This window comes from Podarcis raffonei, chromosome 9, assembly GCF_027172205.1.
Source record: "Podarcis raffonei isolate rPodRaf1 chromosome 9, rPodRaf1.pri, whole genome shotgun sequence".
In the NCBI taxonomy this organism is placed as follows: domain Eukaryota; kingdom Metazoa; phylum Chordata; class Lepidosauria; order Squamata; family Lacertidae; genus Podarcis; species Podarcis raffonei.
The window spans coordinates 3,486,399-3,558,129 of NC_070610.1; the positions used below are offsets into that span (position 1 = coordinate 3,486,399).

The window sequence follows — 71,731 nt, forward strand, 5'->3', positions numbered from 1 at the left end:
AACTCCCCTGGTTGGCTAAGGGATATTACCTCCCTTCCCCTCTGGAAAGAAAAGCAGCCCCATTCTGTTCCCAGTTTCTTCCTCCCTCATTGCAGAGACCTGCCAGGGATGACATAACTCCCCATAACATGTCGCTTGGGCCTAAGGGGCGAGACACACTCCTTGTTTCGTGCCAGACCTGTGTACCACAATACACTCAAGTTCAATGTGCAATGCATGTTTTTGTCATGCAAGGAGTCTACACCAGGGGTCAGCAAACTTTTTCAGCAGGGGGCTGGTCCACTGTCCCTCAGACCTTGTGGGGGGCCAGACTATATTTTGAAAAAATAATAATGAATTCCTATGCCCCACAAATAACCCAGAGATGCATTTTAAACAAAAGGGCGCATTCTACTCATGTAAAAACACGCTGATTCCTGGACTGTCTGCGGGCCAGAGTTAGAAGGCGACTGGGCCGGATCCAGCCGCCGGGCCGTAGCTTGCCTACCCATGGTCTACACAAAGTGTATACATGTAGCTATGTTAGTCTGAGTCGGAAAAAAGAAAGAAAGAGTGTTCTGGCTTTGATAGCAGATTATAAAAGTTGTTGTTGGGAGAACGCTGTTCTTTTTTCAGAGCTACAATTCCCAGAGTTCCCTGTGAAGAAATTAAACCACTCACAATTGTAAACCAGAGAGGAAGAGGAGCATCCTAACAACTATTATCATCATCATCATCATCATCATCAACCCCCTTAACTTTTCTCAATTCTTTGTGGAAAGCCAGGGCTGCTTGAAGTGGTATAATAGCACTAAGTTCAGTGGGTCAGCAATTCACTCGGTTGCACTTCTCAAACCTGTCTCCCATGTGAGTTTTAATTCACCTCACTTTAGAAAACAGCTGGCTTGATCAGTCTCTTAAGAATGCTCTTTCTTCCTGCATTGGTAGCCTCTGCTGAGAGCCGTCAACTGATGCTGCATTTAAGGAAATGTGTTTGTGATATGAAAATCTGAGAAAAGGCTAAATGTTGATGAATTATCATGAAATATGTATCCTCCAAGGAGATACTTGCCTTGGATAGGTACGCACAAGCTGTAAACTTGAAAGTGAGTATGACACCAGTAATTTGGAAACACTTGCATCAAAAAAAGGTCCACCCATTGGGAATGCAAAGTGCCACCATTCCTAGACAGCTGCATTGTTTTCACAAGGAAGATTGAGGCATGAAAGGCAGTCTGGTGAAGCTGGACAGGTTGCACATCTGGAAATATTAGCAGAATTTTAGTAGCTTGAAATGAGCCAGTATAGAAGCATGAGGCAGGCTGCTACAACTGGTTTTAGAAACAAGGAATCATGCAGTTAAGCTTCCTCACAATGATGCCACAATTTCAAAATGCTCCCCATAAGAAATTTTCCTTCCTCCTCAGTTTAGTTTCTCATGCAGTAGCCAAATCTCTCTCATGCGGCTCCCCCCCCCCCACAAGAGTTCCTTAACTTCAAGTGTTTGAATAGGGGAATTGGCTCTATACTTTCTTGTCCTATCCTCTCCCACTCCCAACCTGACGGTTTCTGGTTGATGTTGATTGCAATTACCTGTTTTTCCCTCTTGACCATGCATTTCCTGCTCGGGGAAAGTGGGGAACCCCAAGTCTTTACCCACCCAGCTTTCAGAAGCAGAAAAATATCCAAAATGGACTCACTCTGTAGTTGTTTAATGAGCCAGCTTCACAACCCATGTTTTGAAGTTGGCATGTTCAGAAACAAATCACTGCTTGTTGTAAAGCAGAATTCCCTGGCTCCTAAAGCTCTGGGATTTATAGAAAGCAAAACTGTACTTGGCCAGTGGAGCAGAGGAGACCTTGCAAGTCAAGGCTTTGCTCAGGCTTATGAAGGGCTCATTCATGCAGCAATAAACCATGAATGGAAAACCACTGGCTCCCCAGTCCTAGGCTAAACCATGGTTTCGCATTACTTGCAAGCACATGCAAACATGTGAGAAAGATTGAAGGGAGGTTTATACAGTCCTAGAAATCTCATTTTCGCCACTGAAATAAATGTGACCCCACAAACTGTATTAAGCAGGAGATAAAACATACAGAAGTTCTTTATTGGGAGAAAGGTCTCTTCAGAAGAAATATTTCTGTTTCTACAGTGTTAGAGATTGCTGTTTGTTGTAATGATCAGTTCAACTCACAGTAATTGCTTTACTTTACTTTAATTCCTGTACTGAAAAAGGCGTTTTCATAATTACTGCAAATGTTCTTACATAGACATATTTCTCCTTAGGAAAGAAGGTATATTTAAAGCAGATCTAGAAGCATTCATTTCCAAACAACAAACCATGATCAAGTATTCTCATTTGTTCAAAAAGGTAACAAAGGTATATCCGAAAAAAATGCCTTTGACGTTGATCTGTAAACTTTAATTACTAAAAGAATGGCAAAATACATCAAAACCCCACATTTCCATCTTAAAAATAACTACAAATCTGGACAGGAAATACAGAAAAGGTTTATTATGGATGTACCCCACTTTGTTATCTGGTGAAGGAAATCTGAGGCAACAATTTGGTGCATTACAGACAAGCCAATATACAGTAGCTGCACACCACAATTCATTTTTGGATCACAACTAGCATTCTTTACTATGACTGTTAGTACAGAAATGTTCTGCAGTTAGAAAAAAATGAGAATACTCTCATGCTGTACAATACCATGTGCAAGTATGTGTGTGTGACAGATATTAAAAATTAAGGAACCAAATCAATTTAAACTCTTTTATGCCGACCTGCTAGGTTACAGACCCTGGAATGTTCAGCACACAAAAGATTTTGCAAGCTCCAGACATAATTTAAGTGCTTCTCAAGTGCAAAGCATTACCGACTAAAGCTTTTCAAAGGTCATTTAATTACAGATACAAACATCCTCTGCAAAGATATGAGAATATGCTATAGGACCCTGGAGGTCGTGACAGATTTGTATATTTTTAAGGAAGAGAAATGCTATATTCCACTCCAGTAGTTCTAGTCCCTGATGAGCTTCTCCTGATTGAAGGCATTTTATTTGTAGGAAATGGACCACTCTTTGACAGATGCATCGTGAGATGTTGTTACCAAGGTATGTTCGTCCAGCCACGCCAAGCTGCTTACATGATGTAATCTGTGGGCATCTGACAGAAGCAACAGAAAATGTAAATTGATGCAACCAACCTCTTTCCAAATTTGCTCTTTAAAAGTTTAGCAGGAATGTACCTTTCATACCAGGGCTTATGCATGAACTCCCCTCTCCCCTCCCCTCCCAGCACCCTCGATGTTTGCTCACCTGGGGCCCCTGCGTCATTGTTGCGCGCAGTGTGATGGCAACACACTGGTCAGGTCTTTAATTTCTATTCAAGGCTCTTCTAGACCTCATCTTCCAGCCTCACCAACCTGCACAATCCCCTCACTCAGCCCCTATGCATGACTTCACTTCTGTTGGGAGACCCCGACACACAGGCAAGAGCCGCTGGAAGGACTTGGCAGCACACATGACAGGGGAAGAAGTGGCGACACTAAGGGCTTAACAGCAGCCGCTCTGTATCAGGCAGAATTGCAGCCTTGATGTCGAAAAATCTGCTTACAAGTCTTCATCCTTCAGGATAATTTTAGCCCCGTGATTTCCCTCAAAAACACTATTCCCCAACTTCTGTTATTCCAAGAATGCAATGAACGATGAACACAGCACTTTAGATTTCTCCGTAATGAGAAGGCTATACTGTTACCTTGTATTTTAACTCGAGTCTCTGGGTCACTCACTGTCCAAACATAAACCATCATATCCATTCCTCCAGAAGCAAAGTGCTCGTTATCTGGTGACCAGGCAATACAAACAATCTTCGCATGGTGTCCATAGAAAATATTATGCTCCTATTGAGAAAGTGAAAGTAAGACAATCACTGATTTTTAATCCTAAAAATGAATTAACCATTGATAAAAAAAATCGAAGCTCTTTATGTTCTAATTGCACAGAAACTAATAAAACCCAATGCAAGAACTACTGAATAAATTCCAATTCAATCTAAAGAGGGGCAACAGATTCCAAGAGAGGCTTTAATAATATAAATTAATTAGGACAGCACTCAGTTCTTCCACTGCCACTTACTAAGTTGTTTTCCATTTGTATTTGCAAGACCCCGCAAAGTGTTAAGTCTTGCTTCAACAGCATTTAATAAACCTGCCTATGAGGGATATTTGATCTATGTGCAAGGTTTCTACACTGAATGAATGAAGGAATCTTTATTTGCGTCAGCCATCGGCCACAGCAATAAAACAATACAGTATACAAAAAACAGAACTAAGTCCTGCTTACCGCATAGCCATCGGCAACGCTAAACACAGTGACCGCCTTGCTTGCATCTGTCACTGCCAGAAAGGCACCATCATGAGAGTACGCCAAGTCAGTCACAGGACCTTTCGCTTCCAGCGTCTTTTCCTCTTTCTTTAAAGAAGTTCCCTGGATTGCATACAGGTACACTTTTCCATCCTGGAAGTTAAAATATGCGCAAGAGTCAAGCTCTCCTCAGAGTGCCCAGAACGGCCTTGCTGGTTTTCAGATCTTTTACTGCCATGGGTGAGAAACCTCTCTCAAGTCTTGCACCAGAAACAGTTCACACCCAGTTGCTGCTTTTGCATCCGTTATTAAGGTATAGGAACAGCACATTTATTGGAGAGAAAGAGAAGGGGCAAACGGCAGAAGCAATTTGCGGGATAATTAGAGCTGAAGCTAAGAGAGCATCTGAAATTACTATACTGAAAATGTTTCCACAAGTGCTGCCATGCTGTGGGAACTGCCAAGTGCTTAATGAGCAGAAAAGGCTACCTTAAAGAGGAAAATAAAACCCTTACGGTTCCTCCGACGGCTGCCATGCCGCCTCCAGGATGAACTGCTACCACTTCTGGTTCAAAGCCAGGGTTATCAATTGCAAAGCACTTCTTCTTGTCCTTCATCAGAACGATCTGTAATCCGAGGAGTGTGCACATCACATTGAGGTACTGCTAGAAAATGGTGTTCCACTACATGCTACAGGAGGCTTCCCTACTCTGCCCAAAGGACCCCTTCACATGTCCAGAGCAGTGAGAGAGACACTTGCAAATGGGAGGCATTGCTTATTGCTGCCTTATAGGGCTGGGCGATATATAGATATATCATACTCCATATCGTTATATTGGTTTCATAATTTTTGACCTGGCAATATATTGTGACGCATGATGTGTGTGTGTGTATCTGCATGCGCAATATGCAAAAATCACAATGTGGGAAAAGTGTGAAGCCAGCCAATGTGTCTCTCGATTCCTGCAGCCCCTGTTAACACACTGCAACCACAGTGCCAATGAGACACAGCCACCCAGAACCTTAATTTGCCTAGAGGCAAATGTAAGAGCTCAATGGGTGTGGCAGGCAGCGTGTGTTTCTGTGTGTGTTGCCACGGCAGAGTAAGCCCAGCAGCAAAAGTTTGTTCACCCCTCAAAAAAGGAAAAAAAGTTGGCTTGCATTTACACCAGTGTAAAATAGCATAAACTCCCCCCACCCCGCCTCAGTAATAATGTCATCAGCCTGTGCTCTGATTCTTTCCACTACCTAGTCATGCTTCTGCATCTAAGCACTATAAACCAGTTACCAAATATCACTTTAAATAGCACCATGAGAAATCCAAGTAGAAATAACCTGCTACACTTTCAAAACAAGTTTTAAAGTGTGCATTATGGTTAAGAAACTTATTATGCAATCCAAACCACATCTACTCGGAAGTAAGTCCTATGGAAGTCAATGGGTCTTACTCCCTGGTAAGTGGGGTTAGGATGACAGTCCTATATTGCATTACAATACAATCCATTTTTCCTGATACACACCTCTCCAATGCATATCACCACTGCGTACCCACCAGGTCCAACTGCAATGCATTTGGGCTGAACATCCATTTTAATAACATCCTGGCCACTGAAAAGGGAAAGGGAAAAATGAGCGAAATTTTTCCTTAGCTGAAGGAGCTGAAGTCACTGGCAAGAATAGGACCAAAGGACCTGAGAGCAGATACGAAGCATGGGGATTTAAGGAGTGGTACTTTGTTATCAGGAAGATGGGCAATTTGGACAGCAGGGTAGATGTAAAGGGACCAAGGTGGGACAACGGAAAGCTGTAGTAGTCAAGGTACAATATACTTCACCAATTAAAAAATATGAACTAGCATTTGGTACTTGGAGAAAGGCATCTTTCAGCACATTAAAGGGCGACCAAGAACATTTTGCACATCCCACATCTTTTGAGCAGCAGCTTACATTTTTCTTACACATTTGGTGGAGAATGTTTTATTCTCAGACACTTCATATTTATTTTCCTACATTGCACTGATATTTTAACTTGCTATATAAGATGATAAACACAACTGTCCATTGCGCATTATCAATCCCATCTGCTCAGCAGAGTAAAACTGGTGCTTTTTTAAAGCGCCGACCACGGATAATGTTGGTTGCAGAAAGAACAACCAAAGTTGCTTGTGACATCTGGTTTTCTGATATAGTGCTTTAACACAGCAGAATTAGATGGCACGGTCATTTTGTGTTACGCTAACAGTAAATTATTTGTGTGGAGGTTGACACACACGTTACCTGGTGTCTTTTTTGCTCAGACTGGTGTACCGCACGGTATCATCCATGCTGCAGCTGACCAGCTGCTCCGACTCATCCACAGCCATTCGTGAAACCTGGTTTGTGTGTCCTTTCCCAGAAAAGCTGTCATTTTCCCCCGTCTCAGAATCCCAATAATGTGAGCAAAATATTAAGGAAGTTTTCTTCAGGATGAGCGCGACACCCAACATTTATTGCAAGGAACAATCAAACCGACTCAATTCCTAAGTTGTGCTATGCACACATATCAGTAAACCGCATGGTTTGCAAAGCAACAGAGAATTCTTCCCGGTTGGAACTTGCATGCAGCCCTGCTGTAGAACTTTCTGAAGATGCCTCGCTGAAACTAGCCAGCACAGTATCTTGGGTGATGGCACAAAAAAGGCAATGTGAAATTCAGTGAGACAGAACAGCTGCCATCTTTGTGTGGGGCAGTTTTTGCTCAAAGCGCCAACCAAATCAAAGAATTGCACTGACACTTACACTGAAAACAGCAGCCTCAGTGGGCGAGATGGATAATCATAAGGCTTTCATTTAGCAGTTCAAATGAGAACTGTGCTCTAATACAACCCTGCATGCCAAGAATGCTTCAGTGAGTAGCAAATATTAAGAGAAAGGGAAGAAAGACAGCCATATATAGAAGCACAGCACTAGGGAGTTTTCATCTGCAAAAAAACATTGCTTGGTTGCTCAAAGGATATTAATATGCCCATCATGGCTTCCAGAGTAGATATACGATTTTCCCCCATTTTTATGCACCGTAAGACATTGTATTGATTTACTGTGACCCTGAAAGAAAGCACACATAATTAACACAAACTCTTACACTTACACAGACAGCAGCTCAAGTTACTCACAGCACAGATTTTGGGAAGAACACCCCCCCCCCCGGAAAGCTTCGCCTAACCTCAAACACCTCTGATAATAGACAAAAGGGAAAGTTGACAAGCCCACAAACCCTCTGCTATGCGCTTCTGGGGCAGGGGGGAGAAGAGGAATTGGTCCCAAGCCATTGTCTTATCCTTAAAATAGTCTATTAAAAACAACAACACAGGGCAAATATTATCCTAGTATATGTTACAGGCCCCGAGGAGCTTACAATGCAAATTATGACATGGGGGAAAGTAGACAACAGAGGGAAGGGAAGGAAGACTATGCACCCTGTTCAGCTACAAATATTTTGGCTTAGTTTCTATGCACAAGAGAGACTAAGGCTGTGCCAAAGGCTACAAAGGGGAGAGAGAGGTGGAATGATGTAAACAGTCTAATATGAAAGGGGAGGGACAGGAGAGGGACAGAGCCATTTAAGATTAACGGCTATTTTCAGGTGGCCAAGAATGGTGGGGTGTCAGGCAGACATACACTGGGATGTTCTGCATGCCAACTCCAAGGGGCTTTCCCTTCCCTCGAAACAATACACGCCCATGAGATGTGACTGCAACAGAACTTTCCATCAGTTTTAAAAAGAGGGTTGTCCTTGTGGCAATTTGGGTGGGGGGGGGGGAGAAGGCAGACTGCTGTTTAGGCTTGGCATTCAGAAGCAGATGCACAGCTAGCTACTGCCTGAAATGCCCCCCCCCCAAGTATTTAGAGGCAATTGTCTTACTGCACTTAGACCACATTTTCCCCAAATTAAGAGATCTTACAAGTGTTGATTCTGTTCTGATTTAACCAGGAATCCTCCCACCTGGCAAGCACTGAACATATTGTTCAGAACTGGCTGGTTTGGATTAAGTCAAGTCACTTCTCATTTGCCACAAGAGCACCCACAATGTAGCTCAAGCAGCCTTTCTGTTAAATGGGTCTTCACAACCACACTCATTTCTGTTGGAAACAGACGGATAATGCTAGCAGTGCATGATTAGGAAACTCGAAAGAGCCGGCTCAATGATTCCACAGACCTTGATGACACGAAGGGGCTTATCCGGATTGTTCTCATCCAGATAGTTGATGTAGCCAGAAAGGGAGACAGTCAACAAGTGCCCCTTTTGCCACAGACAACCCAGCTGCTGATCCAAAACATTTGATCCCATGTTAAAGGTATTCACAACGCTATTAGCACCAACATCCCAGATCTTAGCTGTCTTGTCTCCAGAAGCAGAAAGTAGGCGATTGCCATCTGGACTCCAACTAATCTGTTGGAAGGAAACAAAGGGATTTAGAGGTATAGGCTCGCCCTAAATACCAGAGACAGCCTATATTTGTCTTCCATGCACATTTCCCCAGATGGCGAGTTTGAAGACGTCATGCAGACAAGCTGACTCGCCAATATGAGACTGTTCCATTTATTTTAATGTTTATTATTTTGCTTTCAATTGTACTCTAGCAGAATGTTGCTAAAGAAGAATCTCAAGAGGAAATAATTGGTAATATTATTAATAATAATATTCTTAATTTTTTCCCCTTCTAGCACAATCTATTACTGTGCTCTGGAGGAAGGATTACGAATATGTATTTTAAAAAAGCTATTCCAAGTAATGATTACAGCTTATTTTTATTTCTGTGTAATTCTGTAAATACAGCTCTGGGAGAAACAAAGAATGAGAAATGAATTGAGTCCATTCTGGAATGCAAAGTTGAACTCAAAAGCATTTCGTGAATTATTCAGTCAGAAGAAGATTCCACAAGCATCCCAAAGAAATCTTACAATTAAAAGCATCATTTCAGAACGTCTGTTACTTAAAAAAAAACCACCCCCACATAGTGCTGCATCATCTTAGTCACCCCCTCCTTGGGGAAAGAAGGCAGAATCTCTGTTCAAAGGTGGCTTCCTCTGCCCTTGGTTTTTCAAAGTACTTGTATCTTTTTTTTAAGGGACAAACCTGCCTCTCTGATTACTTGGGACAACTTTTATCGATCAAGAGGCTTTTAAGCCATCCATCTAACTCAAGTCAATGAAATACCACAGACTAAAACTGGAACCAATTTTTTAACAAGCCTGGATTAAAACCTAGAGGGACTGCCCAGGAATCAGATCTTGTACAGCTACTCACAGCATTTTGCTGGCCCTGAACCCAGCTGCATCCTCCAGCAGCTCCGTTGCCAAGAATGCCCATTGCTCTTGGCATGGCTGGGGGCTGAAGCTTTAACCCCAAAAAAGAAAGTGAATGTTGGCAGAACACCTCTTGGGTTTTTCAGTTAAGAAACTCCTTCATGCCTGATAAGGGACTGAGCAACTCTGTCACACTTACATAAGCATAAGAGGCAGCCTTAGCTGCAGTGGAGCCAGACACGATTTGTGCTGTTGCAAGAAAAGCAGATCCATATAATGCCTGTGGAAATCAACATAACCTAACAGTCTGGTCAAAGAGAGAGAGGAGGAAGCCCCAATATACTTACTGCATAAATGCCTCCATCATGTGCCTTATTTCCTCCTAGTGCACCAACTTTCTCTCCAGTTTTGCCATCGTAAATATATATCTTTTCAAAACCGAAAATGAGACAAAGTATCAGTTAAGTGGGTTTGGGTTTTTTTGGCAGCAGTTAAACATACTTAACCCCCCCCCCCATATTGAAACACCAGCAGTTTCTTTAAAGTAGGCAGATATTTAAGTATCAAACTCAAACAGTGTACTACTGAGATCAGAAAGGAATGGAACGTGTTTAATGAAACGCAGTATAAAAGGATCCAAACATCTGAAATATAGGAAAATGCTACGTGTGGCGTTGCCTCTGGGTTAAGGCAATCAATGTCATGCTTGCTTCTTTACCTTCAGGAAGTAGTTTGTATTACAATCAAGTCCCAAAAGGAACCTAAGATGGCTGACCCTCCATATCTGAGAATATTTTTTAATGCTCTCCAATATGAAGGTTCACCTATTGTGTGCTCTTTCTTCCAACGGTTGTAATCTGAAACCTACATAGCATTTAACAGAGCCTCTGCTACCTCCTCCAGCATCCCACCTGAGGCAGATTCCATGGCTTGAACACCAATCCACATTTTACTTTCCCCCATCTTTCATCTCCACAACTCTTAGGCTGGTAGTCAAAAGTCTGCACACTATTTTATGACATCTTGGTTGACCTTGATAATTTTATTGCCCTATACTGTTGGTGCTGACCTTTAAAGCCCTAAACGGCCTCGGCCCAGTATACTTGAAGGAGCATCTCCACCCCCATCGTTCTGCCCAGACACTGAGGTCCAGCTCCGAGGGCCTTCTGGTGATTCCCTCACTGCAAGAAGCCAAGCTACAGGGAACCATGCAGAGGGCCTTCTCGGTGGTGGCACCCGCCCTGTGGAACACCCTCCCACCAGATGTCAAAGAGAAATACAACTACCTGACATTTAGAAGACATCTGAAGGCAGCCCTGTTTAGGGAAGTTTTTAATGTGTGACATTTTAATGTATATTTAATCTTTGTTGGAAGCTTCCCAGAGTGGCTGGGGAAACCCAGCCAGATGGGCGGGGTACAAATAATAAATTATTATTATTATTATTACTATTACTATACTATGGAATTTGCCCCCCTTGGGGCCAATACTTTTATACTTGTCTGACTTTGAGGCTAATCTTAATTTTTGCCTTATTCACCCTCTCCTTCCTCTGTTGCCTTCTCCAGCATTGATTCTGGAACACCAGTTCCTGAGAGGCAACCCCTTTTTTGCTTAGAACCTAAAGTGCCACTGCTGTGCTAGCTCCAGAGGAAAAGTATCTTATGAAGAACCAGGCCACTGGTCCATCCGGTTCCACATTATCTCTTATGACCAGCAATGACACTCCTAGGTTCCTGGTGTTCCAAGGCGAGATCTTTAACTGGAGATGCCAGGGACTGATCCTGGGACCTTCGGCACTCAAAGCAGATCCTCCATTTAGCTAGAGGCATATCTGCCCCCCCCCCAAAGGTAAGAAATGGCTTGATTTTACCTGGCCATCTGCACTGGCTGTAGCAAATCTATTTCCATCTGGAGAAAATCTCACACAGTTAACAAACCGGCTGTGATCCTGTAAGAGAAACATATATATATTAGAAGGACGTCAATTCCCAAACGGATTACTTCAGCTGCTCATTGGTCTCTACCATTAGCCTGCTGTGGGTTGTGCAAGCAGCTCAAATCCTTCCTACTTCAAGCACTGTGTAACAACAGTCTCAGCACAACTGCACGTGTTCCCAATTCTAAGTGCTTGTTTTAAGCACTTGGAACCCCTCTGCTGACATGAGGCAACAAAGACCCTAAGTCAGTGATGGCCAAACTTGGCCCTCCAGCTGTTTTGGGACTACAACTCCCATCATCCCTAGCTAACAGGACCAGTGGTCAGGGATGATGGGAACTGTAGTCCCAAAACAGCTGGAGGGCCAAGTTTGGCCATCACTGCCCTAAGTCAACAAGTAGCCATTCTCTGGGTGTGTCTCCAAGAGATTACTTCAGCCACTGTCCATGCGTGGAAAAAAAAAGTAAGTAGCAACAGACACCTTGCCTGTTTGAAGGGGGGCTCGTGTGGTCAAGGGGCAGTGGGCTGCACAGCTTTTCCCCAGGCCCTTCCCTGATGCCTACAAATTATGGCTGTCTGGAGAAGGAAAGCCTATATTCATAGCTCCCTAGGTGGATAGGCTTCCTTGGGACCCATGAGGGGAAGCTGTGTGCCTCCACTGCCCTTGACGGGTGGAAACCCCTTCATGCAAGTAACAGGCGAAGGGGCTAAAGAAGGTGTAAGCAAGAATGCAATCTGCTATGGTCTGTGCACTAGGTAGCATGCACTGCAAAGACAACTGCTTGCAGCTATTAAAATCTTTAACATTCTCCCTGGGCAGATAAGCAATCCTGCTTTAATTGCAGAGAAAGCTCTAGAGTCCCAAGACTTTAGACCTGCTGTAATTCTGAAAAATACTGTGCTGGCTCCATGATAGCAAGGGTGATCTTATGCTTCCACACGAGGATTTTAAGCTCCCCCTTTCCAAGACCACCATGAAGTGCAAAGGGCTGCCGCTGAAATGCAATGCTGCCTCTTCCCCGAAACACAAGAGAAAGAAAAAGAAAAAGAAAGGGGCTGCTCTCTGCTTGTGCAGGAACGGGGAGAGAGCTGGATCTCAAAGACAGACAGCACACAGGTGGTAACGAATGACAACTCACACTTATTGTAAACTTGAATTTGAACGGTGGTCCTTCAAAGAAAGCAGCACAATTGTCATCACTGCCAGTCACGAGGCGGTATGGTCTGGTCTGTTTAATATCCACACTATTGATCACTTTGTTGTGGCCGGTGATCTCGCCTACAGAAGAGCCGGTATCCCACAGAAACACAGCCCCAAATCTATTAAGAAGAAACAAATCAAGTCACATACAATGAGGACTATATATAGGACTTAACGTATTGAGCACAGCCAGCATGTTGAGTGGATTTAGACAACAGAAATTAGACCGCCCAGTTAATCTTGTGCAGTTTTAGCTTCATTCCCTATGGCATTCAAATCCTTTGCCCATTATGCATAAACAAATAATGTAACGAAATAGGGCACTTGCTTCATGTACTGATAGATAAAGGAGCAACACACTGTAGTATTTTTATTTATATACTCCCTTCCCTCATGCAGAGCAGTGCACATAAGGTAAAATGCAATATACCAATAATTAAAACACAATTGTAACAACTGAAATAACAAAAATATAATAAGAATCAGTCATCTGAAGCTATTTTGAATTATAGAGACTGTTCCTATCATTTGAACACACAAGCCATGTCATACAAGAGCTGAACTGGCAAGAGTTTTATTTATAGTCGTACCTTGGTTTCTGAACAGCTTAGTTCTCGAATGTTTTAGCTCCCGAATGCCATAAACCTGGAAGTGACTGTTCCGGTTTGCAAACTATTTTTGGAAGCCGAACGTCCGACACAGCTTCCTATTGAGCACAGGAAGCTCCTGCAGATAATCAGAAGCCGCACTTTGGTTTCCGAACGTTTTCAGAAGTCGAACTGACATCCGGAATGGATTCTGTCCGAGAATCAAGGTACAACTGTACTGCCAAATAAGCAGTAATGGGCCTTATTTTCAGTGAGTTCCCTGCATCTATACTGACTGTAAGAACAAACTGCTGTTCTAGTTATGCGGGAACTCTAAGTGCCATACAAATATTCTGAGGAAAAAGATATAATAAACTTTTATTTATATCCTGCCCTCCCTGGCCGAAGTCAGGCTCAGGGCGGCTAACATTAGATATATAACAATGGTATAAAATCAAACAATAATTGAATTACCGCCTTAAAAAAGGTCAAAATCAAACTACAAGTCTAATTAGATGGCTTTCCGCAGGGTTAGGGTTGGGAACAGTAAGTGCTCATCGGCCCAGCTGTTTATGCTGTTCTTATATGGGCCTGTGAGAATGCTGGGAGGCCTCTTTCATGTTAGTTCTTATACAAAAATAAAAGGGGAGTCAGGCTGAGCCATGGCCAAAGGCCAGGTGGAACAACTCCATCTTGCAGGCCCTGTGGAAAGATGTCAAATCCTGCAGGGCCCTGGTCTCTTGTGGCAGAGCATTCCACCAGATCGGGGCCAAGGCCAAAAAGGCCCTGGCCCTGGTCGAGGCCAGCCTAGAGGCCTGGGATCTCCAAGGTGTTATTATTTGCATTACATTGTGAGGCTCCACAGAAGGGAAGAAAGAGGTTTTATGCCATCTCAAGGCATGGGATGAAACACAGTGTAAATATATTCACCTCAGACTACTCTGCGGCAGAACTGCAACCATGAAGGTGAAAGATCTCTGAAGAAGTGGTTGGCTGGAGCTTTGCTGAAGTGTGGGCTGAGGTGCATTTATTTCTATAAAACTGACACTCTGTTTTGTTCTGTGCCTTGAGATGCCTGTGGCGGCGGCAGCAGCAGCAGTAGCAGCCTTTCATTCCAGGGAGAAGCTCTACAAACTGGCCATTCTCCGTCAAGATTATCAATGTTAATAATCTTAAATGCTCTTTAAGGATCAGGCTGAGCTTAAAAAGAGGAGGCAATGATGCTTGTACCTTTTAAGCAGCTCTCATGCCAACCCTTGCCTTCTCGTGCTGCACTCCAGGGCTTTGGAGAATAATTTTAAGAAGCACTTTCAGTAGGAGGTGCTTGAATGCAGGTTTCCTTGGACTGTGGGATCCTTTACTGTGTCCAAGACTATAACTCTTGGACCACTACACGTGTAAAACTCCTGCTACTGCTGCTCAATGCCATTTAAAAACCCTCTGGCTTCCTTGCGGAAGTGGTTTCCAAGAATGTGAGCTATTAAAAGATCTCTAGCTGTTAAATGATCAGCTATCAACTGTGAATCTGGAAATTAAAACACAAGAATAAGCCAAGTTCTCCTGCAGGAATGTGCAAAATTAATTCTTTGATTCTCTACTCACTTTTCCCTTCCTTCCCCAACAGCAGCAAGCCTCTTGCTATCTTCTGTCCATGCAATGTCTTTTATTTTTCCTGCAAATGGCTGGTATTCATACTTCAATAGATGTTCCTTCTGCGTGGTGTCCCAAATCCTTAGCTTCCCGGAAATATCTGTCAGCACAGCAATACACATAAAGTCACCATTCCAGCAAGACGTAGTTGCCGCACGGCCATCACTTTGCCACATTCAAATCTTCAGGCGTGCAAGAACTTGCCACTGTGCATGTTACGAATGCTAAACTCTTTCTGCAAACCACAGTGACAATGATGTGGCAACTATTATAAATGTTTTGTGGAGAAACTGCAGGTGTTTGATGGTGTGCAATGCTGACTACATTTGCCTGAACATGCAATAAGCAAAACCAAGGCAGGGACACCGGCAGAAGTCTCGCCTGCAACACTTCCTGGCATGTGATTAGCCCAGAAAGCCTTAAGAGGATTTGAGCATGTTCGACTGAACCACTTAGAGGCCTCTCTGTGAGTGGGGGACCCCAACTTATTAGGGGATTACAGGGAGACTTTAAAATCCTCTTCAGACCTTTGCACTTATTGCACAAAGATCCGAAAAGCAGCCTGCACACCTAGGGACACTCAGGCAGGGCTTAGGTGCACACCACTGCTCCTGGTTTTGCCTAGGAGGAGATTTTCTATACCTTCTCCTGAAAACTTGACTGCAGGAAGAGCTTGGCAAGAATTATCTTTCCTTCCTCACCTTCTGTGGGAGCCTCCACTGAATCTCAGCCCCTCCCTTACAGAGAAAGACAAGATAAATTCCAACCCATCCAACCCTCCATCTTTATACCTGACTTATATCTTTATACCCGAATCAAGATGCTAAGCTGTATTATCCAATTTTCAATTGCTTTTTACCTCTACTTTTTAAGAAGTGTTCATTTGTGTTTGCATTGTTCATAAGGCATGCATGCATTTCTTCATTTCTAAAGTCCCCTTTCAAAACCTTATTGGCACTATTATTTCTAAAATCATGCACCAAGTAACCAAAATGTGCTTGATTTTCCAAAGGCCTCTGCAAAAAACCCGGAAGAGCCATTGCGATTCAACACAGTATCTTTCTTGTTTTGACAGCAGCTTGCTTAACCTCCTCCTTGGGTTTCCTGGTCTATGCAAGAGCTGCCTGCTAAAATGGAGGCCACGCCACTTGTTCGTGAAACCAAGGTTCTCATTTCCATATCCCTGTGCAGGCAGCATCTTGAAGTCTAATAAGGAGGTGCGTCTCCAAGCTCTCCAGGGAGCTTGAAAGAATACTCAATAAATAAGAGTCATTTCTATCTCTCTCACGGTTTGGAGCTCAGTAGAGAAAGACAGCAGTGCCTGAAAAGAAGAGTATCTACCAAGATATTGTCTTTCCCATTAATCACTGGTTGCACAAATTCATACTATTCAAGAATAACCTCCACATTTAAAATAGCCAAATCTTCTGATTTTAGGTTTAAGTTAGACAATGGGGTTGCAAATGCCAGTAAGCCAAGACAGAATCCCAGAAGAATTGACACAACCCTCTTCCCTCCAATGGAGTGGAGGTGCACATGTATGAAGTCTTGCATGCTACAGCCATGTTTAAATCTTGTTTAGATCTTGGCTGAGAGTCCTGGAAAACCCGTTCCCTGCCTTGCAGGCCTTTTTCCACCTGACCTGGGAAGACAGGGCCTGGACTGACTCCAGCTACAAAAGCCGAGGCTGCTGAACAGACTCTTGGACTGGAGTATTGTTTTTAGAGGGCCTTTGTTGCTGTTGTTATTAATTTTTGCATCTTTATATTTAGATCTTCTTAACGATTTATGTTGAAATGGCTCAACTTTGCGTCGTGTACTTTTTGATATATTTTTTTGTTTATGACTACTTAAGTTTGTAATTTTACATTTTTTCATGTTGTAAGCTGCCTTGAGCATGGTTTTAACTGTGAAAAGAGAGCAAGCAACAAAATTCTGTATGTACAGCCATGTTCAAAGGCATTTCACAATAGCATAACCAGCCAAGGCATTTGCACTTGCCAGGAATAAGAGGAGTCAAACTCTTCAGGCTCTCAATACTGTTGGAAAGCAGCAAAGGGCCTTTAACTGCTAGTGTGACTTCCAATGACATCAGTGTAGGCTGGAGATCATTGCTGGAAGCCAGTTCCTCTTCTTGATACAGGGCAGTTGTCCTACCGGAAGTTGTGAAATGTATGAAGTTTGGGCAAAATCACACTTTCTATTCTCAATGTCTGTTGGTCCCTAGAATTGTGCTTATTCAGAGGAAACTCAGTAAAAACCAATATACTCTTTTTGGAAAAATGCTACTTCTGTATGGACTTCAAAGGAATTCATAAGAAACCACGTATCACTGATTAAAGTCTGTGATAATACAAATTCAAATATTGCTGATGGGAACTAGGCCAGGTCAAAGCTTTCTTACCATGTTCACATGCTTCTAAACACTCATACAGTTTTAGTGTGCATCTATCTTTGACAACATGGAGAATGCATTCCCCGCCCCCCAAAAAGCTTGCTTCTTCCTCGAGTTATTTTTCTGAGAATTTAGACTGAAAGTGCCTTCGGCACAGGGATTCATCTACTTTTGCTTTCCACTGAAAATCACCATGCACAGGGTTATTATTAACTAAGCCTCAAATTTAGGTCTAGAGAGAGTTAAGATGCAGATCAAGTAAAGAGCAAGCTAGTATTAAAAAGCGCAAGAGACCACATCTCTTGAAATTACGTCCCCCGTCCCTGAGTATTGAATCTAAAATTAACTATATCCTGGGTATTGTGTGTTCTGTGATTCTACACAACTGCAAAATGTGTGAACAATGTTCTCTTTTGAAAGTTGGCCTTTCCATAAAAGCAAACTTCTAGCCATTGTGGTTGGGAATATGAGACTTAAAAGGTACGTTGGCAGCACTGGCTTACTAGCCAAGGGGAGCAAGCAACAACTCTAACTTGTAGGAGGTGGAGCTTGGGTGCCCTGGCCCTCCCCCATGACCAGCTGCTTAATTTGCATAATTTATAGCACTCACAGAATCCATTTTTAACGCTGAGTGTGCCCAGCACAGCTATGGCTATATTCACAACATCTGAGGCAGAACAGCTGAGAGTATTGCACTCCTGGGAAAATAGGTGGGGCAAGGAGAAGAATTCCTGATACTATATGCAAAAGCTTGCAGGGTTTAAAACTCATATTCATGGCGGAAAATGGAAAACTGCTGTAGCTTTTGAAAAGTGACCTCAGTTTTAGGCTCAAAACAACAAGTTCTATCTGGAAACAAGTGCATAACCATTTCAAGACGCAAACATTTATGTGTTACTTTAGAGCAGTGGTGGCCAAACTTGGCCCTCCAGCTGTTTTGGGACTACAACTCCTTTCATCCTTGATCACTGGTCCTGTTAGCTAGGGATGATGGCAGTTGTAGTCCCAAAACAGCTGGAGGGCCAAGTTTGGCCATGCCTGCTTTGTAGAGTGTTCAAAGGACTTGAAATACATTCTCTTCTTGAAATGCTTATACTGTATCAATCTTGTAAGACGGTTATGTATCGCTATCCCAACATTGCAGATTGCAGGTGAGTGCTGCGGCCTGCCTACAACTATCTGGTGAGTTTGTGGCAGACTCACGATTCAAACCAGAGACTTCCAGATTCATGCCTCAGTCTCTTAGCCCTCATAATACCCTCTTAAGAGAGGCACATTCAATGGCAATAATTAAGCAACGTTGTAGACCACAAGCCAATATTGAGGTAGGCACACTTCAGCCCACTGAAATCTATGACCCAAAATGGCACAGGATTTCCACCACAGATTATAAATGGACCCCATTTGGAGTAAAATTGGTGATAGCAAGATTGCACTAGGCAGACACGAATACTAGTAGAATACCATACCTCCAGATGCAATGTAGAAGCCGCTGGGAGCATACTTGGCAACAACAACTTGATGAGCATGTTCAGTGTAGATGTCAGCAATCGCTGGATTCTATAAGAGAGTTATATTTTCTTGTAAGCATTCAAGGAAGTTTCCCATCTGCTGCTCCTAGTCCCTCTCAACTGATAGAGAAGGCAGAAAAATTATCTGCCACTACCATGTTGAGAGAAGGGTTGAAACAAGATGGACTTCAGCAGAAGCCCAGAGGTCAGTCCAAAAGAACAACTGGCAAGCATCCATTTTCAGCTCTGGGAACTCCCTTCCAATCAGAAGCCAGATTACTGGAACACAGCCCCACGGAGAGCTGCCATGTCACCAACACCTCATGATTAATGGTACTAGGGGATGCGTCAAGATCTAACAAGATTATCAGGACAATGTTTTTCCGACTTTGAGTTTCTTGGTCAAGGCTACAGTCTCAGTGCCATACAGAGATTAAATATTGGACTGACAGGTCTGAGAGTGCCGTACCAATGCCGGTGCTTCTGAATGACTAACCACGCTCCTGCTTAATTAAACAGGATTGCAAATTGGTTAAGCCAATGTCACAGTGTTGACACCCCTTCTGCCTTCCTAGAAGGAAGCATAAGCCTTGTGCAAGAAACACTTGCTACATGCAGTGACAAATTGTGAATGCTCTCTCTGGCCCCTCACCACACCAGACGGTACAGTGGCCTTTGTCCAAACTCTGCAGCATGCCTAGGCTCCAAATATGGAATTAGTATGCTGAAGAAATGGAGAACAGGGAACATGCACAATAGGCAACACAGACACAAATGCAGCCTAGGAGCTCAGATAGAGGAAGGAAGGTTCCAATATTGCCACCTGTGTCACAGAAAATTTGACTGACTAGCCAGTGCTATGGGGTGGAAATTTTCCAGAGAATTTCCCACTGCTGTGTTTTTCCAAAGAACATTTTCCAGTTTCAGAAATGCGTGGTTTCGTCATACTTCCCTCTTCAAAGTCTTCGAGAAAACCCACATCACTGAAGCCAAACAACAGTCGCAATCTCACCAATGAGAGCTGCCAACTGTGTATTGTGGTTCAGCAATCTATGACTGAAGTCTGAACACCCAAGTCTTCCAAAACAGCCCAGATTTATCAAATCATTCGCAATTGAGAGGATTCTGTTTGACAGGGTCTCCCATCCACCAAGCCTCCTCAGAAATTGTTTTTAAACACAGGTGGCTAACCTGTGGACCTCTAGATGCCGTGTGGATGAAGCTCCCAACAGGCCCAGCCAGATTGGCCAATGATCAGGGATGATGAGAGTTGAAATCCAACATCGTTTGGCAGGCCAAAGGTATTTTAAACCTCTGATTTAAAAATTGAGGCAGGCATTGATTTTTTTTTTAAAGTCTCAACTACAGAAGAGAGAAAAGCAAGGAAACTACTGACCTGCTGTGCTGAAATTAAACATAGCCCCTGCCACAGGAAAGAGCAATTTCCCAATTTATAAAAATTATGATATTTCACAGATGTATTGTAAGTAGCCATTACAAAGGAAGGAAGGAATTACAAGCACAGTCCCAATACTATTGTCTGGACTGGGGGCAGCATCTGGCTGCTTTCTGCAGACGTAAAGCAAGCCCACTTGCCCAGCATATTAGGCCGGAGTCGGCCAAAAATATTTGGCACCCGAGATGGACCCCAAAAAGGTGGAAGGAAAGAAGGGGTGAGGAACAGGGGGAGGGGGGAGAAATATTGACATTGGGATCTGCTACCCTGGTCGATCCTGCTGCCTGAGGCAGTTGCCTCACCTTGCCTCATGGGTGGGCCAGCCCAGTACAAGGCACATGTGAATCTTCAACAGGTGCAAAGTACAGAATCATGAAATTGGAGAGTTGGAAGGGACCCCCAGGGTCATCATCCAACCCCCGAAATGCAGGAGTTGGAACTGCTAAAACTGCTTTATAGAAATATGTTTTCTAATCAAATTTATTAATAATGCCTAGCATTGTAAGAACTGACAGAACTACAGGCAGAAATTTAAAAGCAGTCTCAGCAGGAATCACATCTCTAAAGGACAGTTGTCACCAACATCTTCATGTTCCTTTTGTTTTTAATATGAGGAAACGGAGTCAGAATTCCAATGAATCAGCAGCACAGTGCGGAGTATTCCTCAAGGTCCACGCATGAAAATTGAACGCAATCTGCCCAGTCCACACACACAGCTTGCTAGCTATATAACAGAGATACCCAAGTTCTATTGCTATAAAATATTCTGCTATCAATTTCAAATAACGATGCTTTATATCTCTGTATGGAACAATTATCTTATTTTATTTATTAGACTTACCGGCATATACCACCCTTTAGTTTTCAGTTTAGTGAGCAGTTAAGCTGACAGAGGAAGAGAAGGATTTGCTGAGGCAAGAGGGGACAAATCTGTGGTTTGATGATGCACAGTGACAGGTCTACCGTCATTATCAAACCAAATGAATGCATTTGATTTGGGCACCAGATCACACCAAGCCAAAGCTCAGGCTGCCAAAATATTAAAACATTTCTGGATTCAATTCCATGCAATATCAGACAAGCCCCATGACTCGATACAGTACTTTTCAAATGGGTCTTGATCAGTGCTATTGTCATAGAAAAAGAGGTGCCAGAACTCATCATGAACTTGTTCTCTTATAACGGCAATGGCGCCCACCTGAGAGGTGCTGGAACTGAGTTTCAGCGAGTTCTGGCTGAAAAAAGCCCTGGTGTTGATGTCCCACTTCTTTGCTGCAGCCTTCAGTGGTTAATAATACATTGAGCTGTAGAAATGATGTTGTGATCTGGGTTTTGTTTTGTTTAAACTTATGCTAGGTTATTGTGTTATTTCTGTGCTGACTGTAATATTCACATGACATGAATGCTTTATTTGCTTTAAATTATATTTGTCTGATTTTTTTTTATTTTAATTCGTTTTATTACATAAAACAAAGAAAACATACATAACGCATACATACAAAAAAAGAGTACATAATAATAAAGAAAAAAGGAAAATAACATCTCCTAACATAAGACACCAACAAATTAACTTACATTAACTAAATAACATACAACATTAACAAAGTCAATTAATGTTGTATATTTGTCCGATTTTGTAAACCGCTTTAGGAAGATCTTCATAAAAGCAGGTTGTAAATCAATAAAATAAGTAGTTCACCCACAGGAAGCGTTAATGTCCCAAGGAGAAAGGGGCAGGCAGCCTCGGGGGAAAAGTGGAGAGGAGCCTAAGGAAGAACATGGGGACATGGTCAAGGGAAACAAGTCACGGTCATGGCTGCAACTTGCCAAGTTGACTTGTTTCTCTACAGCAGTGGTAGCTACTTCAGATGCTGTTGGGCTTCCAACTCACATTGAACCCAGACAGCATGGCTGACTTGGATGGAGGAATTGAGGGGAAGCTCATCAATGTAGCAGAGGAAACCAAACAGGGAGTGGTAGCTAATGCCACACATTCTTCGCAGAAGCTTACAGAGAGCTAGGCCTATCGCTCAACATCTAAAAAACCAAAGTGCTGCACCAACAAGCACAAAACCCCTCTGCAGCACCACAAATCAAACTCAATGGTGTAACGTTGGAAACTGTTGATCAGTTCTCCTAGCTGGGCAGTTATCTTTCCACAAGGGCCATCACTGATGCCAAAGTCCAGCATTGCCTGAGCTCTGCGAGAGTGCAGAGTGTTTGAGGACTGGGACATTCACAGGGAAACCAAAATGCTTGTTTACCTTTGTAAACTATTGTACTACCAACCTTACTGTTTTGCTTGTGAAGCACAGACTACTTATAAAATCTCCAATTCCTCAAAAGATTCCATTAACGGTGTCTCCAAAATTTTTTAGATATCACCTGGGAAGACAGTCAGTGTACTGGAAGAAGCAAAGATCACCAGTGTCGAAGCAACGATTCTTCAACATCAACTTGTTTGGATGCCTGATTATCTTCTTCCAAAGCAACTACTCTATTCCAAACTTAAAAATGGAAAGCGTAATGCTGGTGGTCAACAAAAGAGGTTTAAAGACTCTCTCAAGGCAAATCTAAAAAAATGTAGTATAAACACCAATAATTGGGAAACACTAGCCTATGAGTGCTCCAGGTGAAGTCTTTATAAAAGGTGTCATGGACTTTGAAGACAGTCGAATTCAGGACAAAAGGGAGAAACTTGTTAAGAGGAGGGCATGTTTGGCAAACCTCACCATCATCAACTCCCACCTGGAAACCAATGTCCCCATTGTGGAAGGACTTGTAGATCCAGAATTGGCCTCCACAGTCACCTACGGACACACCGCTAAGATCGTGTTCATGGCTTACTTGGCTACGAGTGGTCGCCAAAGAAGAAGCCACGGAAGACAGAATTGTGACTCAAGATGAACTTATCAGATGGAGAACTGGGCCCAAACTAACAAAATTAATTTCAATAGGCACATTTAGGCAGGAAGAACCACCTGCACAAAAGCATGCTTGTTTTTTCCTGCTCTGGAGGGTAGGACTTGAACCAATGGCTTCAAGTTACAAGAAATGAGATTCTGACTAAACATCAGGAAAGACTTTCTAACAGTAAGAGCTGTCCGACAGTGCAATGGACTCCCTTGGGAGATTGTGGACTCTCCATCCCTGGAGGTTTTTAAGCAGAAGTTGGATGGCCATCTGTCATGGATGCTTTAGCTGAGATTCCTGTATTACAGGGGGCTGGGCGAGATGACCCTGGGGGCTCTTCCAATACTCTTACAATCCTACAATTCTAAACTAACCACAATTCAGAAGTATCGAATCTCTGAAATGCTGCATGGGCAGGGAGAGGAGCTTGGCATTTGACTGCTGCCTCTGCTATTGGATGCATGCACTTCCAACCTTGGTTAGTCATCATCTACTCAGACCTAGTTCAGATGCAGCTGTAAAGCAGAGAAGAAACCCTGCACCCAATGCTCCACACTTGAGGGAAGGATGCTTAAAGCTTCCAGGTAAGTCTTTTTGTGGGGAAGGGGCAGCAGTTTACCTTTCAACAGCTTGAACCAGGCTGAAACCATGGTTTTAGAACCTGGTTTACTTATAGAATCAAAGAACCGTAGAGTTGAATTAATGGTTAGAACCACAGATTAATGTGCAGCTGTAGCCTTTTCTGAAGTCACAGTGGAAGTTTTCACTGTCCTCTTCTCATATGTGGTACAAAATCTCCTAAGTCCAACACAAGTCATTTTTTAGCACCTTAACCACTGCTAAGGGCGATGATCTGAACCAGGATCCCCCTCTCTGCCTCAGACTTGTCGAACAACTTCTTCTCCCACTCCCCTTTGCCTCTGACCACCTCTCCTTAGAAGCGGGAAGGGGAGCCAATGGATTCTAAACATTCATGAGATCTCCACATCTTAAAACCATCCACCCGTGAGCTTTCATAAGAGACACCAACTGACCATGAAGGACTACAAACAAATACCCTAGCAAAATTGCCACCTATCCTATCCTATCATAGCTGCCGTTTTCAGAAGGAGAAAAAGAAAATATTACTGATTAGGCCAAGACTTCTGAGAAGTCAAATATCTTCTTTGTTGTTTAAGTCAACACCTTATTTGAAGGCTAGTATTAAGGCTACAATTATGTCCTCTTTCTGTTGAACAAGAGGCAGCACACAAGCACATGCAAGAGAATCCCACTGTAAAAGTCACCGAAACCGGTTAAGATACCAGGAATTCTCTGAAAGCAATAGTTAGGATTCTTATGAAAAGAAAAAAAGATTAGCTGAATCCTAAAACACACATCCTGCTATGGAGTCCTCCAATTCACAGTCTATTCTTTTGGAAGACTGAAACCAGAGATACCTGCAACAGCCAGCGACTGGCTCTGTAACTTAGTGCAGGCAGAGGAGGCCACAGAAGTAAAATATTCATGCAACTGGGAAATCCAGTGTTACAGTTGCCCTCATGGAGCTTTCTAGTACTCTTTTAGAACTTTAATGGGGTGCACAGAAACATCTGAATTGCCGATTATGGATGAGACAACAGCATAAGGAGCTTGATGGTTATCAAGCTGAAAACTTGCTTATGATAGTTTATAATCTGTCACTTTTTGTTAGTTGAATGACTCAACATTCTAAGATTTCCTGAATGTTTTTCTTCTGGGGTCCCCAAAACTGTGCCCTTTGACATATGTATGCTCAGGAGGTGCCAGTTTGCTGACCCTGGTAGGAGCAACAGGTCACAGCATACAAGCCAGTTAGCTCCTCAGGGTGAAGGAGCATCCTTTCCTTGAAGACCCCAAGACACGTCCGTGTCTTGCATTACAAAGTAACCTAGGTATGTGAGAGGAACCCAATCACTTGAGCATACCACAAATACACTCAGGCTGCAAAATTTAAAAGGGTTTCATTGGGAAGAAGTCAAAGAGACCAGAGGGAAAAGCCAGGCGGGCGTGTCAAGAAGAATAAACCAACATTACAAATCCCGCTAAACTATGACTAGTAGGAAAGGCTTGTAGCTTCTGTTGGCGGCCATAGGTGAAAGACAAAGGGGAAGAAACACATTCTATAGTTAGTCTTCTGCGCCCAGGTGGCTTTGAGAAACAGCGTCCCCAGCAAAGCCAATGGGTTTCATTGCACTAGGCTTCTGGGACAAGTTGCCAACACACAGTAAAGCCCTTTGAGCACATTCTGGGAAGTTGAGAGATGAGCAATGAGGAAACTATTCAGCTTCTCTTCTAGACCAAATCCAGCAACAGGTTTGCTCAGCCTATCGATTCAAGTGGGAGGGAGGGCCTGACAGTAAGTCAGAAGGAATGCAGGTATGGGAGAATAGAGAGGATGCACCTTAAAACACGGCTTTGTTGCACACAAGGAGAATTTTATGGATTTGTTGGCTTAAGAAGAGATACTGGCTTAGCAGTCAACTGTAGGCAGAATGCCTCTTCTTCCACATTCTGTCTCAGATAGCTATCATAGGTTAAGTAACGAATAAGTTCTTCACTAAAAGAACAAAAGTCCACAGTGCTCCTGGCTGGAAGTTGTTTGGAAAAGTCCCACCAAAAGAAAACCTACAGAAAGACTCTAAAATAATTTAGCAGAAGTCAGCTTCCTCAGCGAGGAAGTGCAAAGAAGGGAGAAAGAGCTTCGCCTTCCCCAGCCTCAACCAAGTCCAGCTGAGCAAGTAGCCTCTCCCAGATGGAAAGGGAGAAGAAGAGTTCAGGGATTTTTTAAAAAATCGTTTTATAAGTTCTGTGTCTTTGTTTCTCAATTTGATCCTTTTATGTGGTTTTGTATGTATTGTGGTATTTTATGCATTTTGACTTGCACTTATTTTTATTGATCACAGTTCAGTAATTATTGAGAGTGAATTTGTTTAATTATTATTTGCTGTGATGAGGGTTAATTTTACTGTGTACTATTATATTCTAATAGATTGCTGAATATCACTTTATTTGATGTAAGTCATTCTATTTTAAAGTTATGTTTTATTATGACTTTTTGTATTGGATCACATTATTATAAGGTGTGTGTTCTTTGTTGAATATTTTGTTGCTGTAAATCGCCTTGTGTATAGCAACATAGAAAGGCTGCATACAAAATAAAAGTGAAATGCAATGAATAACACAACTCTTATTCCTGCATGATCCTCATCTGTGTCACTAGCGGCCATCCTAGCTGTGCCAGGAGACCCACCTGTTGCAAAGTATAATAGAGATAAAATTCTCCATGTTCTGGGGAGGTTCTGGTCCACGAATCCTCAGGCATGTAGCCTCAATTATGTTACAACCAGGCCCTCCTGCTCCTATCTATGCACAATACAAACATCTGTTGCCCAAGTTATATGTCTGGCCACTCATGTTTATTAGGCAGTGGTTTCAACTGGTCAACAACTCCCCCCCCCGCCCCCAGATTTTGTAGTGAGCCAAGATTTTTGATCACCAGGACCACAGCCCTCCTCCTACAGGGGGTTTGCAGGGTCTTGTCTGATGCCACACTTCACCTGTTGCTGGGGAACAACTGGGAAGAGCGCTGCTGTGCTCATGTTCCACCAGCCTCCCACAGGCATCCATCTGACTACCAAAGCAGCACACCAGACTAGATGGGCCTTTGGTCTGGCTCAGTAGGTCTCTCCTTATATTCTTACGGCCATATCTTAAAAGTTTTGCCTAATGTATTTCTAGTTTCTAGAATGTGGATGCCAACACTTGAAATTAAAGTGACTCCCATGACTAGTGTTTTTCCTAAAACAGGAAATATAAGCAATCACATGTCCAACTCCCCACATGAGTTCTGTACTAGTAATCCAAACCACATTAAAACCTCCAGTGTAACAAATTGCTACATTGTTTTCAGTGATACAAGAGAGAAAGATGAATTTCCCCATTTGTTACCAAAACTAAAAAGTTTGGTTCACCATATTCAAGATCTGTCACACAGAAGTATCAAAGCGTCAATAAATATATAAGAGATAGATCTCAGTAGACTGTGAAAAGCTCTGAAAGACAATTCCACATTGTAGGTACTACAACACAAATGCCCTACTTTTAATCATAGCTCTAAGGTATCCAGAACTGTTTACTACAATCCTGTCCTAAGACAGTAAGCAAAGAAAGTATTTTGCAACTATAGTCCTACCTCATGGCTATAACTTAAAAAGGGAGTGATTTCTGACTACTAATTAGGCTCCAAATATGAAAATATTCTCATACAAAACACAGATATTCCCATGAAGCAAAGATACACATTGGATTTGAGTGATGCTGTTCACCAGATTAGGAAAAACACAACAGGAGAAAAGAAATACCCTTTAATTTCTATAGGATGTTTTCATACATTCAACGTTCTGTAAGCTTTCCATATTTACTTCGGTACTGAAAAATACTTCATAATACCACTGATCTCTTCCCCCCACTCCACTTTTATTTGTATTTTAAGAGCTTTCTTGTTTATTTAAAGCATGCTGCCCTTTATCATGTTAGATTTCAGGGCGTTTCCACATGCAGCCTCAACATCTCTCTGGTTATTCTCAGCTCCTGTGAGTCATTCTGCTTTCACTCCAATGCCCTCCTAAATTGTCACAGATCCCTGACCTCAATAGAACGGCAAAGGAGAAGCATTAAAGCTTAAAAAGAAAACCATCAGTAAGAATCAATGTAAAAATGAGGGTACATTACATCAATGTTGCGGATGATGACACATTTTCCATTCGTGTACAGAAAGTTATTGCCCTTTGGATCTCCCCCAATGATCTTGGAGACGCCTCTCTCAACCTGCGGGAGACTGGCAAACACTTTTTCTACAAATGGGGGGTGGGGGGGGAGAGAGAAAAAGACACACCTATTAACAACGGGAGGCCAGAAAGAAACAAGAGCGCAAACAACTCCAGATACATTTGTTATTTGACCTGTTGCTGAATGCTAAGTGGGGAAATTGTACTGGGGGGGGGGGAGACTCCCCGACCAGAGAGAAGACCACCCGCCTCCTAACTTGGTCAACTGCAAAGGGAAGGTTGCAAGGAGAAAAATGCCCTGGGCAACGTCGCTGCTTGCGAAGGCGCTTTGCTTGCGAGTGGCTGGATGGCGCTCCTCCTCGGGGGTAAATGCCCCCTCCTCTCCCTCGACCCCCCCCCCGCCCGGGGAGGCTGCAGCAACGTGGCCCCGACTGACAGGAGAAGGGCGAGCCCAGGCACCGCGCGGGCAAATGGGCGCCGCTCCTCGCCCTCCTCCTCGGAGAAGGAAGCAGCTGCAGCAGCGCCGCTGGCGGGCATTGCACACAGGCGGGGGGGGGGCCTCTCTGCCTACTCACTCAGCTCATGTGGCATCTTCGCCTCCCCCGGCTCGCTGCTGCTGCTGCTGCTGCTGCTGCCTCGGATCCGCGAGCGGAGAAGGGCCAAGGGGGGTGGGCGGGGGGGGCGCACAATCCGCTTCGCGGCGCTGCAAATTCCCTCCCGCAGCGGCGACGTCCCCTCCCAGCTGCACGAACCAGGAAGCGCCCGCCCGCCCGCGCCGCTTTTCGCCCTCTCCCCCTGGCTTTGACCATATATAGTCAACTCTGCTCGAGCCGCGGCGCCGCGCGCGAGGAGGAGCGGCTTCCAGCTGACGGCGACGCTGCTGCTAGAGCCCGCCCGACCCGGAAATGCCGCCGAGCGGGAGGCGCCCAAGCCCGCCAAGCCCCGCCCCCTCCGGAGCCAGAACTGCGCGGCGGGCCGGCGTCACCGCGTGCGTGGCGTGCGTGGCCCGATCGGGCGACGGGCCCACAGAGATACGGCGCGGGGAAAAGAGCAAGAGGGATGCATGGGCTGGATTGTTTTTTCTTTCTTTGGATTTCTCTCTCTTGCTCCCCTGGGAAGGTGGAAGAAATCTGTGCTCGTGTGGCGGTTTTGGTCCTCTCGCTTTCTCTTCCAACGAATGCACGCGAGGCAGGGATTATGGAAAAAAGCAAACAAATCAAAAACCAACCTTTAAAAGCATGCAAGTCATCAGCACAAGGAAGGCCTCCGTTGCAACTGAGAGCACCGTGAGAGGGGAGGCAATTTGCAGCAACTCTGTTTTGCATGATTTTCTGGGCTCAGAATGTTGCACCGCCCTCAGACCCCCCCCCCAGTGGTGGCATTAAAAGCGGAGTGCAGTGGGCTGGGGCAGCGTCCAGTCATTGTGATCAACAGCACTGCGGAGAGCCGCCACCTGAGAACAGCTGCATAACCCTAGTGTGGCGTCCACAGAGCTGCAATTGTTTCATCCACCGCAACATAGAAAAATTCTATATGAAATGTGTGTTTTGGTTCAAGAATGGGGTCATCTGCTGTTTCCTCTAGGGAAAATCTGTTTTTCTGTCTCACATGCTGCTCAGGGAATGTTACCTCACTGGGATTATCAAATGTTGCAGCAATCAAGTCATACAGTCACAGATACTTTTCAGAAATGCCAGTGCATCATCTAGCTGTATATCCATATTTTACATTACCTTGCTTATTCTACCTTCCTTTTGACAGAATGTCATACCAAATAACTGTAGAAATCTGAACGATTGATGCTCAGTCAAAAGACCATCGACTTCAGCACAAGAGAGGTAAAATGGCTCAATCCTATGCATGTTTACACAGAAGTATGGTAAATAGTACTATATTCTGAAGGATTTATTCTCTCATATCTTGCTGCTCTGAAGATGTGGCAGCTGGATGGGTGCAATTGGCTCACCTGCTACCCAAGAAAATGCAGGATGGAGGCCTGCAGAAAGGACCACAGTAGTTTGGAAGATGTGTGGCTGCCTAGAAACGGGGAGAGTAGCTGGAGTGACATAAATCCTCTCTGTCTTGTCTAAAGAGCATAGCAGGGAGGTAAGGAAGCAGGGATTGCAAAAGCAGCAGAAACACCCTCAGATGAGGAGATGCCAACAGGAGAAGAAAGTCAAAGAAGCTGTAGCAGCAACTCAGCCAGGGGTCTGGAAGATATGGCTTGGTAAGTCCAAATGCACAGAGAACAAACAATCAGACAAACCATTTCCCAGAATATAGAATAAATATAGATATATAGGTTGAGCATAGTTGGAAGCACTCCAACAGCCAAATCCAACGCGCCACGTGAGACCTCCAGAGATGTTCTGTCTTCTCTTAGGGCTTATCCATACCATACCATACCATACCATACCATACCATACCATACCATACCATACCATAAATGTACAATTGAAGCTGCTTGCATTTCCAGTTAAGTAGTGTCACCAGGGCTGGTCCAAGACATTTTGGCACCTAAGGCGAACCACAAAATGGCACCCCTCCCCCCGCCAAGGAAGAAGGAGTGAGTGAAGATCTATATCAGGAACAAGGGAGGGAATCAGGTCAGCCTTGCCCGATGGTTGAAGCAGGAATCAAAGGCCATCATGGAGGACGGGGAAACACCTGCTCTGAATCATGGCTACAAGACCAGAGGGCAGCCTCTGTCATTTTCTCCCTGTGGGTGGGAAGAGACCAGGAGCCCCTCCTATCGACTGGTGTAGAGGTTGTAGAGGTGGCACATGGAGTTGGGTGGGGAGCTGTCAAGGCAGCAGCAGATCCAGCCTCCAAGGAGTGAGTGGCAGCAGCAGTGGTGGCAAATGCCATCTTTGGAGGCCGGATCTGCTGCTGCTGTGGATCCTGTCACTTGAAGCAATCACCTCACAATTGGCATAAGAGAACAAGGGAGGCATTCATAGTGAGTTCCAGTACCTCTTTATCTAGCAAAAAATAGTGCTGCATCCCATTCAAACAGCTCCTACCCTGCTGATTAACCCATGCAAAAATGGATTTCCTTGATAATATAAGTTTGGGGAAATGCAACTCCAAATTGCTCCACTCAAGACAGCAGGTACATTGCCTTGGTTCCCCACCCCCCCTGGAGGTAGATAAAGCATCCATTTCCACTGCTCACCTTTCCATGCCCCCTACATCCTTCAAACACCAGTTCTGTTTCAGCAGTAGATGAGCTCTGCAGCTGTGTTTTGTGCAATACAGGAAAACTGAAAAATAATTATTTCTCCAGATGCCCCTGCTTGATTTCTTATATTGATTTCACTGTACTGATTTCTCCCACAACAATCTACACCCCTCTAGTCTGTCTGTGGCACTTCTTTTCAGCAAGATCTAGCAAGCACAGTAGTTGGATCTGCCCCATTGGATTTTAATCCCGGGTCCTAGTCCACCTCTTTGTCCAATTTTGAAAAACTGTTTGTACATGTTTCATCTGTTGTATAATGATGTTTACCAATGTAACATAGACTAGTGATTACTTTATTTTCCAAATAAACACACAAAATGCAATTTATAACCGATGGGTAGTAAAGTCCGCCAACAGGTCCTAACAAGTTAGGGAGATTTCCAGAGGGGAGCTGAGTATTCCCCCCCCCTGAAAAGGGGGTGTTAGGCCTAATAAATTTGCACTGGCGGAGGAATGGCCATGCCCCTGCCTGCTCTCTGCTCTCTGCCCTGGTAGTGGAGCATCCAGCTTCGCCACTGTAAGTTTGGGAACCTCTGCTGTCAATCATGGCATGACCAAGAAGGTTAGCATTACTTAATATGACAGGAGATCCACATTATGAGATCCTATCTCAGAAACATATCCTGGCAGGCACCGGAGACATCCTGTGCTCCCAATACCTTGTATAAAGACCAGCATATGTAAGCCTAGCTACAGTACTACTAAAATCTAACCCACCTGTCATCATCCCCTGTCTGGCTCTGCAGATTTGGAATGAAATATCTCAACAGTTGCTTTAAATTCCTTTCTTTTGACCCCCCAAGCGTTCAAAAAAAAAAGGTCAAACTTGGTCTCCAATTTCTACTTTTAGATAGGTATTTTTATTTATTTACTACCTCCTCTCCGCTCCCCACTGGCTCCACACATGGGTAGGAGAGTGGAGCCCTGGAGACGCTCTCCCAAAGGAAGCCCCACTGTGTTGCTCCCAAGCAGTGCTTTTTTCTGGGGGGACGCAGGGGGACACATACCCTCAAACATTTTTTGAATCTAAATTTGGCCTCATGGAGGGGAAGTATTTCAAGATGAGTAGGAAAATGAGAGTACCCCTAAACATTTTTCTTAAAGAAAAAACCCCTGCTCCTAAGTAAGTTGGGAAAAGGCTCCAGGCAGCGCAGCCGATCTCAGCAACGCATAATAATCCTGATAGCGCCAAGGCTGCAGGCGGGTTGAGCCCGGCAAGGGGCAGCTGCAGATTCCTGCTTTGCAGGGGGTTGGACTAGATGACCCTCGGGCTCCCTTCCAACGCTCTGATTCCATGAATTGTAGGAGGTTCCCGGCGCGCCCCCGCGCCTCGCCAGCCAGGGCTGCGCGGGGAGGGGAGCGAGCAGCTGGAGGCGGGGAGCTGAGGTCAGTTCCTCCGCCGCGCCGCCAGAAGGGACGGAGGCGCCTCTTGGCCGGGCGCTTTGGCGGAGAGCTTCCCTCGAGCATCGCCGGCCAAGCCGCTTCTCCAGCTGCAGCTCCGCCTCGCCAGGGCTGCCTAACCTCCCTCCCTCCCTCTTTCTTTCTTTCCTTCCTTCCTTCTTTCTTTCTCTCTCTCTCTCGGCCGGGTTCCTGTCCCCCTCCCTCCCCGCCAGCCCCTTTCTCTCCTCGGAGCCCTCGGCGCGCGCGCCCGGCCACCAAGCCGGGGAAGCGGCTGCTGGGAGCGCGCGCGCGCGGCGGAGCTGCCCTCTCCCGGCGGGGCGCGGAGCTGCGAGCGCCGCGCGCGTCCCTGCGCCATTTCGGCGGAGCGCAGCATCTCGTGTCCTTGGGAGAAGAGGGGCCGCGAGGCGGGCGAGAAGAGCGGAGGAGGAGGAGCAGGAGGAGGAATCTCGCCGATCTTTTCTGGGAAGCAGCCGGTCCTCCTGCATCGCAGCTCAAGTCCCCAGAAGTCTGCGCTGGACTGGATCCGCGCCTTTCCCTGGTCAGGTCAAGGGGAGGCACAGAGCTGGCGCCAGAGAGATCCACTCACAGATGCAGACTCTTTATTTGGATGTAAGCCCCGCTGTCCCCATGAAATGAACTTCCAGGTGAGCATGTATATTTACACAACTTCTTACATAAGATACCTGGGTTTTTGCCTCTTCAATATCATTTGTCAACAAGGATGGACTTTGGCAAAGTCGAACATTTGGCACCCCCCCCCCCGCGCTTAAATGTTTCTTCTTTTCAGGATCTTTCCTTTTTGTACAGTTGCTTTTTCTTTATTTTGTACCCCCTCAACTAGGCACCTTAGGAGGGGGGAGGAATTGTCTGCACTGCCCTAGATCTGATGCAGTGCACGCATCACATCCAGGGCAAATGATTATTTCATATCTTTGGAATGGGGGGGGGAGGTGTTTACATCTATTATTTTCTTGGTGGCGTCATGGAAATGTATCTAATTTGGCTTTACATTCAAAATACTTCATTCTTTCGCTTCAGTATTGTGCTTCAGTAATATGACAAAACTTTATTTTCTGTCACTATGACCAGATACAATTATCATTTGGTCCTTTCCTCAACTTTTGAAGCTGCTGTCTTACACACCTAAGACCAAATGAACTTGGAAGGATCTGTGTAAACATGCATAGGATGGGCTTCAAGAATACACTGGCAGACTTGCACAAGTTTATTTAATGTTCCTAATTTGAATATGTTACTGCTGAGTGTCAGTTCCCTTTCTGCACAGCACATTCATAGTGATACTAAAACAGAATTTCAGCAGAAATTTTGCAGACCTCTGAATCAGCTGAATTTGAAGACCTTGCCATGTTAACAAAAGACATTTCTGCTTGTGGGGTGTGTGTGTGTATCAAAGACCTCCCCATCCCAGTCTACACCCTCCTCTGTTTCACCTGCAAACTTGCTTCAGCAAGTTAGGGTGCCTTCCAAAATGCTTTTAGGGGAAACAGGGCAGCCCATAGCGGGGAAATGGGCAACAACCCATCCATAGTTTGCTTGGCAGGACCTCTGGATCCAAGCCACAGCCCCACCCCCAATTTGTATCTTAAACCATGCCAAAGACTTGGAGAAGATTGCAGAAGATATATATGGGCATGTTCATGTATTAAGTGGAGATTCTTATTTCTGCCTGCATCTGTAAACAATTTGAAATGGTGCTTATATATTTATTTATTGTTAATTGCTTCAGGATGCTTCATGGGAAGCAATTCATAAAAAAATAAATCCAAACAGGGTTCCCAATCATAAGGAAGAGCCCTATGTTCATACAACAGTTTTTAAAGACTGATCCAAGCACGCTTACTTGGAAGGATTTTCCATTGAAATCCATGGGACTTATTTCCATGCAAAGTGCTTGTGAGTGAGTATTGTTGTTGAATTAAAATGTGAGGAGTTGAATATACTTATTTAGAAACTCTTCTTCATATTCTTCCTTTGCAGCAGCTTTGGGACGAACGTCACATGTGAGCTGCTATGACATCTGAAGCAGGGGAATCGGTGCAAGATCGGCTTTTGAAATGCAGCTGAAGAAAACAAGAAAAGTCTTACCAATATTAACTGCCAGCCAAGGGAATAAAGGGCCTAGGTCATTGACTACGTTGCCAAAGCAAACAAATGTCGATAAAGCCAATACAATAAAGGCAAATGATGAAAACTGCAATTTTGCATATAAAGAAGCTGAGGAAAGTGAATTGTATCCAATAAGTTGTATTAAGTGTAGATGTGTGCAAGACATTTTGGCACCACAGTTGCATCAGCAGAAATGCCAAGATATTGAAGATGACTACCATGTCTGTAGCAAGTGCCCGTTGAGTGTGCTGTCCACTCTCAATTTTCAGATTGTGCCTGCAGTTGCATTGGACACTGAAGCCCAAGAGAAAATGTCCCTGAATAAGCCTCGAAGAGCCTTCAAAGTAAAAAACTTTCAGCCAGACAAATACTATTGTGACAAATGCCGATTTTCCACAAAGGATCCCTTACAACATAAGAAACATGTAGCTCAACATGAAAAGATCAAATTTATTTGTTCCCAGTGCGATTGGGTGTCTTACACCAAAGGGGAATTCGAAAGGCATTTAGTGAAACATACTGGGAGATTTCCATACCAGTGCAAATACTGTGACTATGGTGCAGTTAGGCATGATTATATTGTCAAACACACAAAAAGATTACACGCAACTGAGAAGCAAGAAATGATTTCAGTTGCAAAAGTTGATCAAAAACGAAATTGTTCACCAGAGCATAATTTGGAGTGGAAGAAACATGCTGTGGAAGCTTCTCTGCAGGTCACACCTTCACGTTTATCTCAGATTTGTGGGATTAAAAATGAAATACCTGAAATTGATTCATCATCAGTTTATGATGAATGTAGTCAAAGTACAGCCTTCATACAAGATAAAAATGTAAATAAACTATCTGATGTCAGAATCCATAAAAATGAAGATGTATTGATGGAAGTTGAAGTTTATTCTCCAAAAAAAGGGCCTATAACACCTGGAGTGCCATTAACAGTGGTTGCACCTGCCAAATTTTGTGTTCCACATAATTGTTTGGCACAAATAGTAGAAATTAAAAGAAATAATGGTACACAGCAGTTGATTCTTAAACTCATTCCTCCGAAAGGAACTACCTCTAAAGAAGTAGAATCTGGAAACCAGTGTGCAGAACAAGAAGAAAAAACAATAAATAACTGTGTGCCCCCAGCGCTTGAGTCCTGTGCTTTAGATAACGAGAATGACGAGAACTGTCTGCATTCTGCCAGTTCTACTACTTTGAACTGCAGCTTGATAAATACCGAGGAGGAAAATGCTATTTGCAAAGAAAACGCACAGAGAGAATATGATCTTCTACCACCTTTAGCAGAGTTTTCTTCTGAAAAAACAAATTGCCCAGAACTCTTTCAAAAGGGAAAATGTTCAGAAAATAAACATACAACTTCCAGTTCAGATCCAGCCATATGCCTAGCAGCTCCCTCTTCCAAAGATAAGAACAAGCCCCAAAGTGATTTGTTAGACACTGTCCAGAAAAACAATAGTTTACCGCCTTCCTCGGTATTCGGTAACATGCGCTTCACTTTAACTAATGCCAAAGAAGAACAATGGAATGAGCTTAGAGTAGCTGCAAAAACACATTTGTTTGATTCCCATTTGTTTCACCCTTTTGAAAGAGCTGCAGTGTCACAGCAGAATAAGTCTCTAGCTTCAGAGGAGTCTGAGAACGTCTTAGGTGTGATAAATGGAATTAATGTGAAAAGAAAGAAAGATAATATGGAAGTGGAAGCACACAGTATAAAATATGAAGGTGATTCAGTAGATGGTCCGGTGATCTCATCTGTGTTTTCCCTCAGCTCTGGCGCTGTAAATATCCCGGAAGGCATTAAGTGGGATGATACATTACAGAAGAAAAGGTCCACTTCGTTGTTGTGCAGAAAGATTGCTCAGCTGATGTCTGCTGTTGAATCGAATGTGAAATCTCAATTAGCTGCTTCATTAAGACACAGTACCAGCCAAGCCTCTAAGGAGAAAGTGTTATCGCCAGAAAAAAAGAGTGAAAAAACTAGCTCAAATATGATATCTGAACAAGAACTTGTGCCTTCTCCTCGGAGACCAAAAGGCGCCACTTTTTCTAATGAGTGTTCTATTAAGCAAGAACAACCATTGGAAACACTTAAAGAGGCTAAAACTAAAACCAGGCTGATTACAAAAACAAACACTGTTTCTCCGGCTTTCATTCCTCAAGGAACTGTACTGAGAGTGCTAAACTGCAGTAGTTCCGAGGCCTCAACTGAAAAACAAAATGGTGATGAAATGTCACCTTCCCCTTCTCGATATTGCAACAAAATGTTTATCCCAAGGCCAGTTCCTTGCTGTGTTTCTGCCAGACTTGACAAAGGTCCAACTTTGCCAGCTGAGAATGAAGTTAATGAGGTTTCTAGAAATCTCTGTGTGTCATATAATCACACTTGCCACTCTTTTAGTTCTGTGCCAAGTTACGGCCAACAAAATGGTATGTTGTCATGTCAAAAAGGCAGCAGCCCAAGTGGGCTAAGCAAAAGGGCCGCGAAAGGTGAAGAGCCCCAGAACAAAGCTAAGCGAGCACATTCTGCAAACACTTTGCCCCAGAAGGGACTCGCAGCTCAAGAGGAACGCTTCCTTAAAATGGTGCCCACTCTCATGAGATGCCTTAGGCTTGTAGCATTCAAAAGTGATCAGCTAATAAAATGCCCTCATCGTAACCAGCCAGTAGTTGTCTTAAACCATCCTGATGTTGATTCACCAGAAGTAATTAGTATCATGAAGGTTATCAATAAGTACAAAGGCAATGTCCTGAAAGCAGTTTTATCAGAAAGAACTATTAGCTGTCTCAGTGTGAAACGACATTATAAAAGACTTACTTTTCAGACTTTTGATAGATCATCTCAAGTGAAACAACAGAAAAAAGTAAGAATGACACAAAAGAAGGTGCACAAAAATAACTGCAAGGAGGTGGATTTGTCAATAGCGGAAGCATCAAAACAAATGTTTAAATGCTGGTTTTGTAGTAGGGTGTATGCTGAGCAAGAAGAATGGATAAATCATGGGCAGAAACATTTTCTGGAAGCCACAAAAGGGTGGGACATCCTTTCATTTTCATTAGAAAGTGAAAAATGAGAAACACCGATTACAAATTCTAGTGTCTCCTATTTTACAGAGCAGTCTCGGAACAATTTAGTACAATTCAGCCCAGTAGAATCGTGTTGGTGCCCGTGTATTGTAACCGTGTTTGTTCTAGGCCAGCATTTTAGTCATAGAAGAAAGAAAGATGGTTGCTCTAGTATTCTGCTAGTGTTGATGGTAGAAATGTGATCCTGTGTTAATGAAATGGGACCAGCATAAGTAATCCTGTGAGATTAGAAATTGAACTACAGTCAATAAGCGTGAGCCAGGGAGGGAGGGCAGGAAGATGTTGGAGCAAAGAGAACGTTGACTACGTGCGGTACCATAAGGAAACTGTTCTAGTAGAAAAGAACTGAAAACAAATGCTTCTAGTAAAATGTTGTAGTATTTCACCTCAGGTTTTGGATGCTGAAAGTTTTTCAGTGTGAATTTAGTGCAGGGTCAACCTTTTCAGAGTCGAGGGCCATTCATTCGTATGCACAGAGTCTTCCCCATTCATTCATTCATTAGTCACTGTGAAAACAACGCTGGACTAGATGGGGCTTTGGTCAGCTCCAACAGAGCTCTTCTTTATAATTTTCTCACCCCTTTGGCATGCCAGGTGAAATTTAAAGGGACTGTTTTTCTGTGCCATTCCTCCCTGTCATCATTTTTCTTTGTCCCAACTTTATCTTAACATGCAGATCTTCAAGTCCCTTTGAGCATCAGGTTTGATGCTTGGCCAGTGTGGAATGTGTGGCATGCTCTGTGGTTAGTACCCAGCTCTACCTCTCTTTCAAATCAGAACCAGTGAAGGTCCTGTGTGGGTGTCTGGAGGCGGTTGGAGGATGGATGGCAGCTAACAGATTGAGGTTGAATCCTGACAAGACAGAAGTACTGTTTTGGGGGGACAGAGGGTGGGCTGGTGTGGAGGACTCCCTGGTCCCGAATGGGGCAACTGTGCCCCTGAAGGACCAGGTGCGCAGCCTGGGAGTCATTCTGGACTCACAGCTGTCCATGGAGGCACAGGTCAATTCCATGTCCAGGGCAGCTGTCTACCAGCTCCATCTGGTATGCAGGCTGAGACCCTACCTGCCCACAGACTGTCTCGCCAGAGTGGTGCATGCTCTAGTTATCTCCCACTTGGACTACTGCAATGCGTTCTACGTGGGGCTACCTTTGAAGGTGACCCGGAAACTACAACTAATCCAGAATGCGGCAGCTAGACTGGTGACTGGGAGCAGCTCCCAGTACGTTTCTGAGCACAATTCAAAGTGTTGGTGCTGACCTTTAAAGCCCTAAATGGCCTTGGTCCAGTATACCTGAAGGGGTGTCTCCACCCCCATCATTCTGCCTGGGCACTGAGGTCCAGCTCTGAGGGCCTTCTGGTGGTTCCCTCGCTGTGAGTAGCCAAGTTACAGGAAGCAGGCCTTCTCAGTAGTGGCACCCGCCCTGTGGAACACCCTCCCGTCAGACGTCAAAGAGATAAACAACTATCTGACATTTAGAAGACATCTGAAGGCAGCCCTGTTTAGGGAAGCTTTTAATGTTTGACAGGTTATTGTATTTTAATATTCTGTTGAAAGCAGGCCAGAGTGGCTGGGGAAACCCAGCCAGATGGGCAGGGGATAAATTATAAATTATTATTATTACATTATTATTAGTTGCCATGAAGCAGGAAACTGAGAGAATAGGTTTTCAGGAGTGGCTGGATCAGGTCTGAGGGCAGCTCTCTGCTGCTTTTGTTAAGTCTACAATTCTGTTACAGTGGTACCTTGATTCTCGAACTTAATCTGTTCCGGAAGTCTTTTCCAAAACCAAAGCATTCCAAAACCAAGACGTGCTTTACCGTAGAAAGTAATGCAAAATGGATTAATCCATTCGAGGTTGTTGAAAAACTACCCCTAAAATGCTTTCCCTCACCGCCCCAATCAGTGCAATATTTCAATCTCTCTCTCGCGCGTGTTAAAGTGGCTGGTTTTCAGAGCGCTGCCAGAATGCTTTTCCTCACTGGCCCAGCCAGCATGATTTCTCTAACAACAGAAATACAACACTAAAAACGGAAGCTCAGGACATGTTCAACTTCCAAAAAAAAAAATTAAAAAAATTTGAGAACCAGGACTCTCACTTCCGGGTTTGTGACGTTCGGGTTCTAAATTGTTCGTGAACTAGGCTGTTTGAGAACCAAGATGCCACTGTATTCTTTTCTGACAGATTACCACAAGTTTGGGACCCCATCAGTGCTATTTGCGAAGCTAAGATGTTTGGTCCCAATGTGCGCTGCTTTACATTGTTCTACATTTGCTGTGTTGTGGCCTATTTGCATTGTTCGGAGACATTCTTTTGGAACAGTCCTCTGATCTTAGGGAATCAAGGTCTGCTTATTGGTAACCATTTGCTGGTATCCATTTTGTTCATTAGGAAGGACAGTGACCAGGAGCATCTATGCAAAAGCTTCAGCCTGTTCAGGGAAATGTAAGTATATAATAATCGCTTTGCCACTATCAATTCAGGTTTCATTTATCTGTTTTCTTTTTTCATCATCTGTTTAAACAGCAAGGGTGCAGTCTGCTCAGGAAAGTGCCTTGTGTGAAGAAGCACTGCAAGAAGACAGTGCTCTTGCACAACTCTCATTCATTTCCATAGAACTTGAGCAGGAGAACTTCTTGCTCTTTTAGGTCTAGTTCGTAAAGCAGTGCAGTTGTGCCAAGGCCTGAATATAGGGGACTTTTCTGACAATTAAAGAGATTGGCAATCAAGACTTTGAAATAAAATCCCCATAGAAGAAGGCATTTTTTTAAAAAAATTGCCTTGTCACAAAAGGAAGTTCAGCATCAACTCTCTTATTAAGAATGATGAACACATTTCAACAACCACTCTACTTTTACTTGGAAAAAGAAAGAAAGAAAGAAAGAAGAAGCTATTACATGTTTGGACTTCAATCACAACATGAAAAATGGAATACTTGTGGTGGTTGCTATTTTGACATCTTTTCTAATGTTTTTAAGTTGGGGGATATTTTTGTGCTTCTGGACCCTAAGTATTTTATCTTCTGAAATTTTCACAAAGCACATTTTATGGCTAGTCTTTTAAAAATTAAATTCTTTGTAATACAGTGTTAAAACTGAATGTCTGGTTCAATCAGAGTATCTGCTGATCAATTCAGTAGAAGTTCTTTACCAGACTCTTCTCTTCCCCTCCCCCCTTCCAGTTATGGCTGAAATGGCTGTTCTTTGGGTCGGTTCTCATGTCTGCCTTTCACACCACTGCAAGTACTTGAAAAGTTGTAAGAATCTGATGTATTTCAGTGACTGAAAAGGATGACGAGAACTAAGGTTTTGCCTGCTTTGCTTGGTCAATTAGCAGCTAAGGCTGTAATAGTGCAATGGGTCGTGAATGTGGTTAAACCTGCCCTGCGCCCACCTCTCACCTCTTTCAGTGCCTGATTTCATGGCTGATGTTCTCTGGTTTCATAGCAACCTTGGATATGCAGATTGGTAAAGCCCTTTTTGGCTGTCACTTGCTTATTTCCTCCTTTATTCCTTTAAAAAGTCTTGCCTGCCTTAGTCTGGGGCAGCAGAGCCTCAGTTTTGAGATCTGAATATCAAGGTTCATGAGCAACTTGCATGAAATTTAACCTCATCTATGTTAGTACCTCACATCTAGCAATTGCTTGTTTTTTTTAGTCTAGGTTGTTTCAACAGTCCTATAACCTTTTAATTAGAACAAGATGGACAATACTTCATCTTTACATATGTGATACTGGAACAACTAGGGCATTCATATTCGAGGGTACTACCATGCGTGTTTGTTCAGAACTAAGTCCTGTTATTTGGTGGTCTTTGTTCCCAGAAAAGTATAAGATTGCAACCTAGGGTCAGAACAGATGAGAAGCCACTCTTGCCATTAGGAAAAATGTGGATGGCTTTTAAAAAGTGAAACTGTCAATTGTGTGAATATTGTCTTGTCTGATTTGGCCCTTTCTCTGACATCAGGAAGAAATGTTCTTTGGAATGGACTGGCCTAGCAAAAATGGAGGATTTGAAATCTGTACAGCTTTATAAGCACATTAGATATGGCATAAATGTTGTTAAGGTAAAGGACCCCTGGACAGTTAAGTCCAGTCAAATTTGACTATGGGGTGCAGTACTTATCTCCACTTTCAGGCCAAGGGAGCCAGCGTTTGTCCACAGACAGCTTTCCAGGTCATGTGGCCAGCATGACTAAACCGCTTCTGGTGCAACAGGACACCATGGTGGACCCCTGGACAGTAAAGGACCCCTGGACAGTTAAGTCCAGTCAAATTTGACTATGGGGTGCAGTACTTATCTCCACTTTCAGGCCAAGGGAGCCAGCGTTTGTCCACAGACAGCTTTCCAGGTCATGTGGCCAGCATGACTAAACCGCTTCTGGTGCAACAGGACACCATGGTGGAAACCAGAGTGCACGGAAATGGCATTTACCTTCCTGCTGCAATGGTACCTATTTATCTATTTTGTGCTGGTATGCTATCAAATTGCTAGTTGGACAGAAGCTGCGACAGAGCAACGGGAGCTCACCCTGTCGTGCGGATTTGAACTGCCCACCTTACGATCGGCAAGTCCAAGATGCTCTGTGGTTTAGACCATAACACCACCTGCGTCCCTAGGAAATAGTGTAATGTTTTGTCTCCAGAGGATCCTGTAAACAGAACACTTTGTACAGTATAGCCATATGATTAGTTCCTCTAAATTGTATTTTGTTCATAATATAGACACTGTTTTATTTTAAAAGGCTAATTTTTAGTAAATTGCTAATTGTATTGCAAGTTTCATGGTAATTCCTTTTCCAGTATAATCCAAATGCTGCTTTTTGAAGGGAACCAATGTTCCATTAAGTCTGGTTTATCCAGATGTGGTTGGGCAGGTGGTAGAAGGCACTGGAATCTTAGTTGCAGCATCAGGGGGATGCCATTAGCCTTAGAGATGGATGAACAACTCTCATGAGGAAGCCGGAGCTGCCCCTGTTACATTGCCGCTTTAACTGAGCCTCCGCCTGGCTGTGCCTTGCTTCTCATCCCGCTCAGCAGTTAAAGGACTCCCACCCAATGGAGCCAGTTCTGTGTCAAGTTATTGACAGGGAGAGTGTCTGGGACTGGGCAGAGGAGGAATGGCGGAGACCGCCTCCCCATCCTGACCTTTCCAGGGAGGAGGAAGAGGAAGACAATGTAGATTAACAGCAGGGGTCTGAGGGAGGTAGCAGCTCAGAGGCAGGTGAGGGGGAAAGCTGGGAAATAATTGGAGAGCCAGAACAACACCTGGCTGACACAGTGTCTTTAGAAAGCATTCCAGACCCTCCACCTCCCAGAACCCGGCGAGCCTTAAAAGTAGGAGAGCAAAGAGCTGAAAGACAGAGGGCAGGTAGCAGTACCTGTATAGGAGATGAATGAGGAAGTGGGAGAGACGGGTGTGTGTGTGGAGATTCACTCAGGACAATGCCATTATCCAAGAGGCTGGGTTCTATAGCCTCTCTCTGTAAAGACTGGAATAAAACAGGACGGTAAGAAACTTTTCCTTGTCTTTATACTTTGCTGAGCAACCAACCAGGAGCCGCTGACAACATCCTGACGGAGAGGGGCTCTGCTAGAAATGCTTCCACTAGGCCTACTCAGATTATGGCTGTGTTTCTCATGCCGTGCCTTACAGAGTGTAACCTGGAGCAGCTCTGCTTGTGCAAAAGATGTCCCCTTGGTTTCTTGGGAGTCTTCTGCTTTGCCTTGTCAATATCTGCTTTTCTATTAAACTTTGCTGCATGTGGGGTTCTTCCATTACCTCTTCCTCTGCTGGAAAAACAGCAACAACAGTGCAAACCCACACAGTACATGGGTGGGGACCTAAGCAGTGCATTCAAAATATTGCTGGTTGTGATGTACATGTATGCTCTGTGTGATGGGTGGAGGGAAAAGCACGGCTGCTTCTGCATTTCATACATGCATAGACCACCCTGAAAAGCGCCAGCTGCACTTTGCTTTTTCTATTTGCCTGTGTCAGCCCTAATCCACTGAAGTGTTCATCCGTCATCCACTTTTGATATATTTTGAAATTCTGAGGCACCTGCTGTCAGAAGCACTAGAGTCAGTTCTCTTTCCATATCTTGTCTGGCTTGGATGCTACTTTGAGGAAGCAAAGACTGCAATATGATTGTCAGAATTGGGCTGTGCTTCTGGGACTAGGCACTGGTGAGTCCTGGCTGTGTCTGCCACATCTTAAAAGATTACAAAAAAGAGAACACGTACTATAGTGCATTGTGGGTAGCAGGCAGTTTCAGTGATTCTTCTCCAAGGCACCGGAGTTTGGTATTTACTATTAAAAATGAATACATAGTAATAGTAAGTTTGAGTTAGGGCACAAAGCGGCAGAGATCACCACTATAGAAGAGAGTGTCCCTCCAATCTCCAAAGCAGACAGGATCACCAGTGAGGTTGCTATAGCCTCCCCTGTCCGCCAAAGAAGAAGATGCAGTCTGAGGAAGAAGGTGAGTGTTGACCTTGTAGAAGTTCTTGGTTTTGGAGACTGGGGGTGAGTGGGGACTCAAGCATTCCCAGGCATATCTGATGATTTTGTGTGCACCCAGATGTCATATAACTCTATAGGAGGGTGGAGAGAGGGTTTCAGTGTGAGCTACAGCATCTGCTTAGAGCAGTTTCCCAATCCAAATACCAGGTATGTGCTAGAAGGAACTCTACACTTCTCCCCTATCCTGGCCAGTGGTTCTTTTATGTCCTGCCTGGGTTATGAGTCATAACTCGCTCCCTGGAACAGGAGGAATTTAGACCTGTTTCTGGGAGCATTCTCCTTGATGTGAACATTGCAGGTTTCATATTTGATACACAAGCAACAGTTTTGTAATTCTACTGTTAGGAAGAGTCACTGTATGCTACAAATTACAATATGTTTTGTTTGGGTTTATTGTCTGTGTTTAGCTAAGACAGGGTCCTCTAGGTGGGATGGTGCACTTGCTGGCCCCAGTTTGGCTTGGGGTGGATGTGAGGCCTGGGCAAATAAAAGGGTATTTTCATCACACTTGAAAACATTGCAGTTGGTGCCAGGCAGGCAGTACCTGTACAGATCGGGTACCACAATGCATATTCCCACCTCAGAAGGTGGGATGATTTGTAGAAGAGCCTCTAACCCAGGGGTCAGAAACTTTTTTCAGCCAGGGGCCGGTCCACCGTCCCTCTGACCTTGTGGGGGGCTGGACTATATTTTGAAAAAAATAATAATGAACGAATCCCTATGCCCCCCAAATAACCCAGAGATGCATCTTAAATAAAAGGACACATTCTACTCATTTAAAAACACGCTGATTCCCGGACCGTCTGTGGGCCGGATTGAGAAGGCAATTGGGCTGCATCTGGCCCCCGGGCCTTAGGTTGCCTGTCCCTGCTCTAACCTATGTAATAATTGGGCAGCTCTGCAGGCCAACCTGCAGAACAGTGAGACTGAATGGAAAGAAAAGGGAAAGAGCGGGTGTCTGGAGGCACAATTGTAAGTAAGCACAATATTATGTGAATATGTTGCCTGTTTACATTGCATAGAAGTTAGACTGATGCCTTAACTTGCTGTTTCCAAGCTGTACCATGCATGCATGAATTTCTAAGTGGTTTAACTCTTCTCTCAAATGGAAGACTAGGATAACAACCCCAGTTGCTTACAAAAACGGATGCTTTTTGCCATTGGAACAGCAGTAAGTCTTGCATGATGCCAACACCATGATCAGCCACCCACTGTTCCCTGTCACTAACATAAAAAGGTACTTTAAGGAAAAGCAAAAATGCCATTGTTGAGAAGATGATCTAGTGCCTCCCTATTAGATGAAAAAGTATTTGAAGATGGTGAAAGGGCTGTGTCATAATCTTCCTGTTGGATCTCTTCCTGTCGAGTCTATCACAGTCTTGCTGTGCGTACAGAAAATGAATTTCATTATGTTTTATCTCTGTTTGCTTCTGTCCGTTTATTATTTTTCTCACCCGTGATGTGTCCAGAATCTTAAAGAAGTCTGCTACCAAAACTTAGCAGTCATTTATCAGGATTTCCCCCACAACATTTTAAGTTATTAACAATAGAAAATTAATTTGTGGAAAGTTTTACATTTCAGGCAGTTGGAGATTGAGCGAAGGAGGATAGTTCTAAGGGCAAACCACACCTTTAAAGGGTCTTTTAAACTGGCTCCTTTTTCTTTAGAATGAAAAGTACCATAGCTCCTGGCCTCTGATCTGGAACAGGCTTCTGATCTGGATTGAGGCTCCAAACTATGTTTTTTCTGCACATTCGCTCCCTCTCAACACTTGCTCCTGAAAGTGCGGTTTCTGAAAAACAGATCCAGATAACCAGCGTCATTCTGTTACGAGTGTGTACTTGGACTCCCATGTGCACAGCCAGTGTGTTCATATACATATTGCTGAGAGGTTTCCATTCTTTTGCTGGAGTTATGGCGTGCGTTTCTTATGGAGGTGTTAACCCTTAACTTTATGCCCACAAGAAACTCTCACACAAAGAAAGAAAGAAAGGTTGGTTTATTATATAAAACAGGAGTGACAGAATATATTAAAATGCTGCTTTAGACAGCAGTTACAGTAGTAGCAGGTAGCAAATTTACAATACATACACACCTTAGTTAAAGAGTATTCCCTAATTATTCTAAAAGACCTACAGAAACGTGGGCATAAAATAGAAGTCGAGAGAAGGGTGGTTTATGTGTTTGACATGAGCATGTCACATGGTGGGTGCACGTTGCCACAGAATATTGAGGGGGCCTGGCTCCCTCCTTGAAAAAAAATTTTTTGGGGGTGGAGGCTCCTTGCCCCATATGGTGCCCCTATTTGCAACTGCCTGGTGGTTCTAACAATCTTTGTGTTGCTTTTTATTATTATTATTAAAGGAGTTGAATCTCCACTACTTCCTTTAGGGTCCTTAGGCTACCTACTCTCACAAGAAGGAATGAACTGGTGTCGTTGGGATCCAGCAAGTCTGCTTTATGTTACGAGTGCCACTGGGGATAGGCAAAAAACCAGTTGGTGAGCCAAGCTGGAGGAGTCTCTCTGCCGCTCAGGAACTCATCCCCTTGGGCCAGTGGTCCAGGACACACTTGCGGCTCTGCCAGCACTTCAAGAAAGTGACAAAACTTTGTCTCTTTAAATGGAGGGAAACCACAGCTGCCTTGTGGCTTGAAATTAAGTCATCTGCCACAGAAAATAAATAAACAAACAATTATTGCTGGTCTTGTGCGATTCTTTCATCACCATCTTATTTGTATGCCACCTTTCCCTAGTTAAAACCAGGGTGTTTCCCCCCCCCAACTGAAACTCACCAGAATTCAGTTCTGGCCCCTCTCAAGCGGGCGCCATTGCCATTCTGAGAGAAGAGGGGAGGCGTTCAGGATGAGTTCTGGTGCCTCTTCTTCTAGAAAAATAGCATTGGTCAAGGTGGCTTACAATGTGAGAAGATTTACATAATTGCAAAAGTAGTCATAAGCTATAAATAAAACACATCAAAAAGTGTGCAACAAATTTCCCCATAAATTGTAATACAATTTAAAAATAGACAAGAAATTAATATCAATAATGACAACAACCCCCCCCAACAAAACCAGCTAAAGAATGTTCCAGCCCAAGAGTCAGCTTTTGTAGCTGGAGTCAGTCTGGCCCCGTCCCCCCAGGCCAGGTAGATAAAGGTTTGCATGGCAGAGAGCAGGGCTTCCAGAACTTGCACCCTCAAGATCACTTGAAAGGCCTGGGACTAGATCTGTGGCTGTATCCCTTGCAGGGTCTCTTAGAACAAAACTGCCCAAGGAGAAGCGCAGCAGCCAGTGAGGCCAACTGCCATCATGGCTGATTCCACCTGATGTGGCTACTCCATCCTTTTTTGGTGGAGGAGACCTTTTATGAAAACTGTGAGTGAGAGGGAGTTCTAGGGCTGGTTTTCTTTGGATTTTTAAAATTATTTCATGCATTGCCTTCTCTACTTGTGCACTTGCCATTTGTGAAAGAGAGGTAGAGTCCTATGCCGGTCAAGAGCTTTATTTTTGGTTAAGGGGAGTGATGGCAGCAGGAAAATATTAAGTGAAAATAATGGGCTTGCTGAGGGCACCAGTCTCCATGTGGGAGTGGCCCAAAGGGCCACAATAAATGTGATAATGTGTACCCCTGTAAATCCTTGAGTGTGCTTCTAATTGAGAACTTATGGTAGCCTGTTACTTTATGAAACTGATCATTTTGCAACATGTGCCGCCCTCAATGGGGGCAGGAAAACTGCTATTGCAGTCATACCTCATGTTGCGTCTGCTTCAGGTTATGTGTTTTTGTGTTGCATCCTGAGGCAACCCGGAAGTACCGAAACGGGTTTCTTCTGGGTTTTGCCGCTCGCGCATGTGCAGAAGTGCTAACATGTGCAGACTTACATGTGCCGACGTAGTGCTTCTGCGTGCGTCAGTTCCCTGTTATGGACAGGCCTCCGGAACGGATCCCGTCCGTAACATGAGGTTCCGCTGCACGTACATCACAAGATACAGCACAAAAGCTAAAACACAAGTTGCTACAACATGCACACAAAAAACTTTATGTAACGCAGTGTATTCATGTGAAGGCCATGGAACAGGGTGGGAATCAGAGCCTAGTCAGCAGAATTAGCCAATGTTGTGCACAAGTCCAATAACTTGGAATGAGGTAAGGAGAAATACTTTTATGCATATGATTGGTCTATCAATGAGGTAATGATGCACCCGTATTTTTCGCTCTATAAGACGCACCAGACCATAAGACGCACCTAGTTTTTGGAGGAGGAAAACAAGAAAAAAATATTCTGAATCTCAGGAGGCAGAACAACAAGAGGGATTGCTGCGCAGCGAAAGTAGTGTTGAAAGAAAGTGCTGTTCTGGCTTCTGGGATAGCTGCACAGCCTGCATTCACTCCATAAGACGTGCACACATTTCCCCTTACTTTTTAGGAGGGAAAAAGTGAGTCTTATAGAGCAAAAAATACGGTATATGACTGGTGGAAATTGAAATGCTTTGTTTGAAACTTTATAAATACTGCTGCCTGGACCACTGGGTGGGGTTGCAACCTTTGTGGAGCTATCCCATTGTAACCCTATTGCTTTGCAAGAACGTTGGACACCTAACTCCTCTCGTTTCTGAGTTTTATTGGCGAAAACTCAGAAGATAAGGCATTTTTGGGTTTGCTACATCCATGCTGCCCTACTGTTGGCCCAACTGGAAGAAAAAGTAGCTGGCACAGGGCTGCACAGGGACAAGTGCCCCCCCCATTTCACTTGCCATAGCTGCCTCAAAGGAGGGGCGTTGTATGGGTGGCACCAGCCTGGCCCTTGCTGCTGGAGCAACACCCTTTGATCGCAGCCTGGCTCTTGAGCCCTCCTTACCCCACTCTCCCTAAGCCAGCCCCTCGGGGTCCGTGGAGGGCGACATGAGAAGCATGCACTAGCCATGTGCCCTTCCATCCCAGCCCCTCAGTGAGGGCTGATCAAAGGGCGCATGGCGTCCCCCTCATGCCACCCTCCCTGAGCCATTTTGTGAGGCTGGGATCTGATCAGCACCCCTGGCCTCAAGTACACAAGAAAGGGAATGTATTAGCTGGAGTGGGGACATAGTTGAAATATATTGGGGTTGTAAATGGGGTGGGCAGATATGTCAGTTTTGGTTTCTCTCAGCTTCTCATTTTTCCAATCATAAGTTCAGTTCTTTACCTTCCTATATCATTTTGTGAATGATTTATTTTTCAATGCCCTCAGGAAATTCAATCAGTTTTTTTGTTCAAATTTCTCCTACCTACCTAATCAAGTCAAATCAGAATTTATTGGTAAACCAAATACAGATTATAGCAAAAAATAATAAAACCCACTATACACATCTTTACAAAGCTGTTTTCCCCAATATAATGCATCTTTGTATTTTATTTTCACTGATATATGCATATCTTTGCACACTTTGCCCCAATATTTGCAATTTTGTGCACATTACTTGACTGGAAAACTCCATTACAAAATTCAGATAGCTCTGTTTCAGTTCACACATTGTTTCATAAAATGTGAATTTGGTGAGTTCACCTTTAAATGTGAACTGGATCAAATCCCCCCTCCCTTCCTAGTTGCAAGCACCTTGTAGAAAGCCAGCTCTAGAGAGGAGAAAGAGAAACCAACAAGTTGGGGGAAGTAAGGAGATTTATACTATTGAGATTTGGTTACTTGCATATAAAAATAGCTGCTGGAAGCCCACTGATGAGAAAGGTGCCTGAACTCTACTTACAGGTAAAGCACCCATCAGGCAGATGCCATTAATAAGTCTACTTTTGCAACCATACTATTGTTTAGATTTTCCTTCTTTGCTTCCTACTGCCATCCTAATGCAATTCTGAGATCATTTCTGAGATCAAGCCATTTGTGGACAGACATGTTCCAGCCCAAGCTATTTTTATGAGTAAAGAAGAGGTAAATGATGCTCCCTTCCCTGTCAGGCCCAACACTTTAAAAAGACTTGATGAGCCACTAAGACAGAGCACCTCCCTTCTTCTACTTCCCCTCCATCCCATGGTTCTGCATGAAGCAAGTGCTTCACCCTGGGCAGGTACGTCAACATGTGCTACCAAGACAGAGGGGGGTATAAATATAGAAAATCAGTAGGAAATAAATGTTAGCAAATTCTATTCATGGGCATTGGGGAGGTGGGAGAGGAAATGTCTGGTATCAGTACCTACTGTCTGCTTCTTCTGTCTACCATAAAGGGTAAAGGGACCCCTGACCATTAGGTCCAGTCACGGACGACTCTGGGGTTGCGGCGCTCATCTCACTTTACTGGCCGAGGGAGCTGGTGTACAGCTTCCGGGTCATGTGGCCAGCATGACAAAGCCGCTTCTGGCGAACCAGAGCAGCGCATGGAAATGCCGTTTACCTTCCTGCCGGAGCGGTACCTATTTATCTACTTGCACTTTGACGTGCTTTTGAACTGCTAGGTGGGCAGGAGCAGGGACCGAGCAACGGGAGCTCACCCTGTCGCGGGGATTTGAACCGCCGACCTTCGGATTGGCAAGCCCTAGGCTCTGTGGTTTAACCCACAGCGCCACCCGTGTCCCTTCTGTCTACCATACGTGCATGCATTCAAATTTTGGAAAGCGAAGCCTTCATTGGCTATGCATTTAGACACCTCTTAAGATATCGTAACCAAATTTTGCATGATGGTTCCCAGGAGCAAGGACCAGGCTTTTGTCTGTGCTGTGATACAACCAGGCACCATTTAGAGTCTAGGTGGCAGACTGAACTTTTCAAAATTACAGTGATTTTGCCTTCTTGGAATTTCCAGGCTATAGCGGCAAGTTAGTTCTTTTATCAGAAATTTTCCTTCCGAACTTTTAGAGTTCCTTTTCCAAGTAAGAAAGCACTCAGATGTAACTGTTTCAGGAGCCAGCAGATGGCGCTTTGGATTCAGTTATAGCACACCTTTCCAGCTTTGCATGTGCCACGGTTTATAGGGAAGGCGGAGAATATTTGAGCATAATCTCAAATTGATGTATTACCCTAGCGTAAATAGAGTAGCTCTATTGAAGTCCACTCAAGGTTAGTTTTGTATATTTGCATATTTATGATTTGAACAGCCCTGTGATCTTTGGATGAAGGGCAGTTTACAAATTTAATTAATTAATTAATTAATAATAATGATAATAATAGTAATAGTAAATAGGCTGCAACTCTATACACATTTACCTGGGAGGATGCCCCATAGAAATAAGTTCTACTGAATTCAGAGTAAATATGCATAGGATTATACTGTACGTCATGCACCAACCAACCAACTAACCAGAACTATTATCTGCAGTTTCTGGTGGTGTTTTTTGGTGTGTGTATGTGTGTGTGTGTGTGTGTGTGTGTGTGAGAGAGAGAGAGAGAGAGAGAGAGAGAGAGAGAGAGAGAGGATCTAGTTCTCTCCCTGTAACCAGAAACTATTTCCCTGGCTTTAGGCATGAATGCAGGAAACTACATCCATCCCTTGAACTCAAGGCACTGCAGTTACTTCCTTCTCTTCTGGCTCATCCCAGCCCTGGCTGGCTATGAAAGGGTCACACTTATGTGTCACTCTCTGCTGTCAGTATTCTGAGGCAGTTTGAGGGGAGTGCAGTCAGCTGGCAGCCCCAGCTCCTGCCAGCTTCAGAGGTTTGGGATAAGAGCTTGCTGGGTCATTTTGAAGCGTAAAGGTAAAGGGACCCCTGACCATTAGGTCCAGTTGTGGCCAACTCTGGGGTTGTGGCGCTCATCTCGCTTTATTGGCCAAGGGAGCTGGCGTACAGCTTCCGGGTCATGTGGCCAGCATGACTAAGCCGCTTCTGGCGAACCAGAGCAGCGCACGGAAACACCATTTCCCTTCCCTATTTATCTACTTGCACTTTGACGTGCTTTCGAACTGCTACGTTGGCAGGAGCAGGGACTGAGCAACGGGAGCTCACCCCGTCGCGGGGATTTGAACTGCCAACCTTCTGATCAGCAAGCCCTAGGCTCTGTGGTTTAAGCAACAGCACCACCTGAAGCATGCCTGCCCCCAATTATATGTCTAGGTGCCTTCCCAGTACATTCAAACTGAGCCGAAAGGGGCACACATTGGGAACACTTTCTCCCGCTTTAAATAACCCCACTTGTTGGTGAAGTTTTGCCATCATTTTGCAACTGTTATCAACATAATCTGAGCTCAGTTTCCAGAAGGGCAACCCTGTCAGTGTGCTGCAGCCAAAACAATGCAGTTTTGTGGCATTTAGAGATTAGCGAATTGATTAGGGCACAAACCCGCCAGATCTTTGTCAGGAACCTTTTTTTTAAGCTATTCTTTTAATTCACAAATGACTACCTCTGCATGCCAGGGGCGGAGAAACTTGCTACCTAATTTCCCTCCACTTCCAAATGGGCACTCATCTGCCTGTGTTTCCCATTACTGTAGAGGAAATTCTTTCAAAGGTGCTGCCATCTTGTGGTGGAAAAGGAGAAGCTGTTGGCACTTCATAAGGTCACATTAACAGGCGTTGATAGCACATGTCCGAGCTGATCAAACTCTCGCTTTTAGTTCAAGCTCGATTCCTCATTCTACATGAGCCCACAAACTCATTGGGCCAGTTCACACGTGGTTTCTAAGCACTTGGTTATTTGCTGCAGAGTCTGTTGAAAAAAAGCATTGCACTACGGTGTTAGATTTATTTTTTACATGTTTAACCCATCCTTACTTGGACATGACTTCCCCTTTCCCCGCTGACAGGGGTTTGAGCTCACAACTCCTTGGTCAAATGCCAGGACCCTCTCCGCTATCACATCGCACTGAAATGATACCTCAGACGCAAACGGCAGTCGCCACGGGATGTTTCGGTTCTCAAGGAGTGAACTTGCATGTGCAAACCAGTCCGCTGACAGGGATGTAATAAATGCCTCTCGCAGCTGCCCTGATTTCAAGTGGCCCTGCTGTCCCAAGCAACACAGATATAGCACAAATTAATGAAGCTGCATGACTGCTAAATTAAAATTTCAGGGATGCCAAACAGAGACACTTCCTGAACAGATTTCCACAGAGAACCTGGCAATGAACTGCATCAACAGGGAAGCATTCTACTGAGGATGAGTAAAGCGACATGTACTATTTTTATACTTGAAGACACAAAAGAACAGCAAAAACCAAAGCCAGCAGTATCAGGGAAGCTGCTCTGCCTGTGTATGAGGTGCTATGAATCCCACTCTGTTAGGTGAATCAGGTACTCAGACCTGACAATTAGGATCCTGTCGTGTGTTCTTCCATCTCCACTTTATTGCCCATTATTATTTATTAAATTTGCATACCCACCTTCATCCAAAGATCTCAGGGGAGTTCACAGCATAAAAATATGAGGTAGAAACACAAAATACATAGAGATAGAACTGTAAAGTTGGAAGGGATCACAAGGGTCATCTAGTCAAACCCCCAGCAATGCAAGAACAAAACAAACCAATAACCCGCCCACCTCCCAATAAAAGCACATTTTAAAGAATACAGGATGATAGCCAAAGGCCTGGATGAAGAGGAACGGTTTTGCCTAGCGGCTAAAGGTATAAAAGGAAGGTGCCAGGCAAGCCTCCCCGGGGAGGGCATTCCACAAATGGCGAGCCAAGACAAAAAAGGCCCATTCTTGTGTTGCCACCCTCCGGATCTCTTGAGTTGGAGGCCATGGAGAAAGGCCTCAGATGATGATCACAGGGTCGGGGTTGGTTGGTTGGTGGTCCTTTGGCCTAATCTGATTTGGAATACTTGCAGTGAATCAAGTATTTTGGCTTTTTTTTTGTAAGGATGAATGAGGTTCCCTGCCCCCATGGCTGAGAAGGAAAAACAGTCAGATTTGTTTAAACCGTAGGCATCTCTTTGCTTTCCTGAATCACAAACAGTTTTAATTGATATGCTGAACAGAGATTATATTAGATTTCTCTTCCTCAGAATGTTCCATTACTATGCTTTCAAATTTCCAAAAAGGAGATTTGAAATGAGAACATAAAATGAAGGGCAAATATATTCAGCTAATAAAATAGGTCTATATACTACTGCAGTTTCAGATAATGTACTGGAGCTTTGATTCTGCCAGGGGGATAATGTATAGAGTTCAAATTAATATAGAGTTCAAATTATCCATGCAAATTATTCAAATTACATATCATTACAGGCGATGGCTTTAAAATAATATGGGCCTGATGCAATTGCACCTTTGTGCACACAGCTAGGTGCACCCAGCTTCCACCAAAGCAGAGTTCTCTGCTCAAGGGAGGACTGCCTACGGGGGAAAGGAAGTAATGGAGGATGCTCCGGCTCATGGCGGAGAGTTACTAGGAGGCAGTGCAAAGAATGCCTGGGCCAGCAATGGAAAACCAGTGTCAGAAAGGATGTGTGTGTGTATCCATTTAATTTGGCTGCTTGTAGTGCTGGCTGACGCTCATTGAGACTGGTAGGACGGAAGGCAGGGAGACCCACAATTGGCATGGCCAGAGTGAGTGACAGGCAGAGGACGCTCATTCCAGTTTTGTCCCCATTCTGTTCCATGTTGAGTTGCACAAGGAAGCTGATAGGCAGTGCCACCTGCTGGACTTGTAATAACACAAGAACACAAGAATTGTCCTGCTGGACCAGGCCAGTGGCCCATCTAGTCCAGCATCCTGTTCTCACAGTGGTCCACCAGATGCCCTCAAGGGAAACCAGGGAGCAGAACATGAGCAGAAAAGCATCCTCCCTTCTTGTGGTTTCCAACAACTGGCATCCAGAAGCATTGATGCCATCAGGGCTGGGAGTCATTGGCACCCCTCTCTTCCGTGAATTTCTCTAGCCCTCCGTTAAAGCCATCCAAATGGGTAGCCAGCCCTGCCTCCTGGGGGAGCAAGATTCATGGCTGGACCACGTGCTGCGCGAAGAAGGACTTTCTCTTATCTTGCATCTCTCCTAACTCTTCCAACACTCAGCTTCATTGTAATTAAGAAAGGCAGGTCAGGGGGCCTCTATGGGTTGCTGTGGCTACTTCACTTGTAATCCACAATTCATGATTCTGCCAAGTCCAACTGCTTCTTTGCCAGTGCTAATATAATGGAGGCGTAAGACCTTCCTTAACTATTTAGTAAGGGCCACAGGAGGGCTATAGAAAAAGCTGAAATGGAATAACTGAATTGTAGAGTTGGAAGGGACCCCAAGAGTCCTCTAGTCCAACCCCCTGCAATGGGGAAATCTCAGCTAAAGCATCCATGACAGATGACCATCCGACCTCTGCTTAAAAACCTCCAAGGAAGGAGACTCCACAACCTCCCAAGGGAGTCCATTCTCAATGTTGAGTTGGAATGTCCTTTCTTGCAACTTGAATTCATTAGTTCAGGGTCTACCCTCCAGAGCAGGAGAAAACAAGCTTGTTCCCTCTTCCATGGGCTAGCCCTTTAGATATTTGAAGATGGTTATCATATCTCCTCTCACTCTCCTCTTTTCCAGGCTAACCATGCCCAACTCCTTTAACTGTTCCTTGTAAAGCTTGGTTTCCAGAATTAGAAACGCACATGGAATTATATTTTTATTTATCACCCATATTGCCAAATAATTTTACCTGATGTGTGGTGAAACCCTTCTTACCACTTGTATTATATATACTGAATGGTAAATGTGATATCAATGATTCTGATATTGATGACAAGGGCAAGCAGCTGTGAAGTATGGTCAGGTGGTACATCACTCCAGTGATAATGAACAGAATAAATAGAAAGCACATATCTGTATCTATATGCTGTAATTGCCTGAGGAACAGAGAGGTTGGGGGCAATGCCAGTCAGCAAAAGAATACTGGAAACAAGAGGTTGGATGCCCCAAAAGTTTGTTTACGCAACTCCACTGGAGCCAGTGCTTTTTCTCTTCTCTTATATGGACAGTGCAGCACCTGTGGCTGCATTCCTGCTGGCTCCACTTGCCAACCCCTCTTATTCCCCCCACATTTTGCAAGCCCTTTCAAATGCTCCATTTCCTCTTCTTTTTCCTCAACTCAGGGATGCTTGAGTTGAGATTCCTGCATCGCAGGGGGTTGGATTAGATAAACTTCTGGATCTCTTCCAACTCTACAGTTCTATGCATACAGACGACACAACTTCCGGCACCACAAATCTTCCAGTGGGTGTACAATGACAACTACACACACACACACACACACACACACACAGAGAGAGAGAGAGAGAGAGAGAGAGAGAGAGAGAGAGAGAGAGAGAGAGCTTTTTTTCAGTCCGAACTTGCCAGAACTCAGGTGGGTGCCATTGCCATTATGAGAGAGCAAGGGAGGTGTTCATGGTGAGTTTCAGCATCTCTTTTTCTAGAAATGTGTGTGAGTGTGTGTGTGTGTGTGTGTGTGTGTGTGTGTGTGTGGAGAGAGACAGACAGACACACACAGGGTGGGGAGAGAATGGAATATCCCAACAAATACCACAACCTCAAAAATAAAAGCAACACAAAGTCAGCCATATTTGCTCACTCATTTACTCAACCTGAACAGTTCTGTAGGCACTTCTGTGCTCACTTTTATACCAGATGGACATGGACAAGACTGCTACTAAGTCTGCTTGTGCTGGCATGGCAGTTCCCAAAGATATTATTTCTACCTGTTCCAATCTTATCCCCTCCCCACCCCCCGACCCACCTATTTGTCTTTGAGGAAAAAATTGTACAACAGTAAAGAGGGAGCCCGGTGCTAGATTGGCCCACTAATGAGTATCTTCCTCAGAATTTGCTTTAGAAGTCCAGGGATGCCTCAACTTTGAAAATGGGACCTTTAAATTTGGCATATATGTGAACGCGGCTGGCCTTTCGTTCTGCTGCTAAAAGCAAGTGGACATGTGGCCACAGGAGACCACGGAGAGTGAATAAACTTAAGGGAAACTCCTCTGCATAGTAATAACTAACACACATCTAAATATATAACAGCCTGTAATAATTCCTTGTTTTTAACTTTGTTCAAAGACAACGCTTAGGGCTAAGGGTTAGCCCTGTGATCTTTCTGCCATGATGAAAAAGGGGGTTTAAGTGGTGATGGCAAATGACAGCTTTTGTCTGCCTCTTGTTCCCTAAAAGCAGACAAACAGAGGGAGAAAGGAACAAAGAAACTTATTAATTATTGCATGTGAAGCAAAAAGGCCTGGAACTGCTAGCGCACATTATCTGAATTTAAATATTCTTCATCAGTGCTGCTATTATATGAGCTTGGAGTCTTCTATTCTGCCACTTCTTGCCCTCTAGAATTTTGCTGTACTTTGGCATCAGCATAATGGTATTCCGTATTTTAATATGCACAAGTAGTTGAAATAAAGAGGCAATGGGAGTGGTCATAAACGAGCAGGCAAAAGAAGAAAGGAGAATGGAGAAAGGAACAGGGGGATTTTTATCAGGACAATGGAAACCTTGTCCTTTTGTTTCCTTGCTCACTCTTGCCTATGGCAGCGTTCAGTCCTAAAAGGAGTCTCTTTTGTCTTGCTACGTTTCCCCACAGATTTAGGGTATGTTCATATTTGCAGCTTAAAATAATAGAATTCTAGAGTTGGAAGGGACCCTGAGGGTCATCTAGTCCAACCCCCTGTAATGCAGGAATATGCAGCTGTCCTTTATGAGGACTGAACCTGCAACCCTGGCATTGTCAGCACCAGGCTCTAAACAGCTGAGCTATTGGTGGACAGTGATGTCACTCCCACACCTGCAGGGGGGTTGGACTAGATGGCCCTTGGGGGGTTCCTTCCAACTCTATTATTCTATGTCTTTGGAATGTGACACTCAGACAGGTACAAAAGTGTCACGGTGGACTATAGATGGTTCCCTTTCTGGTATATTTAAGGACTTATGGGCCTGCTGGGAAAACTTTTTAAGTCTAAGAAGTGGAACATTTTGTCTCACTTTAGGTAATTAAATGTTCTTAAAATGCAAAAAGAGTTGATTTTACTTTTTGGCATTATGTCCCTAGAATTAAAAAAAAAAGCTCTCTTTCTTTTTTCAAAAGAAACTAGCAAATTAACTTTGATAGCTTAGAAAATCGTAAAGGTTGGAGTTTCTTTTCATTCCTGCCCTTTTATTCTCCTTACAAAATGGCTTTCACCTCTTGTTTTTGTTCCATGCTATTGTTTGTTTCCTCCCTTTTTTATAATAAACAGTGCTGTTACGTAACCATTTCCTTGAGTCCACTGACAGGTGTCCTCAATCTGCCACAGGACACCTGGCTTCTTGCCATATCCCTTTCAGCAAAATGGTTCAGTAAGTGTTGTATTAGTGTGCCCTTGAAAACAGAAGCTCATGACCACAAAACTGGTTCTGAACTTTGCACATTAGATGGTTGGAAGCAGTTTCAGTGTTTGGGTTTTTTATAGTCAAAAACCCTTCTTAATAAAATCTGAGTAGCTGACAGTTCTTCTAGTTGCTGACAAAAGACAGGCTGCATCTACACTGACCTGTTTAACATTATTAGAATGATATTAGATAAAACATCACAGGACATACTTGTTAATTAAAGCATTTTTTACCTTGTTCCCCCCCATCAAAAGGTTATCTCTGATTGCTCTCCTGCGCCCTTTGGTGTCACATTTTAATAACGCATAATGAGCATTAAAAGTAGGACGTCATACGTTATCAAAACCATTCCTTAACCCTTCCTTAATGTTAAACCCACGAGTGTCGATCCACCCTTAAATTATTTCCTTCAGTCAGCAGATTTTGAGAAGTGAAGCATAATGCTCAAGTACTAGTATAAATGAAATTGGCACAATGTGGGAATTTTCACTTCATTCCTAAGCGTTTGACCACGTTATGTGTGCTCATGTGGGAAGCAGATTGCTCTAGCTGCTTAGAGACCTAAAAAGCCAAGGAAGGATACAAAAGCCTTTCAAACAGCAGCAGCAGCAGCCACCACTGTCATGTTTTCAGAGCACTTTCCCGTGAGAAACCTCACCTTGATTTCCTCCTCCCAGTTTTTCTCTCTTATCTGACTCTCCAGAATGCTAATAGTAGCTAAAGATGGCCGTATACATGAGGCCAAGTAAATGTGCCACAAACACTGCTACCAAACTGGAATACCATTAGTTATGGTGACCCCCGGATTATAACTAAATACAAAAGATGTGGTCTGAGTCTGGCAGAGAAACTGGCATGAAATATACCTTAAATGCATTGCTGATTCTGCCGCCATAAAACCTCTCAACTTTTCTCCTAAAAGTCTTCAGTGTTAAATGCAAATCAGCTCTTGGTTAGCTCTCCCTGTCTCCCTCAGAGCTTTATTAGAAGAAGGAAACATTCTAGCTTTCATCTCCTTCCTCAATGTATTGATAAAACATTTCTGAGATGTTTAGAGGACTGCTTGAGCTATCATTTGGGTTCAACCTGTTGCCTCTAAACAAGAGTCTTTGCCAAATAAATATTTTTCATTGCCCCTTTGGGGCCTATCTCTTTCTTCTGAGAGAGGTATCTTCATCAAAAAAACCCCAGTTAAGTGCCCTCATTGAAAATATTTTTCATCTTTTTGAACTGTGCATTGTTCTGTGGAAGTAGTGATTGCATTTCATTCTATTTTTAATTGTACCAACTTTAATTAGTAGCAGGATTTAATTGTACCGAGTTGTTTTTTAGGAGAGAATGTGTAATTCAGGTACACAGTTGGATTAAAGGAATCAGTGTTTATTCTGGGATTTAAGAATCACCAGTGTTGATTAATATTTATAAGGAGACCAGACAAGTGCTTTGGTCTGGTCTTTGGAAATTAATTAAATTTTTAAAAGAGTGTTTATAGGTGATTTAGTGAATCACATTGCAGTCAAGGAAAGCAAAGATACGGGATTTTAATATGCCACAAATGTTTGAGTTTTCTTTTTATTATATGGTATATTACAATCAGATATAAATTTTCCCATCTGCGATTTGGCGTCCAGGGCAAGGAGCAGGGATTAGGCTCATGAGAATACCCGCCCGTCCCATGATATCAGATTCTCCTAGTTTTAACATTCTATCATCATTTCTTGTTATCTCCTGATATTTCTGATAAAACACTTTGCTTTTATTGACACATTCAAACAGTATTTATTGGAAAAGGAAAAGGAAAACCCACCATGTATATGGCCACTGCTGGGTTGGCAGGTGCTGGACTCTGCTCCATCATACGATTCTTATAGCACATTCCGATACATGTTTATTCAAAAGTAAATCCTATTTGAAAAGGGCTTATTCACAGGTATGTGGACACTGAACTATAGCAATGTCAGGTAGGTAGCCATGTTGATCTGACGCAGTCAATATATATGTATATGTCCAGTAGCACCTTAGAGACCAACCAAGAACAAACTTAGTTGGTCTCTAAGGTGCTACTGGACATATAGATAGATAGATAGATAGATAGATAGATAGATAGATAGATGATAGATAGATAGATAGATAGATGATAGATATATTAACAAAGTCATTAGCATTCATATGAAACTGTTAACCTTTCAATTTTAGCCTCTGGCAGAAGAAACAGACAATGAAAACCAAATAGTTGCCATCTCGCCCTTATCATGTCTGTACATTTATGTTTGTACATAAATCCATTATGTGGCTTGCTGAATATAAAGGTAAAGGGATCCCTGACTGTTAGGTCCAGTTGCGGACGACTGGGGTTGCATAGCTCATCTCGCTTTATTGGCCGAGAGAGCTGGCGTACAGCTTTCGGGTCATGTGGCCAGCATGACTAAGCCGCTTCTGGCGAACCAGAGCAGTGCACAGAAACGCCGTTTACCTTCCCGCTGGAGCAGTACCTATTTATTGACTTGCACTGCATGCTTTCAAACTCCTAGGTTGGCAGGAGCAGGGACCGAGCAACGGGAGCTCACCCTGTCGTGGGGATTCAAACCGCCGACCTTCTGATTGGCAAGCCCTAGGCTCTGTGGTTTAATCCACAGCGCCACCAGGGTCCCTGCTGAATATATATATATATATATATATATATATATATATATATATATATACACACACACACACACACACACACACACACACAGAGAGAGAGAGAGAGAGAGAGGCCAGAAAGTGGGGAAATCACCCAGGAAGGGCTGTCCAAATTCTTGCAGGATCATTCCCAGAGCCGGGTAACCAAGGTGAGGGGCTTAAAAAGCTCTCCACCTTGTTGTAGGTGCAGAGATACTGAAGGAATTGAAAAGACTGTTCATGTATGCTACTACAGCTGCAAGGATGCTGCTTGCCCAGAGATGGGAATAGGATAAGATACCTACAAATGCAGTCTGGCAGATGAAACTACTAGAGTAGCAGAGATGGCAAGTTTGACCGGGAAAATCAGAAATCAGGAGGATCAAAACTTCAGTATAGACAAATGGGACAAATATAGACTGTATCTAAAAGAACACCGTAAACACTTGAACACTTTGGCATGCTTTAAATAACTCTTGCAATGTCACAAAGACTTTGGATATAATGGAGGACTGAAATTTGGATGAATTTATAATATGCAGTTGACAAAGGTATTTAAAGACCCCACGGAGGGGGGGAGGGAAGTCCTAAGATTCAGAAGAATCTTGTTTTAATTTGAATATTTGCAAGAATATTATTTGTGTGAATGAACTTGTAAAATAAAACTTTATGGAAAAAAATAAGAAATAAAAAGCTCTCCACCTTGCATGCAGGGGGGGGCGGGGGGCGGGGGGCGGGAGGGAGAGGTTGCTCCTACCAGCTACAGAGAGCTGGGGATAATCACATGGGACTGTTCTGGGGGTTATTATGGCTTTGCGCTATTTTCTTAGACACACGGTAGCCAGGAACGCAATCCGCACGTAGGATGAGATCTTGCTGTAGCAGATTTCATTTGTACTGTTCAGTTGACCAACAGACGTAGCATCACAGCAGTGGGTCACACTCCTAACCTCCCTTTTTTCAGTGTGAGGCCAGCCACAGAGCTTGCTCGCATACAACTTGTATATTAGCATGTCATGGGCATTTATTAGTTATACCCCGCCCATCTGGCTTGGTTTCCCCAGCCACTCTGGGCAACTTCCAACAGGAGATTAAAAATACATTAAAACATCAGTCATTAAAAAACTTCCCTAAACAGGGCTGCCTTCAGTCTGCCCTGATGCTGCACCAAGTACCCAAGTGGGCACAGCTGGGTGAGACCGACTCTACCCTGCTCACCCACCCAGCTCTCAGTGATACAGACCAGTTTGGCCGCCACATCCACAATGAAGGAGGTCTTACTCTGAGCCAATGTGACATTCAACAAGAGCTGGCAGATAGGATAACCACAGGCTGGAGAAGAGTCTGGCACATGGTGCAGTTACTAACTGCTCTCAGTGGCTCCTCTCTTCCCAGGCACATCCTATGTCCCTTAATTTAAAAACAACAAAAAGCTCAAAATTAAAAGCACACAAGTCAAAAGCAGTAAAAAACAATTAAAAACATTTTAGACAGAGCAATAAAAATAGCAACAGAATCCCCCAACAAAACCCTCTAAACAAGGGTCAGTTCGGCCACCTCAACTTCATGTAGCTGGAGTCAGTCAGGGCCCTGCTCAATCAGGCCAGGTGGGAAAGGCCTGAGAGGCAGGGAGCAGACCTGCCAGAATACAGAAGAAGAAGGTCTCCCACAAGGACTTAATGATGTCTTAGAGGTGGTGCCATGAATTAAATCTGTTTATAATTAATGTGGCAATGTGTAGCCCATTCCAGAATAAAACCGCAACATTCAAATGATGAACCCAATGGGTGGGCCCCAAGTGATGTAAAAACGACATTGAAAGGCAAAGCCTAACAGGTCAAAGACTTCTCGATGGATCAGGAGGAAACAGAGAGCCAACTTGATGTTGCCTTTACCCATAAGAAATCGGGCCAAACCATCTGGATGAAGCTGTCAAAAGAGGCATAAGGGATAGCATCATTGATAGGGTCCCCGTGGAGGTATGAGAGATGGTGAATTAGGCTGCCCTTGTGCTTTTTTGGGCACAGCGCCCAACAGATATAGCCACAAAGTTGGCAAAGGAAGAGACAGAAACAGTCCCAGGACTCTGCCTTCCCAAATGTCCTTATCAAATTTGTCATTAGCCACCTGCTCCAGTCCCTATAGCAGATTTAAGATTGTCTCAAAGTTGCCCTGGAGAGCCCTTGATGCAGAATGTGAAAACCACATGTGAAATTTTCACACAGATAAATTTCAGCTTGAAAGGAACATGATGCTTCCAGTGAGTAGAAAATTTCAATAACGTTTCCTGACCCATCCCCCTTGCCACATTCTCGTTAATGAGGGCTTCCACTCATGGCAAAACTGACACCAGCACTCAGTAAGCCCCCAAAACCATGCTCTCAACAAAACAAGTTTTGAACCCGCTGCCCCATGGGTCTATGGGAACAAGATGTGTTGTGGGATTAGTCAAGATGTGACCACTATTAGCTCTGTTTCCCTGGACTGGCTAAGCCAGTGTCATAAATTGCAGCTGTGGGTTTGGCTCTTTTTGTCCTATTGTATTGAGGTGTTGAAGGCTACCCACCCCCTAAGACTTTGCCTTATGCCACTCATACAAATCCCATATCTTCTGAGTAGACCCAATAAATTAAATCAAGGCACTTGAGAAAAATGCCCCCCTCCTTTGACTGTTTCTGAAGCACCACATCCCAGGTGCCAGAAATCCAAACTGGGAGGGGGTTGATGGCACAGCACCACCTCTTCTGCATGCCTGGCATGATATGTGCCCATACACTGTACAACGTATGTCCCACCTCCCTTCTCTCCCAGTTGCAACAATGCCCCACCACTCAATACCAGACTGAACTGGGGAGGTGGATGGTTAGGAATACTACTGCAACTACTACCACAACTTCTAAGGATAATAATCATGATTTCAATGAATTACTAGGGCACAAGACTTAAATTATGTAAGTAGGAGATTAATCAACTAAAGCATTAGTTGATTAACTATTGGGGTGAAATGTGAACATGGCCATGGCAGGCATGCGTTTGAGGAACTGAAAGGTCATTATTTTGCCTTTAGGCTATTAATGACAATGGAAGTGCCATGAGATTCAAATTGGAAAGGGCTATGCACGGCTGCACGCCATCAGCCAACTTCATATTTCCATCTTATAGGTATTGTAGCCAAACAGAATGCAAACACTTTCCTGGGCTGGGAATCTCCAAAGATACAGGAGGTCTCCAACCACAGCTTCTGTGAGTTGAAGATGACAGAAATGATGATGGGCAGAGTCACCATACCCATCCATCTCCTTCACACAATTTCCTTACTCTGGAGCTTAACATCCAAAGAGGGTTATTGACTTGTCATGTTCTTTGGCCTCAGCCATTCTCCATGACTCAAAGGAAAACTCAGATGGGGAGGAAGCATCACATGGGGAGCCGTTGCCCCTGACTTCAGGACCTTCCAGGTCAGAGGTTGTAGCTGTATCTGATACCTCAGACTAAGAGGACACGCCACCCCCAGATGCAGTCTTCACCTCACCCATACTTTAGGACCCAGTGGCTGCAGAACCAGGCAGTGAGCCTTTAAGAAACAGCTTCTTGAGATGATAACAGGAGGTCCAGAAGAGCCAACATGCAGATGAGACAACAGATCACGGGAAGTTTCAGGTCACCACTGTCCAGGGTCCTGATATTGTGATCCTGCATAGCCAACCTTGATACTATGCTCTTCAGGACATGGTCTCCCCCTTCCAAGAACCCAGTCACCCCTGGGAGTCCTGAGGGCTGTGGGTTTGAGCCCCACCTTGGGTGAAATAGTCCTGCATTGCCCTTATGGTCCCTTACAACTCTAGGGTTCTATGTGAGCAGGTATGAGTGTGCTAACTTCCACCTGCCATCATCTTCTATGAATTGAAGCAAGGAGCCCCTGCACTCATGGATGTTTTCTGTGTAATTTAGAACCCTACAGCATTCTAAATTGTACAGGGAGCTTCTGTAAGTGTGGGGTGCTCCCTGCTACAGATGTTCACCCTCCAAGTTATTAGACAGTGATGGTGACAGGGCAGAGCTTTTATGCTTGACCCCATTCTCTCTCACAAGGGTTGGGGGTTAAGAATAATCAAACAGGGCTATTGTCACACATCTCATTGAATAAATTGAACTTAGTTAATTTGTGACTTTCAATTGCTTACAATTGGTGATGTCTGACTTTTTGTGGACTAAGTCCCTGCTGTGGCACATAGGTCTATCGGCTATAAGCAAACACTGTAAGTATATAATTCCAAGGAGAGAGTTGGGCATTAGCAAAGACTGAATTATAAATTCACAGTAGCATTATAATAATAAACCCCTGCAAATGTCTCCCTTTTTTATGCAAAGTAAAACCTGAGATGAGATCAGCTTGAAATGTACTACTGTTGCTAGAAGGTCATAAAATAATTTCTTCAATTGCAATACCTTTATATGAAATAGAAAAGTGGAGGCTTTATATTCATGAATTTTAACTGCATAAAATAAGTAGCTTAGATCTGTATAAATTTCTCCAAAGGGGCCATAATCTGTTCAGATTTGATTTAGTAGGTACTGAGCTTTTAACCCTGATTAATATCTGTATCAATATCTTCAGTTCTTGGCATGCATAGCACAGTATTACAGCTTAGTTAAATGTCTTAATTGGTATTACACTTCTGTTCATCCATTGTATGGCACCTAGTTATTTTTCCTGTTGGCATACCAGATGGCAATTTAAATTTAAAAAGATACATATAATGTAAGCCTAGAGATCTGCAATACTTCAAACCAATATGTCACTTTTGCAAAAAAAGAGAGAGAAAAGTATAAGTTATTTTAATACTGAGATCCAGGGAAGCAGCAGAGCATCAACACCAAGTGTCTTTCAGGCTGAAAGCTTTTGCCTGAGAGCTTGAACCAAATTCTTTTTGCAGTGTATGGTATGGCAACAATGGAATAAAGGCCATGTTCATTCAGAGGCACTTAGCAATTTGAAGAACAGCTTATCCAGCACATTTCCCCCCAGTCTGGGACAGAAGCAGTACTGCCCTGAGGCAGGTTTAGGATTCCATTAAAAGATGAGAGAGTGACAGACAGATCTAACCCAGTGAAGCGTAACCTCACTGAAATCTACTGGGGTTGTGTAAGAGCATGGGCAGTTCCCACTAATTTCAATGTGGCAAGAGATATTCCCAGTAGATTCTGACCCATATTAATTAGTTGGAGGGGTTGCCATTTTGATTTTCTGCCTCAAGCACAAAAATGGCTTGGCTAGGGGATAGTTCTGATGGTGATGGTTCTGATGACATTAGAAACATCAAAATGATGATCAAAACTTACAATCTCTCTTCCCCTCCCCTCAGTGGAGCAAGAGGGGCCACCCTACCATATTAAGAAGCATGTGTGCAGGTATAAGCCATTCAACACCAAAGCTGTCAGGTGCCAAGCTTTCTGAGTGGGACCGTCTCTGTCCTCTGGGTGACGGAGCAGGAGTTGGGGCAGGGGTCTGTGGAAGCGCCTGGTGGTTAAGGTGGTGGTGCCTGGAGGAATGAGGGGCCGATGGGAGGGAGGGAGTTGTGTGAGGGAGTGAAGAGATGGTTTTAGGGCTGTGATGACACGGGAGAAGCTGGACAGGAGGAGGAACTGGGAAGAGGGCAAGGGGAAGTGCCTTGGGGTAAAGAGGACATTTGTAGTGTTGGTGATTAGCAAGAGGGTGCATTTGGAGGAATCATTGGAGCTATGGGAGGGAGGGAAGATGGTAGGTCCAGGAAGAGAGTTTTGTCTGTGGTAAGTGACTGAGGGGGGGGGGTTTCAGGGGAAGGGGGTTTAAGCAACAGCCTTCAATTAATATGTGTTGTACTGATAAAAGAGAGGTGGGAGACTGAAGGGTTAATGTATCTAGGCACAATACAAGTAGCAACGCATTATTTGTACAAAGGTAGCCTGTACAGTGGTACCTTGGTTCTTGAACTCAATCCATTCTGGAAGTCTGTTCGACTTCCAAAGTGTTCGAAAACTAAGGCGCAGCTTCTGATTGGCTGACTGGCCCTGGAAACAATGCCAACAGCTGAAATGGACATTCGGCTTCTGAAAAATGTTCACAAACAGGGACACTTACTTCCGGGTTTGCGGCATTCAGGAGCCGATTTGTTTGTCAACTAAGCCATTCGGGAACCAAGGTACCACTGTGTTTGTGAATTAATGATTTGGATGTTTATGAAGGAAGCAACATAAGAAACAAAGAATTCTAATGATGTTCCCAAAGAATGAAATGTCATATTCTTTGCGTAGAAAAGGTGAAAAAAATAAGGTACAGTGGTACCTTGAGTTACAAACGCCTCAGGTTACAAACGCTTCAGGTTACAAACTCCGCCAACCTGGAAGAGTTACCTCGAGCTGAGAACTTTGCCCCTGGATGAGAACAGAAATCGTGTGCCAGTGGCACAGCGGCAGCAAGAGGCCCCATTAGCGAAAGCACCCCTCTAGTTAAGAACAGTTTCAGGTTAAGAACGGACCTCCAGAAGGAATTAAGTTCGTAACTAGAGGTACCACTGTATATGCAAAGTATAAGGGGTACAACCAGGTGAGTTTCAGGTTTTTAAATGGTATTACAGTACCTAGAAGACAGAATTTGATTAGTCAAGTGTAGCATTTTCAGCAAGAGGAGATGTGGTACCCACAGCAACCACTAGGAAAGGCAGGAAGATCCTAGCTCTCTGAGCACCCTACTTGTGAGAGGTGAGCACAGTGTCCCAGGGGAGGATGGTTGAAACTCGATACAAGGCACCAAGTGAAGCTAGAGATTGATGTCTGGAAAAGGGGGAAGTCAGATCTCCCCCGCAGGCCTTCCACTAACACCCAAGCAGTCATTTACCACAGACACAACCGCCTGTTTCCCCCTCCTTGCTCCTTCTCTATGTGCCTCCACAGGTGGTGCTGTCCTTGCTCTGCTAAGGAGCTTCTCTAAACGGATGGGATCCTACCATGGCTGCTTACTCAGACGGCTTACTTGTCTCAGCCCTCTCCATTCTGTCACGGTACCTGCCTGTCTTCTGCCTTTCCAAGCAAGCACCACTCCCAGAACTAGCAAAGGATGCAGAGAAGAGCAAAGTGATGCATTAGCATCATTTCCCCAAAGCACTGTGATTTGAGAGCCCTGGTAAAATCATTCTGAGTGGAAGTTAGACTTGTCAGGAACAAACAAGCTCTCCACCCCAGCCCACCCAATGGCATTTTTCCTATATGGGAAGCCTGGGGAGAAATGTTTCAATTTTTGCACACCCACTGTCTGCACAGTTGTTGAACAACTCACAGCTGAATCTTTGAATCATCCCACATTGCTTTGGAGATCCCAACTTTGGTTCAGGAGAGATCCTGCTTCAGCCCCAACAAGTCCTCAATCTATCTCAAGCAGCCTGGTATGGTTTGAGATTTGTCCCAATCCACTATGCACCTCCAGTGTAGACTAAACATTAGGAAGAATTTCCTGACAGGCTCCCTCAGAACTTGGCGGGAACTCCTTTGTTTGAGACTTTTAAACAGAGACTAATTCTAATATAAATCCTGTTCTCTGTCTTTCCGGAAGACTAGTTGGAGCAGAGTGAAGAAGAAGGGAGGCCTTTGGGGAACATGGCCAGGGGCAGACTTGGTCTTTCAAATTTCAGTAGTGCCCTGTGTGAGCTCCAAATTTGGCACTCCTCTGCCTCCCACCTTCTGTTCTGCTCAATTCGCTACGTCATAGTTGTGATGCCCTGTGGAACCACTGGCCTAAATCCACCTCTGACAGGGCGGGGGAGGGGGAGAGCTGGAGGAGGAGAGAGGATGGGCAATATGCCTTCGGCCTCAGTGTTTCATCTAGGTCCAGTCCCAGTCCTGCACTGGCAGATATAAGAAGTCTGGAGCAACCATTATTATTATTATTATTATTATTATTATTATTATTACAGCAGATCAGTGGCAAATTATATTACTGGATTTCGAAACTATTGCACTCCTACCCATTAACACACAGCTTATCCCAGGAGAATGTTTTCCTCCCCAGAGTGCTGCACATCAATTCATGTTGTATGACTTACAATAATCAGGATTTCACCTCTCCAACATTCACTGTCAAAAATGAAAGCTGGGAGTCACAAAGAGATCAAGCATCATTTTGAAAACTTTGTTAAGAAAAGGATGTCCTTGGGGTATTCATATAACAAATCCTATTATTCCCAGCTATTTAATTTAAACTCAAACACTCAGAAAAGAAATGACACATGGGGGTCTGCAATTCGAATTGTTATCTACAAAAACTTGGTATTTCATTTAGCTCTCGACATGGTGTGCTGTGCAGTTCATATCCTTTTATAACCTTATTCTTCACTCTCCTCAGGAACATCTCTGACTTTACCCATCTTATTATTTTTTTAAAATCCTTGCTCACCATATTACTATTCTTTGCACACATTCTCTCAAAAGAGCTCCCCAAAATTGCTTTGTTCTCCCTTTCAGAAGCCACATGATGGCAGATTCCTTGCATAGATGGAACTGCAAATATTCATCCTTACAAAACTGACAGAGTCACAGCTGAATTCATTTGTTTTGTGTGGTTCATAGATCAAAACCACCCAGTACTAAAAAAACATTTAACATGTTATGTTTGTTGGCATCTTAGTATGAATGCCAATGTATTAATGGACTTGTACAGTGGTACCTCGGGTTACAGACACTTCAGGTTACAGACTCCACTAACCCAGAAATAGTGCTTCAGGTTAAGAACTTTGCTTCAGGATGAGAACAGAAATCGTGCTCCGGCGGCGCGGCGGCAGCAGGAGGCCCCATTAGCTAAAGTGGTGCTTCAGGTTAAGAACAGTTTCAGGTTAAGAACAGACCTCCGGAACGAATTAAGTACTTAACCCGAGGTACCACTGTACATACTTTTTCCTAACACTTGAGTACCATATCCTGTTAACTAGACAGGGCAATTTATTGTACTACCTCCATAGTGAAACCCTATGTAAACAAAAAAGAAACAGTGTCTTGTTCGTCCACATATTGTACAAGTCAAATGTTACTATTTTGGTCTCCTTTTCCACATTAAGTTAGCCACTACTTGCTCCAGACTCCTGAGGTTCTTCTAGCACAGGCTTCCTCAACCTCGGCCCTCCAGATGTTTTGAGACTACAATTCCCATCATCCCTGACCACTGGTCCTGCTAGCTAGGGATCATGCGAGTTGTAGGCCAAAAACATCTGGAGGACCAAGGATGAGGAAGCCTGTTCTAGCAGAAGGCCTTGTACCAGCTCCTGTACTTGGCTAGTTGTTTGAAGAAGTCATAGTGTTCACCAATCAAACTTCCCAAAGATATTCCCTACACTGACTTCCTACTAACCTAGGTTAGATTGTCACTCCTTCCATAAAACCCTACATGGGACAGGATTTCAACTATGTCAGCTGGTAATAGTTAGCAGAGAAGGAGGTGCTACAGAGGGTGAGTGTCAACAGTGCTATTTCTCCAGAAAAAGAAGTGCCGGAACTCACATGAACACCTCCCTTGTTCTCTTATAATGGCAATGGCACCCACCTGAGAGATGCCGAAACTAAGTTCCAGTGAGTTCTGGCTGAAAAAAAGCCGCAGGTGTCAGCCTTGTAGCAAGCCTAGCGGTTGTATGGAGTAATGATCGTTTCGCTACTGTCATTCAGCTATGGCATAGTTTTAACATAATGATGAAGGAAAGGACAGCCATTTAGCAGTGATACTTTACAGAATCAATGTTCTCTTTCCTTACATGCACATGGTGCTTTTCCTTCTATCCCCAGTTGCAGGAGTGGAAAGAGGATTGTTGTCCATTGATTGCTCTACCTTATCTGTTGGGTGGGGAACCTCTAGCCCATGGACTTGATGCAGGGCCCCTCTAGCCAACCCACCAGCCTCTTTTCCAAAGCCCCACCCATTCCCTTGCCAGCCCCATTTTTGTGACTCCTCCCCAGTGTGACCTTCACTCCCACTGCTCAGCATGGAGGACTAAAACTCTTTATCCCATCAGCAACTCACCAGGTTTCTAGCAGTGGTGCAGGGGCAGAGCCTGCCCTCTTGACACCAGTCTTGCTACTGCTGGAGCAGGCTGGGTTGATGTCAGGGACTGGGCAGAGGAGGAATGGTGGAGACTGCCTCCCCATCCTGACACTTCCAGGGAAGAAGAAGAAGACAGTATAGATTTACAACAGGGGGTTGAGGGAGGTGGCAGCTCAGAGGCAGATGAGGGGGAAAGTTGGGAAATCATGGGAAAGGAGGAGGCAAGACCATAATGGCAGCTGGCTGGCATGGTGCCCTTAGA

The 71,731-nt window shown here is 44.0% G+C and overlaps 2 protein-coding genes across 7 annotated transcripts; one reads left to right on the forward strand and one right to left on the reverse strand.

Annotated features, from left to right (window-relative positions):
• Nucleotides 1-2,053: 2,053 nt before the first annotated feature.
• On the reverse strand, nt 2,054-28,754 carry WDR1 (WD repeat domain 1). The gene is made up of 15 exons (XM_053402039.1): nt 28,667-28,754; nt 28,036-28,157; nt 18,873-18,963; nt 14,961-15,108; nt 12,710-12,890; nt 11,505-11,582; nt 9,980-10,060; nt 8,542-8,775; nt 7,340-7,429; nt 6,623-6,777; nt 5,867-5,954; nt 4,862-4,972; nt 4,326-4,499; nt 3,739-3,883; nt 2,054-3,147 (listed from the first exon to the last, which is right to left on the reverse strand). The coding sequence occupies exons 1-15, from the start codon at nt 28,680-28,682 to the stop codon at nt 3,038-3,040; spliced, it is 1,824 nt and encodes a 607-aa protein (XP_053258014.1). The 5' UTR covers nt 28,683-28,754; the 3' UTR covers nt 2,054-3,037.
• Nucleotides 28,755-32,688: 3,934 nt separating this feature from the next.
• Nucleotides 32,689-40,841, forward strand: ZNF518B (zinc finger protein 518B). 6 transcript variants are annotated; one of them, XM_053402030.1, is made up of 4 exons: nt 32,689-33,342; nt 34,732-37,900; nt 40,347-40,400; nt 40,482-40,841. In XM_053402030.1, exons 2-4 carry the CDS (start codon nt 34,809-34,811, stop codon nt 40,516-40,518), a joined length of 3,183 nt encoding a protein of 1,060 aa, XP_053258005.1. In that variant the 5' UTR covers nt 32,689-33,342; nt 34,732-34,808; the 3' UTR covers nt 40,519-40,841. The 6 variants fall into 6 exon arrangements, with proteins under 6 accessions (XP_053258005.1, XP_053258006.1, XP_053258012.1 ...); XM_053402031.1 differs by having other exon boundaries at nt 34,735-37,900; XM_053402037.1 differs by having other exon boundaries at nt 34,732-37,730; nt 40,482-40,568.
• Nucleotides 40,842-71,731: the final 30,890 nt, after the last annotated feature.

Excerpts from the sequence above, each read along its gene's own strand:
- WDR1 (XM_053402039.1), bottom strand. Across the intron at positions 5,955-6,622 it reads CTGAGCAAAAAAGACACCAG|TGGCCAGGATGTTATTAAAA; the intron begins GTAACGTGTGTG and ends TTCCCTTTTCAG. Across the intron at positions 3,148-3,738 it reads GACTCGAGTTAAAATACAAG|ATGCCCACAGATTACATCAT; the intron begins GTAACAGTATAG and ends TGCTTCTGTCAG.
- ZNF518B (XM_053402030.1), top strand. The coding sequence starts at position 34,809 with ATGCAGCTGAAGAAAACAAGAAAAGTCTTACCAATATTAACTGCCAGC. Across the intron at positions 37,901-40,346 it reads TTTCTGGAAGCCACAAAAGG|GAAGGACAGTGACCAGGAGC; the intron begins GTGGGACATCCT and ends TTTGTTCATTAG. Across the intron at positions 40,401-40,481 it reads TTCAGCCTGTTCAGGGAAAT|CAAGGGTGCAGTCTGCTCAG; the intron begins GTAAGTATATAA and ends CTGTTTAAACAG.